We start from the raw sequence: 72089 nt of genomic DNA on the forward strand, positions 1-72089 counted from the left end.
TTCCGTCTGAAAATCAGCTGAAAACGGCAGTAACAAAATCCTATACGGCCGTTAGAAAATCCCATTATAGTCTATGGGATTTTTCAAATAGCCATTTTAACCCGTAATAGTCCGTTATTGATAACGGGTGTTATTTTGTGACGGAAGATAGTAACGGAAGAAATAGTTCATGAACTATTTCTCCCGTTATCTTCCGTCACAAAATAACGTCCATTATCAATAACGGGCTATAACGGGTTAAAACAGCTATTAGAAAAATCCCATAGACTATAATGGGATTTTCTAACGGCTGGATAGGATTTTGTTACTGCCGTTTTCAGCTGGTTTTCAGACAGAACTTCATACGGATGTTTAAAAACAGAGAATTTTGTAGTGTGAAAGGGGCCTTGGGTGCACGTGAAACATTTAGTGCTCCCGGAGTAAGCAAAAATAAGCTCTACATGTAATGATAAATCTCCTGCTGAGACTTATCAGCTACTGCAGCTACCCGATCCCCAATGATCATGTGATCAATAGGACAGATGTTGGTCTTATGACTACCTGGTAATCTGTGTACATAGCAATCATTGGGCTTTGTGCCAGTGATATGGAATCCAGGGACAGAAATAAACCATCTCTGCCTTATTTCTGGAGAGTTTAGCTATGTCTGACAGTCAGATCTCCTCCCCTGCAGCTCAATGATTTTCATGCTGCTTCTGACTTTGCAAAGATGTTTCGGAACACCCATGCATAGTAACTTGTGTACCATCTGCACGTTTTTACTCATTTGGCAGTCTGTGAGTGGTTAATATGGTGTAAACTGAGCTTTATTTAGACAGGGTAGAAGTGTGTATGGATATTTTTATTTATTTATGTTTGTGCCACTGCTATAAAATAAAAAAATCTGATATTGAGTTTGACATACCAAAACCTAACAAGCTCATGTTGCATAATAGATTTCTTAAGGCTCATTCACACTACAAAATATTCGCCTGGAGATATTCAAGACAGTGATATCTGTTTTGGGTGCTGGAAGAACTAGCCGGTTCTAGGACTGCTCTGAAATCCACAATCTCCATAGATTGCAATGCATTTCTGAGCAGATTATGCCAAAAGAATTAACATCTGGTGGAACGTCTGCCGTGGAAACTCCTTAGTGTGAATGGTGCAACAGAGTCCCATTGCCACGCCTTATTTTTTGCAGCAGAACTCCAGAGCAGACAATGTTTACCCAGTGTGCTCATTAAGACGTGTATAGCATGTGCATATGCAGCTCACCTGGGCCATAGATAGTAATCTTTGTTTTGAGGGCATGGGCATCCTACCATACTGTAGTAATGAAAATTAGAACATTAGTGCTTCTCAGATGAAGATCAGATTCTGTATTCAAAATAATTCTAGGAACCAGTTTAGGCCTGCATATAGCCCTTCCTTGTGGGCTCCAGATCATATCCAAAAGAATAAAAATAAATCTTACTGTGTTCTTCCTGGATATTGTATTATGGAGACATTTTCCAAAGTGGCATGAAGCTTACTTAAAGGGGTATTCCAGGCAAAACCTTTTTTTTATATATATCAACTGGCTCCGGAAAGTTAAACAAATTTGTAAATTACTTCTATTAAAAAATCTTAATTCTTCCAATAGTTATTAGCTTCTGAAGTTTTCTGTCTAACTGTTCAATGATGATGTCACGTCCCGGGAGCTGTGCATGATGGGAGAATATCCCCATAGGAACTGCACAGCTCCCGGGACGTGAGTCATCAGAGAGCAGTTAGACAGAAAACAACAGCTCAACTTCAGAAGCTAATAACTATTGGAAGGATTAAGATTTTTTAATAGAAGTAATTTACAAATCTGTTTAACTTTCCGGAGCCAGTTGATATATATAAAAAAGTTTTGGCCTGGAATACCCCTTTAACCTATGCCTAGTGTTTATGTTTTTGTGCTGAGAGTAAAGCATGCCTACAAGACACTTTAATGAGTATTAAAGTACTATGCAATGCAATAATAATAGTATTTTAAATAAGACAATAATAAAAAATAGAGACACCTCTATTAATCACAGATTTTGTTTTAATAGAGTCAACAGATAAAGAAAAATTGTAACTGACCCTAGTACATAAAGATATTTGTCAAAGACCTGAATGCACCTCAATCCAGAGGTAGACAAATAAGCTATGGAGTAAATTCAGGACTGATACTACTTTCCCATCCTGTTACAATCACTTCAGTTGCAAAATTGGCAATTCTGAAAGAGGTGATAAAATCCAAGAGTAACAACAAAAAACTGCAGAAAACAATATAAACTACAAAATGTCTATAGACAGAAGACACAAAATAGAACTTTGTAGCACAAATGCACTGCTCACCAACACCAAAACCTCATCCCAACTGTAAGGCATGGTAGAGATAACAGCATGGTTGGGATGCTTTGCTGCCTCAGGTCCTGGACACCTTGCATTTATTGAGGTAGCAATGAATTCAAAGGTGTATAAAACATATTACAGGAGATTGTAAGAATGATCGCAGGATGGAAACATTTTCGCTGGATGGAAACATTTTGGTTAATGCACATAATTGGTGTTAACAGTAAGCTGTAGAGTAATCAAAACAGAGGAGAATAACATAATATTACAGAAGGATTTAGAGAATCTGGAGGTTTGCGTGGTGCAATGACAAAATAAGTTTTAAGGGGTACTCTGATGGAACAGTTGTTTTTAAATCAACTGGTGCAAGAAAGTTAAACAGATTTGTAAATTACTATTTCTATTTAAAAATCTTAATCCTTCCATTACTTATCAGCTGCTGTATACTACAGAGAAAGTTGTGTAGTTCTTTCCAGTCTGACCACAGTGCTCTATGCTGCCACCTCTGTCTGTATCAGGAGGAGCTCCTTCGCAAATTGACAAATTTAAATGCTTACTCATTTTTCACACAACGTGTGCTCATCTAGTAGTGGGAGTGCTCACAAGCAAATCTTATTTTTTTGTCTTTCTTACCCCCTAAAATGTTTCAGTCACTGGGGATCTCACTTTGACTGAATTTTCAGCTCATAGCCTGTCGCTAGACTCAGTCTGTCTCTATTAACAGATAGGGGGTGGGAAAATGCTTACCACACCCTGTATCTGTCTGCACCTACAGTCAGTGCCTGAGCTCAGCACCTAAACTTCTAGCTACAGGATCTCAGGATCTCTGCAGCTGCAAGTGAGTCAGTTTATGCTACATTATAGTCAAATAGCTTCGTCCATAGTTATTTATATTTATCTCATGTTGTCAGTGTATTTGTTATACAGGGCTTTCACATGCTTAAATGATTTTTTGTGACCCAAACAGAATGCAGTTAGTCACCAGAGGCCTGAGGATGTGCTATTGAGTATGAAACGGACACCGTTGTCTAGGTGCACACTCCTGCCAGTTCCTGCCCTGCATTTGTAGCACTGAGTGTTGTGTTTTGCTTATCCACCCTGTACATTATGGATCCCAATAAATGAAGTTTACAGTGACTGTGGTGAGTACTCCTATCTTTGTTTTCTTCCACATCATTAAATACTGTCTGCTTTCTAAGTGAGGCACACCTCGTATGCCCTTTGCAACCCCCCTACACCCCCCCCCCCCCCCCCGGCCGTCAGTCGAGGATCCTGTCCTGCATTGGCTATACACTGGTTGGCCAAGTGAAGCTGCTTTCGGTGTCGAGTATATATGGTTTTTCTATTTCTGAGAATGCAGTTAGCAGTTTGCTAAACTACATTCTATCCAGAACACTCAGAGACAATTATAGGAAGTAAAAAGCCTGAAAAACTCATACACTGATCAGAAGCAGAGTGGGAAGTGAGGGCAGGACAAACAACAAAGATCAGAGGGATAGGGGCAAATATGAATTGGATTCATCTCTAGGAAAAGCTTAACCAGGTACCTCCTGGTTAAGTTGAGCAGGTAAAAGGAGAGATCGAGTATCACAGTTATAAAATGGACCAGCATGAAGTCAGTGGCGGTGCCTCTGAGAATAGCATAGGGTAGGGAATAAGATGCCTGATTGTGGGGGGGGGACCGCTGGGACCCCCCGCGATCTCCGTGCAGCACCTGCATTCTTTGCAAGGCTGCTTCTCCAGTCTTTGGATAGGGGATAATATGTATTTGGCCGGAATACCCCTTTAAAACTGTTACAAAAATGAAACAGAATACTATTTGGTGGCAAAGAACACAGAATTTATTTTATAAAACTGGAATTTACCTTTATTTATTTTACATTCAGAAAGTCTTCAGACTTAAATTTTTCAAAATCATTAAAGTTTTCCCACAATCTGCATTCAATGTCCCATAATGAGAATGGGAAAACAGAATTTTAGAAATGTTTGCTAAATTTATTAAAGGAAAAACTAACATTTTTCATATCATCCAAGCAAGTAGGGTCAGAGGTTGGGGGAAGCTTTACTATGCACTAATCCCTACCATACACGGTACAATCAAGTTTGAGATGTTTTTACATCCTGATTGGTTTCACCTGTGGTAAATTCAGATAATTGGACAGACACAGCCCTGTCTATATAAAGTCTCACAGCTGACAATGTATATCAGAGCAAAGATCAAACCATGAAGAGAAAAGGGCTGCCCCTGGAGCTCCGAGATAGGATTGCGTGGATGCACAGATCTGGAGAAAAGTACTGAAACAATTCTTCTGCATTAAAAGTTCCCAAAAATCTCAGTGGACTCCAAATTTCTTAGATAGCAAAAGTTGGGGATAGCCAGAGCTGGTCATTCCAACAAACTAAGCAACTGAAAGAGAATGGCCTTGGTAAGAGGTGACAAATTACTCAATTGTTAATCTGGCTAAACCAGAGTTTGCAAAAGCACCTAAAGGACTCTCAGACTGTAAAAAACAAGACTTTTTAGTCTGATGAAACCAAGATTGAACTTTTTGACCCAAATTTATGCATCATGTTTAAAGGAAACCAATGTCCATGACCTCCCTATAAACATCCCTACAGTAAAGCATGGTGGTGGCAGCCAGCAGCTCTGGCTTTTTTCAGTGGCTGGGGCATGGAGAATAGTCAAGTCAGAAAGCTAAAATGAGCAAAGTACAGAGATATTTTTAATGAAGACCTGATCTAGAGTGTATTAATATAGAAAGAAATGAAGACCAGCTGGCACTACGGCAAACAAAGGCTGCAGAATAACCAAGGAGTGACGGAGATAAAACTTCAACTCAAGACAGTTCAGACACAGTTTGTAGCATGGGTGTTGCTCAATGATGAGTGTAGAGGTATCGGACATCAAAGCATGTCGTTTATTTCAGCTTTTTAAAAGTCCATAAGGTGCAACACAGGTAAGATGATTCAGTGCGGGCATTCAGGAGTGACCGGAATTACAGCTGTTTCACGTGAATGCGCTTCATCAGATTCCACCTGTTGATGCGCGTTCACAGAGGGGTTTAAATACAACCCCTCTATGACGTACATCAAGATGTGTTACAACAAATAGTGTTAACATCTACAAGCGCTCTCTGTCCTTCAATACCTGGAGTTATATTAACCCTTTCTAATTCTGCAAATATTTGGATTTCCACCATGGGATTCTTGGATGTGTTGAATGAGACGGGGAGCTCCTATACCTGTGTGAATAGAATGAATATGTTCACGTATTCTAAGGAGAAGGCATTGCATAGTCTTACCAATATAAAAATAGCCGCAAAGGCAAAAAAGAACATAAACTATGTAAGTAGTTCTACAATCTATGAACTGGTTGATTTTATATGTTATTCCATTGATCCAAACTTCATTACATGTGGAACAGTATTGGCACCAATTACATGTCTCACATTTGTAATTGCCTTTGAGGGGCAGCTCGTTTAATTAGTTTCAATGCGACAATGTGCTGGTGAATTTATTTCTCACTAGTTGATCTTTTTGATTTTTACTACGACGAAAGGTGACACATGGTTTTGAGCTTGCTAGAGGGGGGAGATCAGGATCTTTTTTTATGAGATATCAATATTTACAAAATGGTGAATTTTATTAAATCAGCTAAAGGTGAAAATTAGAATTATTTTCTCGTTTTTTTTCTCTTTTCCTATGGAGAAGGAGAGTGCGTTCTTTAGAAAATGCTTTTGACAGAGCCCCATCTAATATTTTTTGGGGGGTAACCACAAGATAATAATCTCAATTTTAATTATTGCGCTTGTTGCAAAAAATGTTTCATCACTACTGTTTATTTTACGTAGTCTTAAAAATTGGCTATATGGGATGACTTTTTTGGTTTGAATAGTGCGATAACTATAGTAGTGAAGAAGCTTGTTTGCAGCAGTTGGTTTTCTAAAACCTCTGGTTGATAAATACCCATTTTTAATGTCCACAATTACAACTAGAAATTCAAGGGATTCAGGATGTGTTTTATATGTGAAAAACATATTCATATCATCAGAATTGAGAAAATCTATGAAAGCCAAAAACTCATCATGGGTCCCTGAACAGATCAGAAAAACTTCATCCACATAACGAAAATAACAATGTAGATATTAAAGAAAAGAATTAGCAGAATTATAAATATAAAGTTTTGCAAAAACGGCCAGGAATAGGTTTGCCAGGCTTCATGCTACGTATGTGCCCATAGCAGTGCCAGAGCACTGCACATACCACTCCTGGTCAACTTGAAAAACTTTATTGGAAAGAATAAACATCAAAGAATCGCAGATGAAGGTAGTCAAGTCGGAACTTTGCCCTGAATCTGTAAATATAGATTTAAAACACTCTACGCCTAACAATTGAGGAATTTTAGTATGTAGACTTTCAACGTTTATTGAAGCCAGAAAAAATTGCTCTGGGCCTCTGGCAAACAGATATCATTAATAGCTGTTAAAAATGTGTTTGTGTCTCTCAATACTGCTGGTATTTTTGCCACAAATGAGCTCAGTAGCCACTCAATGTATTTAGATAGTGATTCCGTTACGGAGCTAAAACAATTGGACGTCCTGCCAGATTATTTTTAGGCAAAAAATAGCAGCAAGGAGTTACAGGATTATCAGGCAAATGTTTTTCCACAGTTTTTTGAGACAATATTTTTTTTTTCCACTTTTTGGTGCAATAGCATTTGCAATTTAGATTTTGTTTTTGGTGGGATTGGCAGATAGTTTTTTTTTATAAACAGTGGTATCATTTAGTTGTCTATATGCTTCTTTAGTATAGTAATCTTTAGGCATAACTATTACCCCTCCCCCTTTGTCTACATTTTTTATTAGAATATATTTCCTGTTTTTAAGAGCAGTTAACCTCCCTGGCAGTATGATTATGTCTGGAAATTTGTACCAAAAGCGGTACAATTTTTGGGATTGAATTTCACATCTCCCCCCGCCCATTTCACATCTCCCACGTCACATTCCCTCTCCCTTGTCACATTCCCCCCCTATCACATTCTCCTCCCCCTTGTCACATTCTCCCCCCTCCTTGTTACATTCTCCCCCCTCCTTGTCACATTCTCCCCCCCCTTGTCACATTCCCCCCCCGCCCCTTGTTACATTCTCCCCCTCCATGTTACATTCCCCTCCCCCTGTCACATCCCCCCTTGTCACATTCTTCCCCCCTTGTCACATCCTCCCTTCATGTTACATTCCCCTCCCCCCCTGTCACATCCCCCCCTCTGTTACATTCCCCCCCTTTGTCACATTCCCCCCTTTGTCACATTCCCCCTGTCCCATTCATCCCCCCTTCTCACCTTGTCCTGCAGCAGCATACACTGGGTTTGCCGGGCAGATTTCAAACCTAGTGTGTTTGCTGCAGAACAAGTCCTTTCCCCTTCAGCCGATCACTGGCTTTACACCACTGCGGCCTGTGATTGGCTGAAAAGGGAAAGGTCCTAGAAGATGAATAGTGAAGAGAGCAGGGACCAGAGCGCACGGAGGGGAACGACATATGCAGGTAAGCAAAAGGTTTTTTATTTTACTACTTTTTCCTTTTACACTTAGCTCAGTGTTTTTCTACTTTGGCTGTTCGGGCATGCTGAGAGTTGTAGTTTTGCAACAGCTGGAGGCCCCCTGGTAGGGAAACACTGACTTTTAGTATTTTTCTTTACCTGCTCTCGCCGGCCCCGCCACAGCACCCGACCCGAGCAGATAATCGCATGTTTTCCCGGGGGCTGTATCGCTATATCGCATTGCTTTTGCAATATATCGTGCAGCCCGGCCGGCAACTCTGCAATTCTACCCCAAGTGTGACTCGGGGTTACCGATCCTGGCAGGGAAAATTAACCCCGAGTCACGCTCGGGATAACCACTCAGGAGGTTAAAGCTAGATTTTCACTATGGGAAAGATTAGGGTTGTCAACAGGATATATTAAGGCTCTCATATCATTCATCACTTTTTGTTGAAATAAATCAAAATTTCCACCTGTTTGTATGGGAGGTGAAAAGTTGGATTTTTATCCTCCACGGAAAGTTGTAGTTTCATTGGGAGTAGTTAAGGGGCGTGTGTTGTCGCCACCCAAAAGCTCCTTTAGCTGATTTAATAAAATCTACCATTTTGTAAATATTGATATCTCATTAATCTCATTATCTACTTAAAAAAGATCCTGATCTCGACCCTCTAGCAAGTTCAAAACCATTTGTCAACTTTCGTCGTAGCAAAAAAATCTAAAAGATCTACTAGTGAGAAATAAATTCACCAGCACATTGCCGCATCAAAACTGGTTAAAGAAACTGTCCCCAAAAGGCAATTACAAATGTGGGACATGCCTGGAAGAAGGGGTAAAAAAAAACACAGGGGGCGCTCCCTTGGAAGTAGCTGCGCTGGACTGTGCCGCGCTTGAGAGGGTGGAGATACTTGAGGTTACTGGCTGCTGCACTCTTACCGGTATCAGACCATCACCAGGGTGGTGTCCGATATAGGGCAGTAGAAATAAAATAAGAATAAAATGGTTCGGCGCTGATCAGTGTTCGGTCGATAAAAAAGGACTCGAGTGGCACAGGAAAATGAATACTTTATTGGTGTAGCAGGGACAACGTGTTTCGGCATCCACTGATGCCTTCTCAAGTCCACTTACAGTTCCCAGTTCTAGTGCTTGCTATGTGCTGGGTTGCTGGAGAGGATTCCTGTTAGGTATCCATGCCGTCTCGGTCCGTCACGGACAGCGCCTCACCAAACCGCTTTTTTCTTATTCAAATGTGGGACATGTTATTGGTGCCAATACTGTTCCACAGGTAATAAAGTTTGGATCAATGGAATAACATATACAATCAACCAGTTTATAAATTGTAGAACTACTTACATAGTTTATGTTCTTTTTTGCCCTTGCGGCTATTTTTATGTTGGTAAGACTATCCAATGCCCTTTCATTAGAATACGTGAACATTTTCGTTCGTTTCGAAATCTGAATGTGTTGAAATTTGCAGTATTAAAAAAGGGTTAAAATAACTCCAGTTATTGAAGGACAGAAAGCGCTGTTGCGCTCCGAGTCCTGCTGGATCTTAAAAACAAATGCACAGGATCGTATCGGACTAAATGAAAGCATAGATTTAAGAATCTTCATTAAAATTTCTTTATGGATCAATAATTATACATCACATTGTTTTTGCATAAATTTGTTTTTAAATTTGTAGATGTTAAAACTATTTGTTGTAACACATGTTGATGTACGTAATAGAGTGGCTGTATTTAAACTCCACTGTGAACGTGCATCAACAGGTATAATCTGATGAAGCGCATTCGCGTGAAACAGCTGTAATTCTGTTCACTCCTGAATGCCCGCACTGAATCGTCTTACCTGTGTTGCAGTTTATGGACTTTTTATAAGTTGAAATAAACGACATGCTTTTATCGACACAGTGGATAAGTGCCATGATCTATATCTACATGCTTTGATGTCTGATCTAGAGTACCCTGGCCCTGAGATTTACTTCTATCAAAACAATGACTCTAAGCACACAGTCAAAACACATGAGTGACTTATGGTGGCTTCTGTGAATGTCCTTGAGTGGCCCAGACTTTAATCAAATTGAAGATCGCTGTAGAGACCTGAAAATGTCTCCATCCAACCTGATAGGGCCTGAGAGCATCTAATAATGACAAGAAATCTCCAAATACAGGTGTGCAAACCCTGTGGCATCATATCCCATTGCTGCCAAAGCTGCTGAAACTAAGCTCTGAGCAATATTTTACTCTTTCCATTTTAATAAATTAGCAAACATTTCTAACATTCTGTTTTCTCTTTGTCATTATAGGATATTGTGGGGAATATTTAAAGACTTGTGTTATTATGGCTCTTTATTTTGTACTTTTTGTTAACTATGCCTCTTTTAGAAGTGTGCTTGGTCTTTAGAAAATTTGGGACAAATAACACATCATTTAATACCAGGTATACTTGATATTAACTACGACACTTTGTGCACCAGAAACTTGTGATAAACCTTTGAAAATGGTGCTAAATAGTGAAAAGGGTGCTAATAACGCAAAAAGCCTAGCCATGCCCCTTTTTAAAGAAACTGGCAAACAGAGTGCTAAATCGGGTGCCAAAGCAAAAAAAGGTGCTAAATTCTTTTAATATCCCCCCCCCCCTACTGAGTGCAGAATGATGGGGGGGGGGGGGGTGTAATTTTTTTCTTCTTAGAGCAAGGTCACAACATAAAGTGTAAAAAAGTGAAAAGGTCTGAAGACTTTTTAAATGCTTTATATTTGTGAATTTACTGTTGACAAGTGGAGTCTCATTTTGCGTACAAAAATTTAGTTCTGTATTACAGGATACCATAGATGTAGTTTGTGACACTGATTATTTGGTTATGCTCTGAGACACATAACATGCTTTTGTGATTACCTCCATTCTTGTATTTTGTGATTATCAAAGTGAATCTATCACTAGGTTTATTCTGCCCTATTGGAGGGCAGAATAAACTACTGTCAGAGACCCTGATTCCAGCATTGTATTGCTTACTTTTCTTGCAGCAGCCCATCCATGGCCGATTCACAGCCTTCTTTGCGAATGATATTGGACTACATTGGTAGGTACAATGGAAGACATGCCACTTCATTGTTATACTGTACATTATTATGACAATAAGCATTCAAATTGGTTTTAAATTCTCACTAACAGAAAAGACCAATATGTCTATGAGATATTCATACCCTAAGAACAATGAAAACTCTCATATATTATAGGGTAATGCTTGGTTTTGCAGGACCTGCTGATTCGGTATAGTTTAAACTTCCTTCAAAAGACAATTACGGTATATACACATTGACCTTTAGGATGACTTTAGGAGTGTTAGGTAACCTTTTCACGCTGAAGACATCTTAACAAGATTCAGAGGAAACCTCTTCTTAAATTGTAAAAGACATTTCTAAGCCTATTTTATTCTAAATGGTGCAAACCATCAAGGAATTTTAAAATATGACCTTTGCTTTGAAGTTGAAATATCAATCATAGAAATTCCATTTCATACCAGTGTATAGTATCCACAAAAGTATCATTTTGGACTGCCTGCTTTTTCTTTTACTATAACATCTTTGTATAATTGGATTCAAACCTTCAGGGAAAAATGTCTGCTTTAAGTTTTTTCTTTTCTTTATAAAATTCATTCTGCAAAATGAATTTTATGACAAAGGAAGGTGGGAGAAAATTGCTATAATCTATTCAGCTTTTCAAGTGAGGTGAAAATGCAAAGGATGTTATGCTATTAATTTTCATTTGAGAAGTGTGTTTATTTTAACATTTTAAATAAAAATATTCCAGGAAAAAAATTGTTCCAAAATGAAAAATCTATAATAGTGACAAATGTTTATAAAGTATAATAAGCATGCAATGAAAATGACATGTATATTTAAAGGTATCTTTCATTACAGCTTATAAAACATGTTTGTTTGTTGTAGACTCATGTTCAGACATCCAAATCTAAATCCCAATCCTTCCTTCAGTGACTGCCAATGTGTACAGTTATGGCCAAAAGTTTTGAGATACATACATTTTGGTTTTCACAAGATAGGCTGCTTCAGTGTTCTTAGATCTTTTAGACAAATGTTTCTATAGTATACAATTATAATCATTCATAAGCTTTTTAACCTTTATTGACAGATACACCAAATTTATGCAAAATACTATTTACAAGTAATATTGCAGGGCTGACTCTTCTTTTTCTTCAAAACCACTGCAGAGCTTGCTCAGGAATAGCAGGAAGCAGGTGACAATACATCTGCATGCACAGTGAGACAAAGGCTTTTGGAGGCTGGCCTGATGTCAAGAAGAGCAGCAAAGCAGCCATTAAGGACAGACTGACATTCGGCAGGAAGTATAGGGATTGATCTGCAGAGGACTGGTGTAATGTTTTTTTCTTTGAAGAAGCCTTCTTCAAACTGTTTGGGACATCTTGAAGAATAACTGTCTGGAGAAGAAAAGGAGAGCACTATTATGAGTCTTGTATAATGCCAACAGTGGAGCATCTTTAGAACATTCATGCGTCGAGTAGCTTTTTCATTGAAGGGAGTGAGCTCACTTACAGATTCACCTAAGGACACTCCAATGAATAAAGAATGGTATGTAAATATCCTCCAAGAGTAAATTTACCCAAAGATCCAGGAGCCATTTGATGATAAGCAATTCTTTTTTTTTTTTTTTTTTTTTTAGTAAAGCACCATGTCACAAGACAAAAGTGATAACCAAGTGGCTCAATGATCAAAATATTAAAACGTTGAGCCCATGGCCAGGAAGCTTGCCTGATCTTAATGTTATTAAGAATATGTGGTCAATTCTAAAAAAGTAGGTAGATCAATAAAAAAAAACACAGATATTATCAGAAACTACAAGCATTAATAAGAGAAAAATGGGCAGCCATCAGTCGGAAATCTTACCCAGAAGCATGCCCGGGTAAATTGCAGAAGGGAAAAAATCAGCTTACTCCCTCTCAGTAGCTATAGCATGCTGGAGCATAGAATCCAAATTGTTCAATCCTTGGGTGCAAGGATCAGGCTGTAGATGGAAAGCAGGTAAAAGGTTGTAAGGATAATCTGTCCATGAATGAAAGGGAACCATTACTTAAAGGAGTACTCCACTGGCCAGTTTTCGGGACTTAATGTTCCGTACGCTGTTTTCACGCTGTGGGGGTCGGCCTCGGTCCTTGTGACATCACAACCACGCCCCTCAATGCAAGTCTATGGGAGGGGGGCATGGCTGCTGTCACACCTCCTCCCATTGACTTGCATTGAGGGGCGTGACCAACCCCCCCAGCCTGAACACATCTTTCGGAACTTTTAGTTCCGAATGCTGACCAGTGGAGAACCCCTTTAAAAAACAATATAATGCAACTTCACATTTATTGACTCCTTTTAAAATAGTCAGGAGACCAACCACACATGATAAAATGGTGCTGCATTGTTACGCCGAGCGCTCCGGGTCCCCGCTCCTCCCCGGAGCGCTCGCTTCACTCTCCCCGCGGCAGCGCTCCGGTCACGTCCTCTGACCCGGGGCGCTGCGATTCCGCTGCCAGCCGGGATGCGATTCGCGATGCGGGTAGCGCCCGCTCGCGATGCGCACCCCGGCTCCCCTACCTGACTCGCTCTCCGTCTGTTCTGTCCCGGCGCGCGCGGCCCCGCTCCCTAGGGCGCGCGCGCGCCGGGTCTCTGCGATTTAAAGGGCCACTGCGCCGCTGATTGGCGCAGTGGTTCCAATTAGTGTCTTCACCTGTGCACTTCCCTATATCACCTCACTTCCCCTGCACTCCCTTGCCGGATCTTGTTGCCTTAGTGCCAGTGAAAGCGTTCCTTGTGTGTTCCTTGCCTGTGTTTCCAGACCTTCTGCCGTTGCCCCTGACTACGATCCTTGCTGCCTGCCCCGACCTTCTGCTACGTCCGACCTTGCTTCTGTCTACTCCCTTGTACCGCGCCTATCTTCAGCAGCCAGAGAGGTGAGCCGTTGCTAGTGGATACGACCTGGTCACTACCGCCGCAGCAAGACCATCCCGCTTTGCGGCGGGCTCTGGTGAAAACCAGTAGTGGCTTAGAACCGGTCCACTAGCACGGTCCACGCCAATCCCTCTCTGGCACAGAGGATCCACTACCTGCCAGCCGGCATCGTGACAGTAGATCCGGCCATGGATCCCGCTGAAGTTCCTCTGCCAGTTGTCGCTGACCTCACCACGGTGGTCGCCCAGCAGTCACAACAGATAGCGCAACAAGGCCAACAGCTGTCTCAACTGACCGTTATGCTACAACAGTTACTACCACAGCTTCAGCAGTCATCTCCTCCGCCAGCTCCTGCACCTCCTCCGCAGCGAGTGGCCGCTCCTGGGATACGCTTATCCTTGCCGGATAAATTTGATGGGGACTCTAAGTTTTGCCGTGGCTTTCTTTCCCAATGTTCCCTGCATCTGGAGATGATGTCGGACCTGTTTCCCACTGAAAGGTCTAAGGTGGCTTTCGTAGTCAGCCTTCTGTCCGGAAAAGCCCTGTCATGGGCCACACCGCTCTGGGACCGCAATGACCCCGTCACTGCCTCTGTACACTCCTTCTTCTCGGAAATCCGAAGTGTCTTTGAGGAACCTGCCCGAGCCTCTTCTGCTGAGACTGCCCTGTTGAACCTGGTCCAGGGTAATTCTTCCGTTGGCGAGTATGCCGTACAATTCCGTACTCTTGCTTCAGAATTGTCCTGGAATAATGAGGCCCTCTGCGCGACCTTCAAAAAAGGCCTATCCAGCAACATTAAAGATGTTCTGGCCGCACGAGAAATTCCTGCTAATCTACATGAACTTATTCACCTAGCCACTCGCATTGACATGCGTTTTTCCGAAAGGCGTCAGGAACTCCGCCAAGATATGGACTCTGTTCGCACGAGGCGTTTCTTCTCCTCGGCTCCTCTCTCCTCTGGTCCCCTGCAATCTGTTCCTGTGCCTCCCGCCGTGGAGGCTATGCAGGTCGACCGGTCTCGCCTGACACCTCAAGAGAGGACACGACGCCGTATGGAGAACCTCTGCCTGTACTGTGCTAGTACCGAACACTTCCTGAGAGATTGTCCTATCCGTCCTCCCCGCCTGGAAAGACGTACGCTGACTCCGCACAAAGGTGAGACAGTCCTTGATGTCTACTCTGCTTCTCCACGTCTTACTGTGCCTGTGCGGATGTCTGCCTCTGCCTTCTCCTTCTCTACAGTGGCCTTCTTGGACTCTGGATCTGCAGGAAATTTTATTTTGGCCTCTCTCGTCAACAAGTTCAACATCCCGGTGACCAGTCTCGCCAGACCCCTCTACATCAATTGTGTAAATAATGAAAGATTGGACTGTACCATACGTTTCCGCACGGAGCCCCTTCTTATGAGCATCGGATCTCATCATGAGAGGATTGAACTTTTGGTCCTCCCCAATTGCACCTCGGAAATTCTCCTTGGACTTCCCTGGCTTCAACTTCATTCCCCTACCCTGGATTGGTCCACTGGGGAGATCAAGTGTTGGGGGTCCTCTTGTTCCAAGAACTGTCTAAAACCGGTTCCCAGTAACCCTTGCCGTAACTCTGTGGTTCCTCCAGTAACCGGTCTCCCTAAGGCCTATATGGACTTCGCGGATGTTTTCTGCAAAAAACAAGCTGAGACTCTACCTCCTCACAGGCCTTATGATTGCCCTATCGACCTCCTCCCGGGCACTACTCCACCCCGGGGCAGAATTTATCCTCTCTCTGCCCCAGAGACTCTTGCCATGTCCGAATACGTCCAGGAGAATCTAAAAAAGGGCTTTATCCGTAAATCCTCCTCTCCTGCCGGAGCCGGATTTTTCTTTGTGTCCAAAAAAGATGGCTCCCTACGTCCGTGCATTGACTACCGCGGTCTTAATAAAATCACGGTTAAGAACCGCTACCCCTTACCCCTCATCTCTGAACTCTTTGATCGCCTCCAAGGTGCCCACATCTTCACTAAATTGGACTTAAGAGGCGCCTATAACCTCATCCGCATCAGAGAGGGGGACGAGTGGAAAACGGCATTTAACACCAGAGATGGACACTTTGAGTATCTGGTCATGCCCTTTGGACTGTGCAACGCCCCTGCCGTCTTCCAAGACTTTGTCAATGAAATTTTTCGTGATCTGTTATACTCCTGTGTTGTTGTATATCTGGACGATATCCTAATTTTTTCTGCCAATCTAGAAGAACACCGCCAGCATGTCCGTATGGTTCTTCAGAGACTTCGTGACAACCAACTCTATGCCAAAATTGAGAAATGTCTGTTTGAATGCCAATCTCTTCCTTTTCTAGGATATTTGGTCTCTGGCCAGGGACTACAGATGGATCCAGACAAACTCTCTGCCGTCTTAGATTGGCCACGCCCCTCCGGACTCCGTGCTATCCAACGCTTTTTGGGGTTCGCCAATTATTACAGGCAATTTATTCCACATTTTTCTACCATTGTGGCTCCTATCGTGGCTTTAACCAAAAAAAATGCTGATCCCAAGTCCTGGCCTCCTCAAGCAGAAGACGCCTTTAAACGACTCAAGTCTGCCTTTTCTTCGGCTCCCGTCCTCTCCAGACCTGACCCTTCCAAACCCTTCCTATTGGAGGTTGATGCCTCCTCAGTGGGAGCTGGAGCTGTTCTTCTACAAAAAAATTCTTCCGGGCATGCTGTCACTTGTGGTTTTTTCTCTAGGACCTTCTCTCCAGCGGAGAGGAACTACTCCATCGGGGATCGAGAGCTTCTAGCCATTAAATTAGCACTTGAGGAATGGAGGCATCTGCTGGAGGGATCAAGTTCTCCTGTTATTATCTACACCGACCACAAGAACCTCTCCTACCTCCAGTCTGCCCAACGGCTGAATCCTCGCCAGGCCCGGTGGTCTCTGTTCTTTGCCCGATTTAATTTTGAGATTCACTTTCGTCCTGCCGATAAGAACATTAGGGCCGATGCTCTCTCTCGTTCCTCGGATGCCTCAGAAGTTGAACTCTCTCCGCAACACATCATTCCACCTGACTGCCTGATCTCCACTTCTCCTGCCTCCATCAGGCAGACTCCTCCAGGAAAGACCTTTGTTTCTCCTCGCCAACGCCTCGGAATCCTCAAATGGGGTCACTCCTCCCATCTCGCAGGTCATTCGGGTATCAAGAAATCTGTGCAACTCATCTCCCGCTTCTATTGGTGGCCGACTCTGGAGACGGATGTTGTGGACTTTGTGCGAGCCTGCACTATCTGTGCCCGGGATAAGACTCCTCGCCAGAAGCCCGCTGGTTTTCTTCATCCTCTGCCTGTCCCCGAACAGCCTTGGTCTCTGATTGGTATGGATTTTATTACTGATTTACCTCCTTCCCGTGGCAACACTGTTATTTGGGTGGTCGTTGATCGATTCTCCAAAATGGCACATTTCATCCCTCTTCCTGGTCTTCCTTCTGCGCCTCAGTTGGCTAAACAATTTTTTGTACACATTTTTCGTCTTCACGGGTTGCCTACGCAGATTGTCTCGGATAGAGGCGTCCAATTCGTGTCTAAATTCTGGAGGGCTCTCTGTAAACAACTCAAGATTAAATTAAATTTTTCTTCTGCATATCATCCCCAGTCCAATGGACAAGTAGAAAGGATTAACCAGATCTTGGGTGATTATTTGCGACATTTTGTTTCCTCCCGCCAGGATGACTGGGCAGATCTCCTCCCATGGGCCGAATTCTCGTATAACTTCAGGGTCTCTGAGTCTTCCTCCAAATCCCCATTTTTCGTGGTGTACGGCCGTCACCCTCTTCCCCCCCTCCCTACTCCCTTGCCCTCTGGTCTGCCCGCTGTGGATGAAATTTCTCGTGACCTTTCCATCATATGGAGAGAGACCCAAAATTCTCTCTTACAGGCTTCATCACGCATGAAGAAGTTCGCGGATAAGAAAAGAAGAGCTCCCCCCGTTTTTTCCCCTGGAGACAAGGTATGGCTCTCCGCTAAATATGTCCGCTTCCGTGTCCCTAGCTACAAGTTGGGACCACGCTATCTTGGTCCTTTCAAAATTTTGTGTCAAATTAATCCTGTCTCTTATAAACTTCTTCTTCCTCCCTCTCTTCGTATCCCTAATGCCTTTCACGTCTCTCTTCTCAAACCACTCATCCTCAACCGTTTTTCTCCCAAATCTGTTCCTCCCACTCCTGTTTCCGGCTCCTCGGACATCTTCTCGGTCAAAGAGATTTTAGCTGCCAAAAAGGTCAGAGGGAAAAATTTTTTTTTAGTGGACTGGGAGGGTTGTGGTCCTGAAGAGAGATCCTGGGAACCTGAGGACAACATCCTAGACAAAAGTCTGCTCCTCAGGTTCTCAGGCTCTAAGAAGAGGGGGAGACCCAAGGGGGGGGGTACTGTTACGCCGAGCGCTCCGGGTCCCCGCTCCTCCCCGGAGCGCTCGCTTCACTCTCCCCGCGGCAGCGCTCCGGTCACGTCCTCTGACCCGGGGCGCTGCGATTCCGCTGCCAGCCGGGATGCGATTCGCGATGCGGGTAGCGCCCGCTCGCGATGCGCACCCCGGCTCCCCTACCTGACTCGCTCTCCGTCTGTTCTGTCCCGGCGCGCGCGGCCCCGCTCCCTAGGGCGCGCGCGCGCCGGGTCTCTGCGATTTAAAGGGCCACTGCGCCGCTGATTGGCGCAGTGGTTCCAATTAGTGTCTTCACCTGTGCACTTCCCTATATCACCTCACTTCCCCTGCACTCCCTTGCCGGATCTTGTTGCCTTAGTGCCAGTGAAAGCGTTCCTTGTGTGTTCCTTGCCTGTGTTTCCAGACCTTCTGCCGTTGCCCCTGACTACGATCCTTGCTGCCTGCCCCGACCTTCTGCTACGTCCGACCTTGCTTCTGTCTACTCCCTTGTACCGCGCCTATCTTCAGCAGCCAGAGAGGTGAGCCGTTGCTAGTGGATACGACCTGGTCACTACCGCCGCAGCAAGACCATCCCGCTTTGCGGCGGGCTCTGGTGAAAACCAGTAGTGGCTTAGAACCGGTCCACTAGCACGGTCCACGCCAATCCCTCTCTGGCACAGAGGATCCACTACCTGCCAGCCGGCATCGTGACATGCATTAACCTCCCTAGCGGTACGATTCCGTCTGGAAATTTGTACCAAAAGCGGTACAATTTTTTGCATTGAAATTCCACATCTCCCCCCATCACATTCCCCCTCCCTTGTCACATTTCCCCCCCATATCACATTCCCCCCCTGTCACATTCCCCCCCCCATATCACATTCCCCCCCTGTCACATTCCCCCCCCTTGTTGCATTCTCCCCCCCTGTCACATTCATCCCCCTGTCACATTCTCCCCCCTTGTTACACTCTCCCCCCCCGTCACATTCATCCCCCCCTGTCACATTCCCCCCTTGTTACATTCTCCCCCCCCTTGTTACCTTCTCCTCCCTCCATGTTACATTCCACTCCCCCCCTGTCACATCCCCCCTTTGTCACATTCCTCCCCCCTGTCACATCCCCCCCTTGTCACATTCTCCCCTCTGTCACATTCCCCCCTATGTCACATACCCCCCTATGTCACATTCCCCCCCCTTGTCACATTCCCCCCCCCCCCCCCTTGTTTCATTCTCCCCTGTGTCACATTCCCCCCTTGTCACCTTGTCACCTTCTTGTCCTGCAGCAAATACACTAGGTTTGCCAGGCAGATTTCAAACCTAGTGTATTTGCTGCAGAACAAGCCCTTTCCCCTTCAGCCAATCACAGGCTTTACACCACTGCGGCCTGTGATTGGCTGAAAAGTGAAAGGTCCTGTAAGATGAATAGAGCAGTGACCAGAGCGCACGGAGGGGAACGACATCTTCAGGGACCGGGACTAGGTGAGCAAAAGGTTTTTTTATTTTCTTCCTTCTTACTTTTACACTTAGTTCAGGGTTTTCTACCAGGGGGCCTCCAGCTGTTGTGAAACTACTGCTCCCAGCATGCCCGGACAGCCTTTGGCTGTCCGGGCATGCTGAGAGTTGTAGTTTTGCAACATCTGGAGGCCCCCTGGTTGAGAAACACTGACTTTTAGTATATGTCTTTACCTGCTCTGGCCGGCCCCCGCAACGGGAGCCGACCCGAGCAGATAATCACATATTTTCCCGGGGGCTGCATCACTACATCGCAAAAAGCAAAAATCGCGATTTGATTGCTTTTGCGATATACTGTGCAGCCCGCACAGCAACTCTGCAATTCTACCCCGAGCGTGACTCGGGGTTACCGCTTCTAGCAGCGAAAATTAACCCCGAGTCACGCTCGGGAATACCGCTAGGCTGGTTAAAGGGGTTATCAAGGAAAAAACTTTTTTTTATATATCAACTGGCTCCAGAAAGTTAAACGGATTTCTAAATTACTTCTATTATAAAATCTTAATCATTTTAGTACTTATGAGCTTCTGAAGTTAAGGTTGTTCTTTTCTGTCTAAGTGCTCTCTGATGACACGTATCTCGGGAAACGCCCAGTTTAGAAGCAAATCCCCATAGCAAACCTCTTCTAAACTGGGTGTTTCCCGAGACACGTATCATCAGAGAGCACTTAGACAGAAAAGAACAACCTTAACTTCAGAAGCTCATAAGTACTGAAAGGATTAAGATATTTTAATAGAAGTAATTTTCAAATCTGTTTAACTTTCTGGAGCCAGTTGATATATAAAAAAAAGTTTTTTCCTGGAATACCCCTTTAACTCTAATGTGTTTCCAACATCCTTTACAAGGAAGTACAATTAACCCTATCATTAAAGACACAATAGCACCAAAAACATCATTAAAGCATTTTTATCACAAAATACATTAATACCCAGGTTTGGGTGGCGGAAGCAGGCACCATTCACCCAACAGAGCAGGTAGATAAGGATGTTTCACCACACATTAGTTACTAGCATCACTTTCACATTTAGAAACATAGAATGTGTTGGCAGATAAGAACCATTTGGCCCATCTAGTCTGCCCAATAATCTGAATCCTATCAATAGTCCCTGGTCCTGTCTTATATGAAGGATAGCCTTATGCTTATCCCATGCATGTTTAAACTCCTTCACTGTATTTGCAGCGACCACTTCTACAGGAAGGCTATTCCATGCATCCGCTACTCTCTCAGTAAAGTAATACTTCCTGATATTACTTTTAAACCTTTGCCCTCTAATTTAAAACTATGTCCTCTTGTGGTAGTTTTTCTTCTTTTAAATATGCTCTCCTCCTTTACCGTGTTGATTCCCTTTATGTATTTAAAAGTCTCTATCATATCCCCTCTGTCTCTTCTTTCTTCCAAGCTATACATGTTAAGGTCCTTTAACCTATCCTGGTAAGTTTTGTCCTGCAATCCATGTACTAGTTTAGTAGCTCTTCTTTGAACTCTCTCTAGAATATCTATATCCTTTTGGAGATATGGCCTCCAGTACTGTGCACAATACTCCAAATGAGGTCTCACCAGTGCTCTGTACAGCGGCATGAGCACTTCTCTTTCTACTGCTTATACCTCTCACTATAGATCTAAGCATTCTGCTAGCATTTCCTGCTGCTCTATTACATTGTCTTCCTACCTTTAAGTCTTCTGAATTAATTACTCCTAAATCCCTTTCCTCAGATACTGAGGTCAGGACTGTGTCAAATATTCTATATTCTGCCTGAGGGTTTTTACGCCCCAGGTGCATTATCTTGCACTTATCCACATTAAATTTCAGTTGCCAGAGTTCTGACCATTCTTCTAGTTTTCCTAAATCCTCTTCCATTTGGCGTATCCCTCCAGGAACATCACCCCTGTTACATATTTTTGTGTCATCAGCAAAAAGACATACCTTACCATCGAGACCTTTTGAGATATCACTAATGAAGATATTAAACAATATTGGTACCAGTACAGATCCCTGAGGTACCCCACTGGTGACAAGACCTTGCTCTGAATATTCTCCATTGACTACAACCCTCTGTTGTCTGTCACTCAGCCACTGCCTAATCCACTCAACAATATGGGAGTCCAAGCTCAATGACTGCAGTTTATTTAGTACTAGTTGAACATATGTTCCTAGATATGTTCCTAGATAGGGACTATCTGCACATGCGTCACTCACACACATATGGTTTTTATTTGAAAAGACATGTAAGAAGCTATGAAGAGGTGAGATAAGCTTTTTGTTTTGTTTTGTTTTGTTGGTGTCATGATCGACTGGGGGGACAGGGAGAGTGAGCCCTAAGCTGTCCCTAGTAACACTCTCCCTGCCTTCTTGCCCATCCACCCTAAACAGTGGATCGACAACTTGGAGCCGGTCCCTACCTGCGCTACAGTGCAGTGGTGTAAGAACAAATAATATACATAGTCGGTCACAAGCCAGAAACAGAAACGGGAAACTACCAGACAACCAGAACACATAAACCAGACAGGATACAAATACTAACAGGGCAGAATATAGTGTATTAGCAAACAGTTTACAAACCGGAATCCAGATAAACGGCAGACATGGATAAACGAACAAGACTAGGCATGGTACGAGTATACAGCAGAAACTAGGAATTGCAGGGGATGAGCAGAAGAACAGAAAGCAAGATGCTAAACTGATCAGGAACATAGGACACTGTTCACAATGGAACACAGAACAAACAAACTGGACACCCCACTCCACAAAAGGAGTAGCCATTATAATAAAGCCAAATAGACTACTTGCCAGTGGGCACACTCCACCATGTGATCGGGATGCTGACCCTGTAGGAAACAGAAATATAATACATGAAACTCTAGACCAGAGCCAGATGAGTATAAATAGACTCCAGGATACCAAATAGGAAATATACAGAGCACAGGTAACAAGTAAGACTAAAACCGGACGAGTCTGAACAGACTCCAAGATACCAAACAGGAATAATTACATCCAGAGCACAGGTAACACTGGACTAACACAGTGTGAACACAGACTAAGCAGACTAACCAGCACCAACACTCTTGTTAAACAACCCCACCCGAGTTCTCATTCATTTAGAGCATTAATGTCACGATTCGGCTTACAGGTAGTGGATCCTCTGTGTCAGCGAGGGATTGGCGAGGACCGTGCTGGTGGACCGGTTCTAAGAGGCTACTGGAGTTCACCAGAGCCCGCCGCAAAGCGGGATGGTCTTGCTGCGGCAGTAGCAACCAGGTCGTATCCACTAGCAACGGCTCAACCTCGCTGACTGCTGAGAAGGCGTGGGACAGAAGGACTAGGCAGAGGCAAGGTCAGACGTAGCAGAAGGTCGGGGCAGGCGGCAAGGTTCGTAGTCAAGATGGATAGCAGGAGTTCAGGTAACACAGGCTTTGGACAACACTAAACGCTTTCACTGGCACAAGGCAACAAGATCCGGCCAGGGAGTGCAGGGGAAGTGATGTGATATAGCCAGGGAGCAGGTGGAAGCCAATTAAGCTAATTGGGCCAGGCACCAATCATTGGTGCACTGGCCCTTTAAGTCTCAGAGAGCTGGCGCGCGCCAGCACATGACAGCAGGGGACCGGGACGGGTAAGTGACTTGGGATGCGATTCGCGAGCGGGCGCGTCCCGCTGTGTGAATCGCATCCCCGACGGCCATATCAGTGCAGCGCTCCCGGTCAGCGGGACCGACCGGGGCGCTGCAGGGAGAGAGACGCCGTGAGCGCTCCGGGGAGGAGCAGGGACCCGGAGCGCTCGGCGTAACAGTACCCCCCCCCTTAGGTCTCCCCCTTTTTTTGTCCGACAACTGCTTTACCTGGGACGAGGACACCGGGAAAGAATGGAGGGTTTCCTCAACGGCAGGCAGTACAGCAGGAGTGGGAATGGGGAGGGAGGGCAGAGGGTGAAGCTTGGCACGGGGCAGGGTGACACCAGGACGGGGGCCATGAGGAGGCACTGAGGCTTGCCTGACGGGACTGGGAGGGGGGGAGAGGCATTTCTTGTGGCAAGCAGAGTCCCAGTTCTTGATCTCCCCGGTGGTCCAGTCAAGGGTGGGAGAATGAAGCTGGAGCCATGGCAGACCGAGGAGGACCTCAGAGGTGCAGTTGGGGAGGACGAAAAATTCAATCCTTTCGTGGTGGGGTCCAATGCACATTAAGAGGGGTTTTGTGCGGTAACGCACGGTGCAATCCAATCTAACTCCGTTGACCGCGGAAATGTAGAGCGGCTTGACGAGACGAGTCACCGGGATGCAGAACTTATTCACCAAAGACTCCAAAATGAAATTCCCAGAGGCACCAGAGTCCAAGCAGGCCACGGCTGAGAGGGAGGAATTGGCTGAAGGAGAAATCCGCACGGGCACCGTGAGACGTGGAGAAGCAGACTTTGAACCAAGAGACGCCACACCGACGTGAGCTGGGTGCGTGCGTGCGTTTCCCAGACGTGGAGGACGAATAGGGCAATCCACCAAGAAATGCTTGGTACTGGCACAGTACAGACAAAGATTTTCTTCCCTACGGCGATTCCTCTCTTCCTGGGTCAGGCGAGACCGATCCACTTGCATGGCCTCCTCGGCGGGAGGCCCAGGCGTAGATTGCAAAGGATGCTGTGGGAGAAGTGCCCAGAGATCTAAGTCTTTTTCCTGGCGGAGCTCCTGATGTCTCTCAGAAAAACGCATGTCAATGCGGGTGGCCAAATGGATAAGTTCTTGCATGTTGGCAGGAATCTCTCGTGCGGCCAGCACATCCTTGATGCTACTGGATAGGCCTTTTTTAAAGGTCGCGCAGAGAGCCTCGTTATTCCATGATAATTCGGAAGCAAGAGTACGAAATTGGATGGCGTACTCGCCCACTGAAGAATTACCCTGGACCAGGTTCAGCAGGGCAGTCTCGGCAGAAGAAGCTCGGGCTGGTTCCTCGAAGACACTACGGACTTCAGCGAAGAAAGACTGGACTGTGGCTGTGGCAGGATCATTGCGGTCCCAGAGCGGTGTGGCCCAAGACAAGGCCTTTCCTGAAAGAAGGCTCACTACGAACGCCACCTTAGACCGTTCAGTTGGAAACAAGTCCGACAACATCTCCATATGCAGGGAACATTGAGACAAAAATCCACGGCAGAGTCTAGAGTCCCCATCAAATTTGTCCGGCAGGGACAAGCGGAGGCTAGGAGCGGCCACTCGCTGCGGAGGAGGTGCAGGAGCTGGCGGAGGAGATGGTTGCTGCTGTAGCAGAGGCAGAAGTTGCTGTAACATGGCGGTCAACTGCGACAGCTGCTGTCCTTGTTGGGCAATTTGCTGCGATTGCTGAGCGACCACCGTGGTAAGGTCAGCGAGACTTGGCAGCGGCACCTCAGCGGGATCCATGGCCAGATCTACTGTCACGATTCGGCTTACAGGTAGTGGATCCTCTGTGTCAGCGAGGGATTGGCATGGACCGTGCTGGTGGACCGGTTCTAAGAGGCTACTGGAGTTCACCAGAGCCCGCCGCAAAGCGGGATGGTCTTGCTGCGGCAGTAGCAACCAGGTCGTATCCACTAGCAACGGCTCAACCTCGCTGACTGCTGAGAAGGCGTGGGACAGAAGGACTAGGCAGAGGCAAGGTCAGACGTAGCAGAAGGTCGGGGCAGGCGGCAAGGTTCGTAGTCAAGATGGATAGCAGGAGTTCAGGTAACACAGGCTTTGGACAACACTAAACGCTTTCACTGGCACAAGGCAACAAGATCCGGCCAGGGAGTGCAGGGGAAGTGATGTGATATAGCCAGGGAGCAGGTGGAAGCCAATTAAGCTAATTGGGCCAGGCACCAATCATTGGTGCACTGGCCCTTTAAGTCTCAGAGAGCTGGCGCGCGCGCCCTAGAGAGCGGAGCCGCGCGCGCCAGCACATGACAGCAGGGGACCGGGACGGGTAAGTGACTTGGGATGCGATTCGCGAGCGGGCGCGTCCCTTTGTGCGAATCGCATCCCCGACGGCCATATCAGTGCAGCGCTCCCGGTCAGCGGGACTGACCGGGGCGCTGCAGGGAGAGAGACGCCGTGAGCGCTCCGGGGAGGAGCAGGGACCCGGAGCGCTCGGCGTAACAATTAACCATTCCCTATCCAGGGAGAATAGCAAACTGCTCTGAAAAAACTAGTGTATGAATACACACCTAAACAGAAAAATACAACAACAAATAAATGGACATTAGTTTTTTTTTTTTTATTCTGCTAAGTAGTTTACTCTAAATATTGCTCAAAATATAGGTCTGTGCCAGAAATGGAATACTGAAGATGAACATGCTAAGTCTACATAATATCATAACATTTATTTATTTATTTTTGTAAGAATGAGCAACATTAAATGGAAGTAATAACTATTAATATATTGCACGTTACACCACTGTATTGTGATTATGTGCATGCTGCTTTAGGCTATAAAAGTGTTAGAGCTTCAAGAGTATATATTTGGATTCAGTAGCCAAAACTTAGCTAAGAGGGTATCACAGTCTAAGATAGATTATTTAGAAAATATAGCCATATATGAAGACAAGCATCTGGTTAATTAGTTTCCTATAACCTTGTATTACTTGGCCTAATATTCTGATGTACAGAATGATGAATTGAGGGACAAAGACTGCACCTCAAAGAAAGCAGAAGATGATACCTGTAACGCCGATGACCCAATAAGTATTGGTGGGGATTTTTCTTTTCAAATTTGTTTTAAAAAATTTTTTTATTAGACATAACATAATTTTCTGATCAGGTTGTGAGCGGATTGTGTAATGCTTATGTGTCTGTGCATTAAAAAGCAAGATCCACCAAAGCCCGAAAGAATAGAGCCTAGACATACTATTTAAATCACCACTGGTCTGCCTATATGAAGGATAGCCTTATACCTATCCCATGCATACTTAAATTCCTTCACTGTATTTGCAGCAACCACTTCTGCAGGAAGGCTATTCCATGCATCCACTACTGCCTCAGTAAAGTTTTACTCTCTGCAAACCATCTTTTATGTAGAGTTACTTTCTAGTCCAAATAGACTTATCATGGGACGAAAAGCCAAACCCTTGCTCCTGACACCATTTACCAAGCCACGTGTATATTTCCCTAATGTGTATCTGCCATAGGCAGAATTAAGAGAATGAAACCGTGGATGCAACCTCCTGTACATTAGTACCAAGTCTGTAACTTCCTTCACATCTGAAACCTCAGTGCAAGCCAGGTCAATTGATCTTGAAGGACAAGAACATCCACTTGCTTTGTTTGCTTACCAATATTAAGAATATGTCTTCTATATCTGAAAGCATTAGCATCAGGAAGACATCTCACAAAACCATTTTCTCCAATTCCATACCTCTTATGATAGAATCACCCAACAACACCTGCTTTCTATCAGAACTTACCTGGTCCTTTCTGTCATTGACTGCAGTCTTGCCTACCTTAGATAGAGGATGATTGTTCCTCAACCTCTGTGCCTGAGCCTACCTCCATGTTGTTCTTAAACTCTGAAAGTGCTGCAAATTAAATATGGGGAACCATAAACTGTGGGATAAATGACAAAGTTGGTATTTAAAGGTTCTTTATTTTATTCAGACAAAGGTGGACATATTCAAAAACTTGTTTAGTTTTACACTAGGTGCAATTTTAGCCATGCCCCCCTTTTTTTCCAAGGCCATACACCTTGGCGCAACAAGTTACAAACAAGCTAAATCCTTTTGAAAATGTGCGCAACAGCACTTTTTCAACAAATCTGGCGCAATTTACAAAGAAAAAGGAAAATTTTGTTTAGAATATACAACCCCCCCCCCAAAGTTTGCACAAGCAAGAAGATTACAAACTTTCTTAACATTTTAGAAGTTAACATGAAAAGAGATTGTAAAAGATGACCCTATATTAAACTTAATAAAAAAATAAATGTAAGATTAAACAATGGAAAGTTTTGTAATTGGCAACCTGCACAAGTCTAACAATTTCAAAAGCAACTTTTGTTTTTCTCAATAAAACTCTGTTTATTCAATTTATCAATCCCAGCAATGTTTTTAACCCCTTCCCGCAAATGGACGTGTATACACGTCCATTTTTTCTGTGACTTAACGCAAATGGACGTGTATACACGTCCAATACATTTTCTATCACCATGTACGTTGGCATGGTGATAGAAACGTCATCTCAGCTGTCCTGGACAGCTGACCGATGACACTATGCAGCAGGGGACCAATCAGACTGGTCCCCTTCTGCAGATCGTTGTCATTAGTCAGTCAGTTAGTCACTGACTAATGACAAAGACTTGCGGGGTCTCTGGTGACCCGATCGCCCGGAAAATAGGGATGATCGGAGCAGTCAGAGACCGCTCCGATCCATCCTGAGTGATAGGAGCGAGATGGCAGCTGCCACCTCGCTCCTAAACCCCTGCCATTGGTCGTTAGGACTAGCGACCAATGGCAGGAGGAGGGCGGGAGGTTAGAGGTGAAATCCCCGCTCTGCCCCACCCCTGGATGTCGGGGCAGAGCGAGGGGAAGATGGCGGATGGTTCCAGGACCAGCGATCATGTCCCGGGACTGGCGATTGTGTCGGGACCGGCGGCGGTATCCAGACCGACAGCGCGGGACCGGCGGAGGTAGCGGCGGACGCAGCAGTGAAGATCAGCGGTAAGTGATCTTCACTGCTGCGTTCCAGGAGTTGCCAAACTACAACTCCCAGCAAGCCCAGACAGCCAAAGGCTTTCTGGCCATGCTGGGAGTTGTAGTTTTGCAACATCTGGAGGCCCGCAGTTTGGAGACCACTGTGCAGTGGTCTCCAGACTGTGCTCTTACAGATGTTGCAAAACTAAAACTCCCAGCATGCCCAGACAGTCCAGGCATGCTGCGAGTTGTAGTTCTGTAACATGTGGCCCTTCAGATGTTGCGTTACTACAACTCCAAGCATGCCTGGACAGTCTGGAAGTTTTGCAACATCTGGAGAGCTACAGCTTGGACACCACTGCACAGTGGTCACCAAACTGTGACCCTCCAGATATTGCAAAACTAACTCCCAACATGTCTTTCGGCGGTCTGGGCATGCAGGGAGTTGTAGTTTTTCAACAGCTGGAGGCACCCTTTTTGGGAAACACTGAGTTAAGTAACAAACTCAGTGTTTTGCAACCAGTGTGCCTCCAGCTGTTGCATAACTACAAACCCCAGCATGCACGGACAGCCAAAGAGCATGCTGGGAGTGTTAGTAGTATGCCTCCAGCTGTTGCATAACTACAAGTCCCAGCATGCCCTCAGTTGTCACTGCATGCTGAGAGTTGTAGTTTTTGCGACAGCTGAAGGCACACTGGTTGTGAAGTTTGTTACCTAACACAGTGTTTCGCAACCAGTGTGCCTCCAGCTATTGCAAACTACAACTCCCAGTATGCACTGATAGACCGTACATGCAGGGAGTTGTAGTTTTGCAACAGCTGGAGACACACTCGTTGCGAAACACTGAGTTAAGTAACAAACTCTGTGTTTTGCAACCAGTGTGCCTCCAGCTGTTGCATAACTTCAAACCCCAGCATGCACGGACAGCCAAAGGGCATGCTGGTTGTGATAGTTTTGCAACAGCTGGAGGTTTGCGCCCCTCCCCCCCATGTGAATGTACAGGGTACATTCACACAGCCGGGGTCTACCACGAGCTTCTTGCTACAAGTTTGAGATGCAGCAAGTTTTCCGCCGCAGCTCAAACTCCCAGCCAGAATCTTGCTGTAGACCCCGGTCGTGTGAATGTACCCTAAAAACACCACACTATACTACATTACACAAAATAAAAAGTAAAACGCTACATACACATACCCCTTCACAGACCCCCCCTCCCCCCCCCCCCCCCAAAATAAAAAATTTCTCATATGCCACTGTTTTCAAAACGGAGCCTCAAGCTGTTGCAAGACAACTCCCGGTATTGCCGGACAGCGATTGACTTTCCAGGCATGCTGGAAGTTTTGCAACAGCTGGAGGCACCCTGTTTGGGAAACACTGCCATAGGGTATTTTTGGTATCGGAGGCAAGTGTCATTCTTGCATCCGGTTCTGTCCTTATGCAAATCCCTTATTTAGTCCTCAAATGCGCATGGCGCTCTCTCACTTCAGAGCCCTGTCGTATTTCAAGGCAACAGTTTAGGGCCACATATGGGGTATTTTCGTACTCAGGAGAAATTGCCTAACAAATTTTGGGGGGCTTTTTCTCCTGTTACCCTTTGTAAAAATGTAAAATTTGGGGGAAAACCAGCATTTTAGTGAAAAAAAAATCATTTACACATCCGACTTTAACGAAAAGTCGTCAAAAACCTGTTGGGTGTTACGGCTCACTGTACCCCTTTTTACCTTCCTTCCATAATAGTATGCCACGTGGATTTTTTTTGCTGTTCTGGCACCATAGGGGCTTCCTAAATGTGACATGCCCCCCAAAAACCATTTCAGAAAAATTCACTCTCCAAAAGCCCATTGTCGCTCCTTCCCTTCTGAGCCCTCTACTGCGTCCGCAGAACACTTGACATACACATATGAGGTATTTCCTTACTCGAGAGAAATTGGGTTACACATTTTTGGGGGGAATTCTCTCCTTTTACCCTTTATAAAAATACAAAAACTGGGTCTACAAGAACATGCGATTTTGAATTTTCTCCTTCACTTTCCTACTATTCCTGTGAAACACCTAAACGGTTAACACACTTACTGAATGTCATTTTGAATACGTTCAGGGGTGCAGTTTTTATAATGGGGTCATTTGTGTGGTATTTCTAATAAGAAGGCCCTTCAAATCCACTTCAAACCTTAATTGGTCCCTGAAAAATTCAGATTTAGAAAATTTTGTGAAAAATTAGAAAATTGCTGCTGAACTTTGAAGCCCTCTGATGTCTTCCAAAAGTAAAAACATGTCAACTTTATGATGCAAATATAAAGTAGACATGTTGTATATGTGAATCAATATATCATTTATTTGGTATGTCTATGTTCCTTACAAGCAGAGAGTTTCAAAGTTCGATAATTGCAAAATTTCCAAATTTTTTATGAAATTTTGGAATTTTTCACCAAGAAATTATGCAAGTATCATCAAAATTTTACTGCTATGTTAAAGTAGAATATGTCACGAAAAAACATTCTCGGAATCAAATTCATAAGTAAAAGCATCCCAGAGTTATTAATGCTTAAATTGACAGTGGTCAGATGTGCAAAAAACGCTCTGGTCCTTAAGGTGAAAATGGGCTTGGTCCTTAAGGGGTTAAGGAAAGTGGAAACTCCAATTTCCTGCATCAAACTCATCCATCTCTTCGAGGACATCGATAAGAAAATCCTGATTTACTTGTTCATAAATAGTTCTGATGTTTTATTCATTTTTGCTTTGGAATAAGCCAGTTTCTAATGATCTAACTCACTTGTTTCACAACAGCCTTAAAGGGGTACTCCGGTGGAAAACATTTTTTTTTAAGGGTACATTCCCACACGGCGTATTTGCTGCGTATTTGCTGCGTATTTGCTTCTGTGTATTTTATTTTCTCTGATGAAGTCAATGGGTAGGAAAATACGCATCACCAAATACGCAGCAAAATACGCCGTGTGGGAACGTACCCTTAATCAACTGGTGCCAGAAAGTTAAACAGACTTGTAAATTACTTTTATTTAAAAAATGTTTACCTTTCCAGTACTTTTTAGCAGCTGTATGCTACAGAGGAAATTATTTTCTTTTTTAATTACTTTTTTGTCCACAGTGCTGTCACGATGCCGGCTGGCAGGTAGTGGATCCTCTGTGCCAGAGAGGGATTGGCGTGGACCGTGCTAGTGGACCGGTTCTAAGCCACTACTGGTTTTCACCAGAGCCCGCCGCAAAGCGGGATGGTCTTGCTGCGGCGGTAGTGACCAGGTCGTATCCACTAGCAACGGCTCACCTCTCTGGCTGCTGAAGATACTGAAGATAGGCGAGGTACAAGGGAGTAGGCAGAAGCAAAGTCGGACGTAGCAGAAGGTCGGGGGCAGGCGGCAAGGATCGTAGTCAGGGGCAACGGCAGGAGGTCAGGAACACGGACTAGGAACAGACAAGGGAACGCTTTCACTAGGCACAAGTGCAACAAGATCCGGCCAGGGAGTGCAAGGGAAGTGAGGTGATATAGGGAAGTGCACAGGTGGGAGCCAATTAAGCTAATTGGGAAGATTGGGCCAGGCACCATCATTGGTGCACTGGCCCTTTAAATCGCAGAGACCCGGCGCGCGCGCGCCCTAGGGAGCGGGGCCGCGCGCGCCGGGACAGGACCGAGGGAGAGCGAGTCAGGTACGGGGGCCGGGGTGCGCATCGCGAGCGGGCGCTATCCGCATCGCGAATCGCATCCCGGCTGAAGGCGGGACCGCAGCGCACCCGGTCAGTGGATCTGACCGGGGCGCTGCAACAACGAAGATGAGGCGAGCGCTCCGGGGAGGAACGGGGACCCGGAGCGCTCGGCGTAACAGTACCCCCCCCCTTGGGTCTCCCCCTCTTCTTGGGGCCAAAGAACCTGAGGAAAAAAAACTCAATTTTTCCGTGATGAGGTCCGATGCAAATTAGGAGGGGTTCTGTGTGGAAACGTACGAGACAGTCCAATCTTTTATTGTAAAAACAATAGATGTAGAGGGGTCTGGCGAGACTGGTCACAGGAACGTAGAACCTGTTGATGAGAGAGGCCAAAAAAAATTTTCCTGCAGATCCGGAATCCAAGAAGAGCATAGTAGAGAAGGAGAAGGTAGAGGCAGATATCCGCACAGGCACAGTAAGGCGTGGAGAAGCAGAGTTGACATCAAGAACTGTGTCACCTTTGTGCGGAGTCAGCGTACGTCTTTCCAGGCGGGGAGGACGGATAGGACAATCCTTCAGGAAGTGTTCGGTACCGGCATAGTACAGGCAAAGATTCTCCATGCGGCGTCGTGTCCTCTCTTGAGGTGTCAAGCGAGACCGGTCAACTTGCATAGCCTCCGCGGCGGGAAGCACAGGAACAGATTGCAGAGGACCAGAGGAGAGAGGAGCCGGGGAGAAAAAACGCTTCGTGCGAACAAAGTCCATATCCAGGCGGAGCTCCAGACGCCATCCGGAAGAACGCATGTCAATGCGAGTGGCAAGGTGAATGAGTTCATGTAGGTCAGCAGGAGTCTCTCGTGCGGCCAGAACATCTTTAATGTTGCTGGATAGGCCTTTTTTAAAGGTCGCGCAGAGAACCTCACTATTCCAGGACAACTCGTAAGCAAGAGCACGGAACTGAATGGCGTACTCGCCAACGGAAGAAACACCCTGGGCCAGGTTCAGCAGGGCAATCTCGGCTGAAGAAGCTCGGGCAGGTTCCTCAAAGACACTTCGAATTTCCGAGAAGAAGGAGTGTACAGAGGCAGTGACGGGGTCATTGCGGTCCCAGAGCGGTGCGGCCCATGACAGGGCTTTTCCAGACAGAAGGCAGACTACGAAAGCCACCTTAGACCTTTCAGTAGGAAACTGGTCCGACATCATCTCCAAGTGCTGGGAACATTGCGAAAGAAAGCCACGGCAATACTTAGAGTCCCCATTAAATTTGTCCGGCAAGGACAGGCAGAGGCTAGGAGTGGCCACTCGCTGCGGAGGAGGTGCAGGAGCTGGCGGAGGAGAAGATTGCTGGAGAAGTTGCGACTGAAGTTGGTGCGAAATGGTGGACATTTCCGACAGCTGACGGGTTAGAAGGGCGATCTGTCGGGCTTGCTGGGCGGCCACCGTGGTGAGGTCAGCGACAACTGACAGAGGAACTTCTGCGGGATCCATGGCCGGATCTACTGTCACGATGCCGGCTGGCAGGTAGTGGATCCTCTGTGCCAGAGAGGGATTGGCGTGGACCGTGCTAGTGGACCGGTTCTAAGCCACTACTGGTTTTCACCAGAGCCCGCCGCAAAGCGGGATGGTCTTGCTGCGGCGGTAGTGACCAGGTCGTATCCACTAGCAACGGCTCACCTCTCTGGCTGCTGAAGATACTGAAGATAGGCGAGGTACAAGGGAGTAGGCAGAAGCAAAGTCGGACGTAGCAGAAGGTCGGGGGCAGGCGGCAAGGATCGTAGTCAGGGGCAACGGCAGGAGGTCAGGAACACGGACTAGGAACAGACAAGGGAACGCTTTCACTAGGCACAAGTGCAACAAGATCCGGCCAGGGAGTGCAAGGGAAGTGAGGTGATATAGGGAAGTGCACAGGTGGGAGCCAATTAAGCTAATTGGGAAGATTGGGCCAGGCACCATCATTGGTGCACTGGCCCTTTAAATCGCAGAGACCCGGCGCGCGCGCGCCCTAGGGAGCGGGGCCGCGCGCGCCGGGACAGGACCGAGGGAGAGCGAGTCAGGTACGGGGGCCGGGGTGCGCATCGCGAGCGGGCGCTATCCGCATCGCGAATCGCATCCCGGCTGAAGGCGGGACCGCAGCGCACCCGGTCAGTGGATCTGACCGGGGCGCTGCAACAACGAAGATGAGGCGAGCGCTCCGGGGAGGAACGGGGACCCGGAGCGCTCGGCGTAACAAGTGCTCCCTGCTGAAACCTCTGTCCGTGACAGGAACTGTCCAGGAACTGTCCAGAGCAGCATAGGTTTTCAAGGTGGATTTTCTCCTGCTCTGTACAGTTCCTGATACGGGCATCAGGTGTCAGCAGAGAGCACTGTGGACAAGACAAAAAAGAAATTCAAAGAGAAAGGAATTTTCTCTGTAGCATACAGCTGCTAAAAAGTACTGGAAGGGTAAAGATTTTGTAATAGAAGTCATTTACAAATCTGTTTAACTTTCTGGCAGTTGATTAAAAAAATAAAAAAATTCCACCAGAGTACCCCTTTAAAGAATCAGAAAAGTGTTATATGTTGTTCATCTTGGCAAAACATTAACCTCTCTAATATACTTAATAAAAAAAAGTTGATCTCCTTTGTATAGAAATCATTGCTTATAAAAAAAAAAATAATACCACTAGGGCTCCCTATACCATCCAGAACATGGTCCTGTCCAACTGCAGCATCATCTTAGTCACAGCTGAAGCACAGGCTGGGACCAAGTCCAGGAGGTGAGGGCAGGACTAGCACTCCTCTGTACTCATTCCTGTCCTATCAGAATCCTGTCTGAAAACAGAGAGAAAGGGGTTACAGAGAAGCCTGCAGTTAATTGATGAAGGGATCCAGCACGGCACAGCAGACTCAGGGAGGAAGGGACTTCATGGTGAGTAAGGGCAGGCTCAGTGCTTGCCTCAGACATGCCCCTTCCTGAGCAGTGGATGTCAGAATGAGTGAGCAGGAGAAGAGAGGGATTTGTGAGCCAAATAGAAAAGTAAGACACATAAAAAAGACATGTAAAGCATCAGCACAACCTAATGAGTAACATATTTAAGCATTATTTTTTCAGTGATATGACAGGTTCACTTTAACCCCTTAAGGACCAGGCCATTTTATACCTTAAGGACCGGAGCGTTTTTTGCAATTCTGACCACTGTCACTTTAAACATTAATAACTCTGGAATGCTTTTAGTTATCATTCTGATTCCGAGATTGTTTTTTGACATATTCTACTTTAACTTAGTGGTAAAATTTTATGGTAACTTGCATCCTTTCTTGGTGAAAAATCCCAAAATTTGATGAAAAAAATGAAAATTTTGCATTTTTCTAACTTTGAAGCTCTCTGCTTGTAAGGAAAATGGATATTCAAAATATATTTTTTTTGGGTTCACATATACAATATGTCTACTTTATGTTTGCATCATAAAATTTATGAGTTTTTACTTTTGGAAGACACCATAGGGCTTCAAAGTTCAGTAGCAATTTTGAAATTTTTCACAAAACTTACTATATTTCAGGGACCAGTTCAGTTTTGAAGTGGATTTGAAGGGTCTTCATATTAGAAATACCCCATAAAAGACCCCATTATAAAAACTACACCCCCTAAAGTATTCAAAAAAACATTCAGTAAGTGTATTAACCCTTTAGGTGTTTCACAGGAATAGCAGCAAAGTGAAGGAGAAAATTCAAAATCTTCATTTTTTACACTCGCATGTTCTTGTAGACCCAATTTTTGAATTTTTGCAAGGGATAAAAAGGAGAAAATTTTTACTTGTATTTGAAACCCAATTTCTCTCGAGTAAGCACATACCTCATATGTCTATGTTAATTGTTCGGCGGGCGCAGTAGAGGGCTCAGAAGGGAAGGAGCGACAAATGGTTTTTGGGGGGCATGCCGCATTTAGGAAGCCCCTATGGTGCCAGGACAGCAAAAAAAACACATGGCATACCATTTTGGAAACTAGACCCCTCAGGGAACGTAACAAGGGGTAAAGTGAACCTTAATACCCTACAGGTGATTCACGACTTTTGCATATGTAAAAAAAATATATATTTTTTTTACCTAAAATGCTTGGTTTCCCAAAAATGTTACATTTTTAAAAAGGGTAATAGCAGAAAATACCCCCCAAAATTTGAAGCCCAATTTCTCCCGATACAGAAAACACCTCGCATGGGGGTGAAAAGTGCTCTGCTGGTGCACTACAGGTCTCAGAAGAGAAGGAGTCACATTTGGCTTTTTGAAAGCAAATTTTGCTCTGGGGGCATGCCGCATTTAGGAAGCCCCTATGGTGCCAGAACAGCAAAAAAAAAAAACATGGCATACCATTTTGGAAACTAGACCCCTCGGGGAACGTAACAAGGGGTAATGTGAACCTTAATACCCTACAGGTGTTTCACGACTTTTGCATATGTAAAAAAATATATATTTTTTTTACCTAAAATGCTTGGTTTCCCAAAATTTTTACAATTTTAAAAAGGGTAATAGCAGAAAATACCCCTAAAAATTTGAAGCCCAATTTCTCCCGATTCAGAAAACACCCCATATGAATGTGAAAAGTGCTCTGCTGGCGCACTACAGGTCTCAGAAGAGAAGGAGTCACATTTGGCTTTTTGAAAGCGAATTTTGCTCTGGGGGCATGCCGCATTTAGGAAGCCCCTATGGTGCCAGGACAGCAAAAAAAAAACACATGGCATACCATTTTGGAAACTAGACCCCTCGGGGAACGTAACAAGGGGTAATTTGAACCTTAATACCCTACAGGTGTTTCACGACTTTTGCATATGTAAAAAAATATATATTTTTTTTACCTAAAATGCTTGTTTTCCCAAAAATTTAACATTTTTTAAAAGGGTAATAGCAGAAAATACCCCCCAAAATTTGAAGCCCAATTTCTCCCGAGTACGGCGATACCCCATATGTGGCCCTAAACTGTTGCCTTGAAATACGACAGGGCTCCAAAGTGAGAGCGCCATGCGCATTTGAGGCCTAAATTAGGGACTTGCATAGGGGTGGACATAGGGGTATTCTACGCCAGTGATTCCCAAACAGGGTGCCTCCAGCTGTTGTAAAACTCCCAGCATGCCTGGACAGTCAACGGCTATCTGGCAATACTGGGAGTAGTTGTTTTGCAACAGCTGGAGGCTCCGTTTTGGAAACAGTGGCGTACCAGACGTTTTTCATTTTTATTGGGGAGGGGGGTTGTATAGGGGTATGTGTATATGTAGTGTTTTTTACTTTTTATTTTATTTTGTGTTAGTGTAGTGTAGTGTTTTTAGGGTACAGTCGCACGGGCGGGGGTTCACAGTTGTTTCTCGCTGGCAGTCTGAGCTACGGCAGAAAATTTGACGCAGCTCAAACTTGCAGCCGGATACTTACTGTAATCCTCCGCCTATGTGAGTGTACCCGGTACGTTCACATTGGGGGGGGGGGGGAATCCAGCTATTGCAAAACTACAACTCCCAGCATGTACGGTCTATCAGTGCATGCTGGGAGTTGTAGTTTTGCAACCGCTGGAGGCTCCGTTTTGGAAACAGTGGCGTACCAGACGTTTTTCATTTTTATTGGGGAGGGGAGGGGGTCTGTGTAGGGGTATGTGTATATGTAGTGTTTTTAACTTTTAATTTTATTGTGTGTTAGTGTAGTGTAGTGTTTTTAGGGTACAGTCGCACGGGCGGGGGTTCACAGTAGTTTCTCGCTGGCAGTTTGAGCTGCGGCAGAAATTTTGCCGCACCTCAAACTTGCAGCCGGATACTTACTGTAATCCTCCGCCCATGTGAGTGTACCCTGTACATTCACATTGGGGGGGGGGGAACATCCAGCTGTTGCAAAACTACAACTCCCAGCATGTACGGTCTATCAGTGCATGCTGGGAGTTGTAGTTTTGCAACAGCTGGAGGCACACTGGTTGTGAAACACCGAGTTTGGTAACAAACTCAGTGTTTTGCAACCAGTGTGCCTTCAGCTGTTGCAAAAGCTACAACCCCCAGCATGTACGGACAGCGGAAGGGCATGCTGGGTGTTGTAGTTATGCAACAGCTGGAGACACACTGGTTTGCTACTTAACTCAGTGTGCCTTCAGCTGTTGCAAAACTACAACTCTCAGCAGTCACAGACAGCCAACGGGCATGCTGGGAGTTGTAGTTATGCAACCACCAGATGCACCACTACAACTCCCAGCATGCACTTTAGCTGATTGTGCAAGCTGGGAGTTGTAGTTACACAACAGCTGAAGGTACACTTTTCCATAGAAAGAATGTGCCTCCAGCTGTTGCAAAACTACAAGTCCCAGCATGCCCATAAGGGCATGCTGGGAGTTGTGGTGGTCTGCCTCCTGCTGTTGCATAACTACAGCTCCCAGCATGCCCTTTTTGCATGCTGGGATCTGTTGCTAAGCAACAGCAGGAGGCTGTCACTCACCTCCAACGATCCTCGCCGCACAGGTCAGTCCCTCGTCGTCTCCGCCGCCGCCGCTGCTCCTGGGGCACCGATCCCAACAGGGGCGCCGGGGATCGGGGTCCCCAGCACCCGGGGTGCACGTCCCGCACCCGCTCATGTCCTCCGGAAGAGGGGCGGAGCGGGTTGCGAGAGTGACACCCGCAGCAGGCGCCCTGATTGGTCGGCCGGTAATCCGGCCGACGAATCAGGGCGATCGTGAGGTGGCACCAGTGCCACCTCACCCCTGCTGGCTCTGGCTGTTCGGGGCCGTCTCTGACGGCCCCGATCAGCCAATAATTCCGGGTCACCGGGTCACTGGAGACCCGATTGACCCGGAATCCGCCGCAGATCGCTGGACTGAATTGTCCAGCGATCTGCGGCCATCGCCGACATGGGGGTCATAATGACCCCCATGGGCGATATGCCCCGATGCCTGCTGAACGATTTCAGCAGGCATCGGGGACCGGCTCCGCTCCAGATGGTTGCGGGGGGCCGGTAAAACACATGACGTTCTCATACGTCATGTGTCCTTAAGGACTCGGAAATGGAGACGTATGAGATCGTCATGTGTCCTTAAGGGGTTAATTCTGTTGAAATTGTAATAGTGTAATAGTAATTAAGGGCTGACAGCTGCGTACCAGCATGCATACTGTCCAAACTGTTATGATGTCTTGCTGCAGTTGTTCAGTAAGGAGCTGTAATGCACCTTTGTGTCTCCTCAGCGATGAAAATTACAAATTTTGTTTTCAATCTTTTTGCATTCTTGTATCAAAATAATTTTTTTTCAAAGCTTGAAAGCTGGCATTGTGTGTGTAAAGCCATTTTAATTTAGTTTAAATGTTATCTGGTAGGTTATAATGAAGACAAGCAACATAATCACTGCGGCTGCCTTATCACTGATGGACGTTCTATGCATAAAACATCAATGATTTCCATTTATAAAGCCACTTTAACCCCTTATCCCCTTAAGGACCGGGGGTTTTTCCATTTTTGCATTTTCGTTTTTTGCTCCTTGCCTTTAAAAAATCATAACTCTTTCAATTTTGCACCTAAAAATCCATATGATGGCTTATTTTTTGCACCACCAATTCTACTTTGTAATGACATCAGTCATTTTGCCCAAAAATCTAAGGTGAAACGGAAAAAAAAATCATTGTGCGACAAAATTGAAAAAAAAAACGCCGTTTTGTAACTTTTGGGGGCTTCCGTTTCCAGTAGCACATTTTTCGGTAAAAATGACACCTTATCTTTATTCTGTAGGTCCATACGATTAAAATGATACCCTACTTATATACGTTTGATTTTGTCGGACTTCTGGAAAAAATCATAACTACATGCAGGAAAATTAATACGTTTAAAATTGTCATCTTCTGACCCCTATAACTTTTTTATTTTTCCGTGTATGGGGCGGTATGAGGGCTCATTTTTTGCGCCGTGATCTAAAGTTTTTAACGGTACCATTTTTGCATTGATAGGACTTATTGATCGCTTTTTATTCATTTTTAAATGATATAAAAAGTGACCAAAAATGCACTATTTTGGATTTTGGAATTTTTTTGCGCGCACGCCATTGACCGAGCGGTTTAATTAATGATATATTTTTATAATTCGGACATTTCTGCACGTGGTGATACCATATATGTTTATTTTTATTTACACTGTGTTTTTTTTTTATTGAAAAAGGGGGGTGATTCAAACTTTTAATAGGGGAGGAGTTAAATGATCTTTATTCACTTTTTTTTTTTCACTTTTTTTTTTGCAGTGTTATAGCTCCCATAGGGACCTATAACACTGCACACACTGATCTTCATCATTGATCACTGGTTTCTCATAAGAAACCAGTGATCAACGATTCTGCCGCATGACTGCTCATGCCTGGATCTCAGGCACTGAGCAGTCATTCGGCGATCGGGCAGCGAGGAGGCAGGTAGGGGCCCTCCCGCTGTCCTGTCAGCTGTTCGGGATGCCGCGATTAGCCGCGGCTATCCCGAACAGCCCGACTGAGCTAGCCGTCAACTTTCACTTTTAGCCGCGCGGCTCAGCTCTGAGCGCGCGGCTAAAGGGTTAATAGCGTGCAGCGCCGCGATCGGTGCGCAGCGCTATTAGAGGCGGGTCCCGGCTTCACTATGACGCCGGGCTCGCCATGATATGACGTGGGGTTACTGTGTAACCCCGCGTTATATCGGGAGAGCAGGACCAAGGACGTACCGGTACATCCTTGGTCCTTAAGGGGTTAAGGACACTGCCCATTTTGACCCTAAGGACCAGGCCAAATATATTTTTGCTCTTTTTTTTCCTCCTCGCGTTCTAAAAATCAAAACTCATATTTTCATCCACAGACCCATATTAGGGCTTGTTTTTTTGCGTGACCAATTGTACTTTGTAATAACATTATTCATTTTACTATAAAATGTATGTCGCAACCAAAAAAAATATTATTTATGTGGGGAAATTGAACACTTTAAGGTAAAAATGTTTCTTTATTCTGTGGGTCAATACGATTAAAATGATACCCATGTTATATGCTTTTCTATAATTGTACTGCTTTAAAAAAAATCTCAAACTATTTTAGCAAAATTTGTATGTTTAAAATTAGTATGATTTGGAATAAAATATGACAAAAAAAGCAGCAATTTTGGACTTTTTTTTTGTTTTTACGTTTACATCGTTCACCATACGGTGAACATTATATTTTATATTTTGATAGTTGGGACATTTATGCACGTGGAAATACCAAATATGTTTATTAATTTTTTTCACGCTTTTTGGCGGTATTATGGAAAAAAGGGACAACTTTTTTTTTTTACACTTTTTTATGTCCCAATCAACTATTAATAGCAATTAGTTGATTGCTAATACTGTTCAGTGCTATGTATAGGCATAGCACTGATCAGTGTTATCGACGATCTTCGTCTCTGGTCTCCCCGATCTCAGACCAGAGTAGGAGACCCCTGGAGACAGACGGAGGTAGGCGATCCGATCATCCATATTAGTGACCGCACTGCCGCAGATGTCGTGATCTGTATTGATCACAGCATCTGAGGGGTTAATGGCGGACATCAGCACGATCGCTGATGTCCACCATTACTGGCGGGTCCCTGGCTGCTGATAGCAGTCAGGACCTGCTGTGCATGATGCGAGCACTGGTCCGGTGCTCGCGGACATGTTCATGACGTAAATGTATGTCATAGTGCGGAATGTACCACCGCATCATGACGTACATTTACGTCAGATGTTGTTAAGGGGTTAAAGCATTACTGTCATTTCAATAAACTTTTGAACTTTTCACACAGACATGTCAAAAGTTTTGATCAGAGGTCTCCAGTCAGGACAAGCGTACAGTAGTTCTCTTCACTCCCTGGCTCAGCGCTCAGTCCGTCTTATTGCTAGATTCATAGATTAACAATAAAGCCTGAGCACTAAACTAGGGAGTGAAACGTGGCTAGATTTAGAAACCTTTGGCTTTCATTGAGGCCCTGCCTGTGTAACATGTCAAAGTTTTTTGAAATGATAGTAATGCTTTACAGAATTTTTGGTGGCATCAACTCAGTTAGGTTATCGTTTTTATATTTGCAGTTGGCAGTAATAGACTTTACAATAAGTCAGACATGGAAATTATGGATTTTTGTGGCATGGGTTATTTTCTTTTTAATTTTTTAACATTAATACAGAATAATTTAACATTTTTGCATGAAGATTTTTCATTCCAATGAGGAAATGCCATCCTAATTTTTCTGAATTCCATATAGAGAAGACTAGAGATATGGTATTTGGCATTGTGTATGGGTAAATCGCACTAACCATCTACCACAAAGGGAATTGTTCAGCTTTGAAGGTTCTCCAAGTTTGTAACGTAAATTTTTTTGTAAACATTTTCAAGAGTTGGAGGAGACCCTTATTCCTGATCTTTAAATGGGGACTCCGCCCCTTGACATCTTATCACCTATCCAAAGGATAGGAGATAAGATGTCTGATCGTGGGGGTCTCGCCGCTGGGAACCCCGCGATCTCTCCTGCAGCACCTGTCATCTGCTGCACGGAGTGAACTGACAGGCGATACAGGGGCCGGGGTATCGTTATGTCACTGCCCTGCCCCCTCATGACGTCACAGCCCCCCCCCCCCTCAATGCAAGTCTATGGGAGGGGGCTGGGCGGCACGTATATATTAAGGATTCTTTGACAATAGGGTTTGTTCTGCAAGACTATCACATAGTAAATGTGGTGCCGATATTAAAAAAGGGATCAAAAAGTATCCTGAAGACTATAGGCCTGTAAGTTTATCTGCTTAGAAAAATGATTGGAGGAGTATGTCATAAATCTGATGGTAGAGACAACAAAAGAGGAATAAGTATAGCAATGCTACCCCGCAGAGGAGCAGAAAAGGGAATTAATTCCTAGTGATAAAATATAACATATAAACAATCTGAGCAATGATGGCTATGTAACAATGCACATACAGGCGAAGGAGCGGGGAGCTTGTAAAACACCCTGTGGAGAGGATGTGTGACAGGAAAGGGAGATGCACAGGCTTAATATGGTAGAAAGAAAAAGTTTTACTTGACAATAGAGAGTGGATAACAAATTACAAAAAAACAGTCCACTAGTTGCCAACATGTTCTTAATAATTATATTGGCTGTGATAGAAGCAGATATTTTCATAAAAACCTTCACGTCTGCACACATTTATGAAATACACTAAAATAGCTAGTTTTTCTAAGGGAAAATTTACACAATTCGGAAATTTTGAGCTAGATCGACAGCACTGTTACCGCTGAGTATAAATGCAGGCTTTAAATGATTACACAATGTATGAGCAAAATGTTGTAAATAGAAAAAAACAGGTCGGATGTGTTAAGGCAAAACAGGATTACTTTCCAAGGTTTACTAAGTGCATTTTCTCCAAATAATATTGATTAACACAGACTCTATGCCAAGCATAAGCTCATTTCCTTACTAAAATGAGCCTATTTATTATTTAGTTTTATAAAAGCGTGTGTCAGATAATGCAAGCAGATAAGAAGCTTAAATATTTAATTACATTCTTTAAAGATGCTACAGTAATTATCACAATTAATTCCTTTTTGCCTGTAACAGCTGAAAATTATATGCAGGATGGTAATTACATTTATATCCAATGACTCATCAGGTGAACAGCCAGGATTTACCTTTGAACTATTCCAACAAATAAAAGTTATTACCGTGTTTGTACATCAAATATCCCATTTGCAGTATGTTAATCAATATCTGTGTGTTCCTACCAATATGTACTATGTTTCTTAAACAATAGCATATCTTCCCTTAGCGACTTCATCTCATAAATCAAGTATTTTATGAGAATATAGTAAATACTGAATTATAATCCCATTATATCCAATATGTATATAACATTATTCTGCTACAATCAGTAGACAAAGAATAAGGGTATGGGCACCATTTGGATAAAATTGAGCATTTATTAACAAGCATCTACTGGGAAACATTTATTTTTATTTTTATTGATTCATAAAATAATCATACTTACCTACCCAGTACCCTGTTGCTGACATTTTCTAGTGACAATCACTGACTTGAACAGGTTACTGCTGCAGCCTGGGATTGCCGGGTAGGTATTTCCTTCACGTAGGAACCATCAGATAATTTGGAATGGGAGTGTCCATTATTTTATATTTTAAAGGCGTCTTGACTCTTTCGAAAAATTTCTCTTCCTGGCGATTGACTTCATGTTTAAACATCAGACCAAAAAAATAAAAAAAATCCAATTTAAGTACATGCTGGGCTCATGGGGGTTAAAGTGAATGGAACTGGGAAGCATTGTGGTTGAGATGGGGGTATTTGAGGCTAGAACTCGGGATATCATAGAGGCTGAAATACAGTAAGTGGCAGTCTTTGACTGTCATGGAGGGCATTTCAGAGGCAATTTGATCACAATGTACAAATATATGAATAGACAGTACAGAGATCTTTCTAGTGATCTTTTTATATCTAGGTTGGCAACCATGACAAGGGGGCATCCTCTATGTCTAGAGGACCTAAGGTTTCACCTTCATCACAAATGAAGATTCTTTACTGTAAGAGCAGTGAGACTATGGAACTCTCTGTCACATGATGTTGTAATGTCTAAATCAATAAACAAGTTACTGGATACTAGATTTATGTGGCTAAAACGTTGATACAGGGATTTATTCTGATCGCCATATTGGGCTCAGTAAGGAATTTTTTCTCTATAATGGGGCAGGTGGCATCAGCCTCATGAGAGTTTTTCGCCTTCCTCTGGATCAACACAGTAGGGTTTTAGGTGGAACTCAATGGCCTCTTGACTTTTTTTAACCTTACAAACTATGTTGCTATGTGCTATGGCATGTGATGCATAAGCAGGGGGTCAAAATGTTCTGCGCATATTTAATGTGCAGGATTTGAAGCTGCAGATTTCAATGTTAAATAATTGACAAAATAGAGCTTCAAATCTGTAATTTCAAATCCTGAGCATCAAATATGTGCAGGATACTGTATGCGTGAATAGACTCTAAAAAGCCGAATTCCAGCTGAAATAATTCTTTATGCTGTGAGGGCCCTATGGAGAAGACAGGAGAAACGATGGCTATGGCTACAATAAGAGAAGACATCAACTGTAAGTCATTTACTGTATTTACTGTTAACAATTGGTCACAGTTTATAATCATACCATACTGGTATTCACCAGAGCCCGCCGCAAAGCGGGATGGTCTTGCAGCGGCGGTAGCAACCAGGTCGTATCCACCGGCAACGGCTCAACCTCTCTGACTGCTGAGATAAGCGCGGTACAAGGGAGTAGACAAGAGCAAGGTCGGACGTAGCAGAAGGTCAGGGCAGGCAGCAAGGATCGTAGTCAGGGGCAACGGCAGGAGGCCTGGAACACAGGCTAGGAACACACAAGGAAACGCTTTCACTGGCACAATGGCAACAAGATCCGGCGAGGAAGTGCAGGGGAAATGAGGTATAAGTAGGGAAGTGCACAGGTGAAGGTACTGATTAAAACCTCATGCGCCAATCAGTGGCGCACCGGCCCTTTAAATCACAAAGACCCGGCGCGCGCGTGCCCTAAGGAGTGGGGCCGCGCGCGCCGGGACAGCACAGACGGGGAACGGATCTGGTAAGGGAATCGGGATGCGCATTGCGAGCGGGCACGTCCCGCATCGCGAATCGCATCCCGGCTGGGAACATTATCGCAGCGCACCCGGTCGGCAGGTCTGACCGGGGTGCTGTGAATAAGAGAACGCTGTGAGCGCTTCGGGGAGGAGCGGGGACCCGGAGCGCTCGGCGTAACAGTACCCCCCCCTTGGGTCTCCCCCTCTTTTTGGAACCTGAGAACCTGAGGATAAGACTCTTGTCCAGGATGTTGTCCTCAGGTTCCCAAGATCTCTCCTCTGGGCCGCAATTCTCCCAGTCAACCAAAAAGAATTTTTTACCTCTGACCGTCTTGGATGCCAGAATTTCCTTCACCGAAAAAACGTCAGAGGACCCGGAAACTGGAGTGGGAGAAACAACTTTGGGAGAGAAGCGGTTAAGGATGAGTGGTTTAAGGAGAGAGACATGGAAAGCATTGGGAATACGGAGAGAAGGAGGAAGAAGGAGTTTGTAAGAGACAGGGTTGATCTGGCACTTGATTTTGAAAGGACCAAGATAACGTGGTCCCAGTTTATAACTGGGGACACGAAAGCGGACATACTTGGCGGAGAGCCATACTTTGTCTCCGGGGGAAAAAATGGGGGGAATTCTTCTTTTCTTATCGGCATGTTTTTTCATCCGGGATGAAGCCTGTAAAAGAGAATTTTGAGTCTATTTCCATATGGTGGAGAGGTCCCGAGTCACTTCATCAACAGCGGGCAAACCAGAGGGCATGGGAGTGGGGAGGGGGGGAAGAGGGTGACGGCCGTACACCACGAAAAATGGGGATTTAGCGGAGGATTCGGAGACTCTGAAATTGTACGAGAATTCGGCCCATGGTAGGAGATCTGCCCAGTCATCCTGGCGGGAGGAAACAAAATGTCGCAAATAGTCACCCAGAACCTGATTAATTCTTTCTACTTTCCCATTGGATTGGGGATGATAAGAAGATGAGAAGTTCAATTTGATTTTGAGCTGATTACAGAGGGCCCTCCAGAATTTAGACACAAATTGAACGCCTCTATCCGAGACGATATGCGTGGGCAACCCGTGAAGGCGAAAAATGTGTATAAAGAATTGCTTCGCCAACTGAGGCGCCGAAGGAAGACCTGGAAGAGGGATAAAATGTGCCATCTTGGAGAATCGATCAACGACCACCCAAACAACTGTGTTGCCATGGGATAAAGGTAAGTCAGTAATAAAGTCCCTACCAATCTGAGACCATGGTTGTTCAGGAACAGGCAGAGGATGGAGGAGACCAGCAGGCTTCTGGCGAGGGGTCTTGTCCCGGGTACAGACTGTACAAGTCCGCACGAAATCAACAACATCAGCTTCCAGGGTAGGCCACCAATAAAATCGAGAGATGAGTTGGATGGATTTTTTGATACCAGCATGGCCTGCGAGGTGAGAGGAGTGTCCCCACTTGAGAATCCTGAGGCGCTGGCGTGGAGAGACGAAGGTCTTCCCTGGAGGAGTTTGTCTGATGGAAGCTGGAGAAGTGGAGATCAGACAGTCCGGAGGAATAATGTGTTGCGGGGAAGCTTCCACTTCAGAGGCATCTGATGAACGAGAGAGGGCATCAGCCCTAATGTTCTTGTCAGCAGGGTGAAAATGAATTTCAAAGTTAAAACGGGCAAAGAACAACGACCACCTAGCCTGGCGAGGGTTCAGCCGTTGGGCAGACTGAAGATAAGAAAGATTCTTGTGGTCAGTGTATATAATAACTGGATATTTGGATCCCTCCAGCAGGTGCCTCCATTCGTCAAGCGGCAATTTTATGGCCAGTAGTTCTCGATCACCAATGGAGTAGTTTTTCTCCGCCAGACAGAAGGTCCTAGAAAAAAAAACACAAGTAACAGCATGCCCGGAAGAATTTTTTTGTAGGAGAACTGCTCCAGCTCCCACCGAGGAGGCGTCTACCTCCAATGAGAAGGGTTTAGAAGGGTCAGGTCTGGAGAGTACGGGAGCAGAAGAAAAGGCAGTCTTGAGATGTTTGAATGCGTCTTCCGCTTGAGGAGGCCAGGACTTAGGGTTGGCGTTTTTCTTGGTTAGAGCCACGATAGGAGCCACAATAGTGGAAAAGTGTGGGATAAATTGTCTGTAATAATTGGCAAACCCCAAAAAACGTTGGATAGCACGGAGTCCGGAGGGGCGTGGCCAATCTAATACGGCAGATAGTTTATCTGGGTCCATTTGTAGTCCCTGGCCAGAGACTAAGTATCCTAGGAAGGGAAGAGACTGACATTCAAAGAGACATTTTTCCATTTTGGCATATAATTGATTGTCCCGAAGTCTCTGAAGAACCATGCGGACATGCTGGCGGTGTTCTTCTAGGTTAGCAGAAAAAATCAGAATATCGTCTAGGTAAACCACAACACAGGTATATAGAAGATCACGAAAAATTAAATTTACAAAGTCTTGGAAGACGGCAGGGGCGTTGCAAAGGCCAAAGGGCATAACCAGATATTCAAAGTGTCCATCTCTGGTGTTAAATGCAGTCTTCCACTCGTCCCCCTCCCTGATGCGGATGAGATTATATGCACCTCTTAAGTCCAGCTTGGTAAAGATGTGGGCGCCTCATAGACGGTCAAAGAGTTCCGAGATAAGAGGTAGGGGATAGTGTTTTTTTACAGTGATTTTATTAAGTCCGCGGTAATCAATGCAAGGGCGTAGGGAGCCGTCTTTTTTGGAAACGAAAAAAAATCCAGCTCCGGCAGGGGAGGAGGACTTGCGGATAAACCCCTTTTTTAAATTCTCTTGTATGTACTCCGACATGGCTTGAGTTTCCGGAGCAGACAGAGGATAGATTCTGCCCCGGGGTGGAGTAGTACCAGGGAGGAGGTCAATAGGACAGTCATAAGGCCTGTGAGGAGGCAAAGTCTCTGCTTTTTTTTGCAAAAAACATCAGCATAATCCAGATAGGCCTTGGGGAGACCAGATAACGGGGGAACCACAGGGTCTTGACTGACAGTACAGGGAGCAGGCTTAAGACAGTCCTTCTGGCAAGAATTACCCCAGTTCTTGATTTCCCCGGTGGTCCAATCAAGGGTTGGGGAGGGGCGTTGAAGCCACGGTAATCCAAGAAGAATTTCTGAAGTGCAGTTAGAGAGGACCAGAAATTCAATTTTTTCGTGATGGGGTCCGATGCACATTAAGAGGGGTTCCGTGCGGTACCGCACAGTACAGTCCAATCTTTCATTATTAACAGAGTCGATGTAGAGGGGTCTGGCGACACTGGTCACCGGGATGTTGAACCTGTTGATGAAAGAGGCCAAAATAAAATTTCCTGCAGATCCGGAATCCAAGAAGGCCATAGCTGAGAAGGAGAAGGTAGAAGAAGAAATCCACACAGGCACAGTAAGACGTGGAGAAGCAGAGTTCACATCAAATTTATCCGGCAAAGATAATCGGAGGCTGGATGCGGCCACTCGCTGTGGAGGAGGTGCAGGAGCTGGCGGAGGAGATGATTGTTGAAGCTGTGGTAGTAGCTGCTGTAGCATCACAGTCAGTTGAGACAGCTGGTGGCCTTGTTGCGCTATCTGTTGCGACTGCTGGGCGACCACCGTGGTGAGGTCGGCGAGAACTGGCAGCGGGATCTCAGCGGGATCCATGGCCGGATCTACTGTCACGATTCGGCTGGCTGGAGGTGGATCCTCTGTGTCAGAGAGGGATTGGCGTGGACCGTGTCGGTGGACCGGTTCTAAGTTGCTACTGGTATTCACCAGAGCCCGCCGCAAAGCGGTATGGTCTTGCAGCGGCGGTAGCAACCAGGTCGTATCCACCGGCAACTGCTCAACCTCTCTGACTGCTGAGATAAGCGCGGTACAAGGGAGTAGACAAGAGCAAGGTTGGACGTAGCAGAAGGTCAGGGCAGGCAGCAAGGATCGTAGTCAGGGGCAACGGCAGGAGGTCTGGAACACAGGCTAGGAACACACAAGGAAACGCTTTCACTGGCACAATGGCAACAAGATTCGGCGAGGGAGTGCAGGGGAAGTGAGGTATAAGTAGGGAAGTGCACAGGTGAAGGTACTGATTAAAACCTCATGCGCCAATCAGTGGCGCACCGGTCCTTTAAATGGCAAAGACCCGGTGCGCGCGCGCCCTAAGGAGCGGGTAACATTTGCATTTTGTTATATAGATTACAATACAGTCCATGGACTGATCCATCCTGATCTGTTCTGTTAATATAAAAACTTGGGTGGGTGCAGCATTATTTGTTTACATTAAGAGGTGAAATTTGGTCACAGTATTTTTTGATTACAATGGCACTAAATCCTGTGAAGAATTGTAATGTAACCAAAAATATTACCCTGTCACATTTGTTACAGGGTAATATAACTAAAATATTACCCTGTAACATGTGTGATGTTATGTGTCTATATTGGAATGATATGGCAAATGTAAGAACCCAAAGGGTTAATCTGGTGTTCTGTTATTCTAGTAACTGTGGAAACACCCTGTTCTCTGGGTGGTTAGCTGACCTCGTTGGATTTTCACCTGCTTAGATCCCTATTTAAACCCAAAGTATTCATCCAGGCCTTGCCTGCAAATGGAATATTTGACCCATTGGCTCCGCTCTCTGACTCCTCTCTTGTTTCTGCGATTTGCCATTTCTGTAATCTCTTGGTACTGACTCGTCTTATGGACTGTGACTTATTGTGTATGTTTGTTAGTTATTATATCTGTTAGTTTGTGTGATTCCATACAGTGTCCCAACCTCTGTCTGTATTGTAAGTTTATTTTGTTGATGTTTTACTCCCTGCACTTATTCAGGCAGGGACTGTCACCGTGGTTGTGGACCCATCGCCTAGGGCGGGTACGCAACTAAGCAGGGAAAGTCGGAGCGGGTGAGTTCAGGGCTTCAGTCTTCCCTGCCCATGACATTTTCTCAGGCCCACATACATGCATTTGCCTTGCTCCTGCTATGGAAGCTATGTCTGCTTTGGTAGAGCAAATACAGGGTTTGACTCAGCTAATTCCGGATTTAGCTGAAAGACAGTATGAGTCTTCTCTGTCTCAGTCAGCATCAGTTCAGACCTTGACTGAGAGACTGCAATATCAGGAGCAGTTAATCCAGAGTTTGCTAGCAAGAATCCAGGAATTGGAGTCTGCCTGTACCTAGGTGTCAAATGGTTCTGGTCCCATTGAGTCGCAAGTTTGTGTCCCAGATAATTTTTTGGGTAACCAAAATATTTTCAGATCTTCTGTGAAAGTTGTAAGTTATACTTTTGCCTGAGACCTTACTCTTCTGGCACTGAGACCCAGAGAGTAGGAATTATTATGTCTCTTCTGCAAGGGGGTGGCCAGGAATGGGTATTTTCCTTTCATTGACCTAAAAAATTCACTATTTGCGGAATTGGGGCTCTTATACACAGAACCAGACCATGCTAAATATGCTGAATCTCAGCTGCGTACATTAAAGCAGGCTCGCAGACCCGTTGAGGAGTATTGTGCAGACTTCAGAAAGTGGTGTGTGGCTTCTAGGTGGAACACCCCAGCTTTGGTTTTTCAGTTTAGACTGGGATTATCCGAAACTTTAACCCTTTAAGGACCCAGCCAATTTTCACTGTTGGACCCGGCCATTTTTTGCACATCTGACCACAGTCACTTTAAGCATTAGTAACTCTGGGATGCTTTTACCTTTCATTCTGATGCAGAGATAGTTTTTTCATGACATATTCTACTTTAACATAGTGGTAAAATTTTGTGGTAACTTGCATCCTTTCTTGGTGAAAAATCCCAAAATTTGATGAAAAATTTGAACATTTTGAATTTTTCTAACTTTGAAGCTCTCTGCTTGTAAGGAAAATGGATATTCCAAATAAAAAAAATTTTTGATTCACATATACAATATGTCTACTTTATGTTTGCATCATAAAATTAATGTGTTTTTACTTTTGGAAAACACCAGAGGGCTTCAAAGTTCAGCAGCAATTTTCCAATTTTTCACAAAATTTTCAAACTCACTATTTTTCAGGGACCAGTTCAGGTTTGAAGTGGATTTGAAGGGTCTTCATATTAGAAATACCCCATAAATGACCCTGTTATAAAAACTGCACCCCCTAAAATATTCATAATGACATTCAGTCACCATTTTAACCCTTTAGGTATTTCACAGGAATAGCAGCAAAGTGAAGAAGAAAATTCACAATCTTCATTTTTTACACTCGCATGTTCTTGTAGACCCAATTTTTGAATTTTTACAAGGGGTAAAAGGAGAAAATTTATACTTATGTTTGTAGCCCAATTTCTCTTGAGTAAGCACATACATCATATGTCTATGTAAATTGTTCAGCGGGCGCAGTAGAGGGCTCAAAAGCGAAGGAGCGACAAGGGGATTTTGGAGAGTACGTTTTTCTGAAATGGTTTTTGGGGAGCATGTTGCATTTAGGAAGCCCCTATGGTGCCAGAACAGCAAAAAAAATACATACCATACCATTTTGGAAACTAGACCCCTTGAGGAACGTAACCAGGAATTAAGTGAGCCTTAATACCCCACAGGTGTTTCACGACTTTTGCATATGTAAAAAAATTTTTTTTTTCACTAAAATGTGTGTTTCCCCCCAAGTTTCACATTTTTGAAAGGGTTAAGAGCAGAAAATACCCCAAAAATTTGTAACCCCGTCTCTTCTGAGTATGGAGGTACCCCATAAGTTGACCTGAAGTGCACTACGGGCGAACTACAATGCTCAGAAGAGAAGGAGTCATATTTGGCTTTTTGAGAGCAAATTTTGCTCGGGGGGCATGTCGCATTTAGGAAGCCCCTATGGTGCCAGAACAGCAAAAAAAAAAAACACATGGCATACCATTTTGGAAACTAGACCCCTTGAGGAACGTAACAAGGAATAAAGTGAGCCATAATACCCCACAGGGCTTTCACGACTTTTGCATATGTAAAAAAAAAAATTTTTCACTAAAATGTGTGCTTCCCTTCAAATTTCACATTTTTGCAAGGTTTAATAGCAGAAAAGACCCCCCAAAATTTGTAACGCCATCTCTTCTGAGTATGGAAATACCCCATGTGTGGACGTCAGGTGCTCTGCTGGCGCACTGCAATGCTCAGAAGAGAAGGAGCACAATTGAGCTTTTGGGAAAAAAATTGCTTGGAATGGAAGTCAGAGGCCATGTGCGTTTACAAAGCCCCCCGTGGTGCCAGAACAGTGGACCCCCCACATGTGACCCTATTTTGGAAACTACACCCCTCACAGAATTTAATAAGGGGTGCAGTGAGTATTTACACCCCACTGGCGTTTGACAGATCTTTGGAACAATGGGCTGTGCAAATGAAAAATTAAATTTTTCATTTTCACGGACCACTGTTCCAAAAATCTGTCAGACACCTGTAAATGCTCACTGTACCCCTTATTACATTACTTGAGGGGTGTAGTTTCCAAAATGGGATCACATGTGGGTATTCATTTTTTTGCGTTTATGTCAGAACCGCTGTAAAATCAGCCACCCCTGTGCAAATCACCAATTTAGGCCTCAAATGTACATAGTGCGCTCTCACTCCTGAGCCTTGTTGTGCACCCGCAGAGCATTTTACGCCTAGATATGGGGTATTTCTGTACAAATTTTGGGGGTCTTTTTTTCCTTTTAACGCTTGTGAAAATAAAAAGTATAGGGCAAAAATTTTTTTTTTTACACTAACAAGCTGGTGTAGCCCCAACTTTTCCTTTTCATAAGGGGTAAAAGGAGAAAAAGCCCCCCAAAACTTGTAGTGCAATTTCTCCCGAGTACGGGGATACCCCATATGTGGCCCTAAACTGTTTCCTTGAAATACAACAGGGCTCCAAAGTGAGAGAGCTCCATGCGCATTTGAGGACTAAATTAGGGATCGCATAGGGTGGACATAGGGGTATTCTACACCAGTGATTCCCAAACAGGGTGCCTCCAGCTGTTGCTAAATTCCCAGCATGCCTGGACAGTCAGTGGCTGTCCAGAAATGCTGAGAGTTGTTGTTTTGCAACAGCAGGAGGCTCCGTTTTGGAAACACTGCCATACAATACGGTTTTAATTTTTATTGGGGGGGGGGGGGCAGTGTAAGGGGTGGATATGTAGTGTTTTACTCTTTATTATGTGTTAGTGTAGTGTTTTTAGGGTACATTCGCACTGGCGTGTTACGGTGAGTCTCCCGCTAGGAGTTTGCGCTGCGGCGAAAAATTTACCGCAGCCCAAACTTGAAGCAGGAAACTTACTGTAAACCTACCCGTGTGAATGTACCCTGTACGTTCACATGGGGGGGCAAACCTCCAGCTGTTTCAAAACTACAACTCCCAGCATGTACTGACAGACCGTGCATGCTGGGAGTTGTAGTTTTGCAACAGCTGGAAGCACACTGGTTGGAAAACCTTCAGTTAGGTTCTGTTACCTAACTCAGTATTTTCCAACCAGTCTGCCTCCAGCTGTTGCAAAACTACAACTCCCAGCATGTACTGATCGCCGAAGGGCATGCTGGGAGATGTAGTTACGCAATAGCTGGAGGTACGCAACTACAACTCCCAGCATGCCGAGACAGCTGATTTCTGTTTGGACATGCTGGGATTTGCAGTTTTGCAACAGCTGGAGGCAGACTGGTTGGAAAATACTGAGTTAGGTAACAGAACCTAATTGAAGGTTTTCCAACCAGTGTGCCTCCAGCTGTTGCAAAACTACAACTCCCAGCATGCATGGTCTGTCAGTACATGCTGGGAGTTGTAGTTTTGAAACACCTGGAGGTTCAACAGTTTTATAGAACACTGCAAAGTGATCTCCAAACTGTGGTCCTCCAGCTGTTGCAAAACTACAATTCCCAGCATTCCCTGACAGCAAACAGTTGTTTGGGCATGCTAGGAGTTGTAGTTTTGCAAGATCTGGAGGGCTACAGTTTAGGGACCACTATATAGTGGTCTCAAACTGTAGCCCTCCAGCTGTTGCAAAACTACATATTCCAGCATGCCCAAACAGCTGTCTGGGCATGCTGGGAGTTGTAGTTTTGCAACATCTGGAGGGCTACAGTTAGAGACCACTGTATAATTTCAAACTGCACCCTGCAGAGGTTGCTAGGCAACTCACCGGCTTCCGTCGGATCCAGCCGCACGTCATCGCCGCCCGCCAATCTCCATCGCCCGCAGCCTCCGTCGCCCGCCCGGATCGGTAAGTGGATCTTCGACGCCGGTCCCCGTCATTTCCCTGTCCTGCCCCGCCTATTGTGGGAGGGCAGGGCGGGGAAAACGAAAGTTAACCCCCCCGCCCCCGATCTGCTATTGGTGGTTGTGTCTAGACCACCAATAGCAGGGATAGGAGGGGTGGCACCCGTGCCACCTCACTCCTATCGCTTCAGGGGGATCCTGGGTGTCTTAGACACCCGCGATCCCCCTTACATTCTGGGTCACCGGGTCACTATAGACCCGTAATGACCCGGAATCGTGCAAATCGCAAGTGTGAATTCACTTGCGATTTGCCGCGATCGCCGACATGGAGGGGTCTGATGACCCCCCTGGGCATTTGCACGGGATGCCTGCTGAATGATTTCAGCAGGCATCCTGGTCCGATCTCCGCCCGGCGCACGGCGGGGACCGGAACTGCCCATGACGTAACTGTACGTCATGGGTCCTTAAGACCCAGGGTGTCGGGACGTAACGTTACGTCATGGGCCCTGAACGGGTTAAAAGACATGCTGGTGACATATCCCTCTCCTGACACCCTTGACCAAGCCATGATGTTAGCTGTCCGTATAGATAGACGTCTACATGAGTGCAAATGGGAGTGTTCATCTTCCTCTAATCCTCCTCTTTTGCTTGATTCTTTTCCTGACTGTAATAACCAACTTGTGCCTGAGGGGAAACCCCTTCAGATAGGGTCTATTCGTACCCCGGAGGAGCGCAGAAGATTTTGTCAACTAAACGGCCTGTGTATTTACTGTAGGGAGAATACACACTTCATCGCCTCCTGTGTCAAGCATCCAAGCCCAAGTGGTAATCGTGGAGGCCACTTGGATGCACAGGTATGTCATGCCTCTCAGAGAGCTACGCCTGGCAAAGTTCTTCTGGGGTGCATTGTTCCATCTAGTATAAAACCTGAAGATGGGCAATAAGATTGTGGAGAGCACTCATGCGGACTTGCGGTCAGAGGGAAATAGTAACATTCTGGAAGATGACTGTGAGGACACCAATGAGTGATATGATTTGGAGGATGAGGATACAGATGAGGACATTGATGGTCCATCTGTATCCAAGTCAAGACCTTTGTACTCTCAGGTGGTTAAGGGTCCAGTGGCCCCTTTTAAAATGGGGAGGGGGTACTGTAAGAATCCAAAGGGTTCATCTGCACTGAGGTCTTTTGTTATTCTAGTTACTGTGGAAATGCCCTGTACTCTGGAAGCGATGTACAGATGTGGAGACTGGGTTGCCTGGCAGGGCTAGCCAGATGTGGAAATCCGACTTGGTGGTTAGGTTGGTGCATGCCCGAGGTAGACACAGATGCGATGTGAAGTTTTAAGGCTTTATTTCAGGTGCAGAACGACGCATTTCGAGGGGACACCCCTCTTCGTCAGGTTTGTTATGAACCTGACGAAGATGGGTGCCCCCTCGAAACACTTCGTTCTGCACCTGAATTAAAACCTTAAAACTTCACATCATATCTGTGTCTACCTCGGGCGTGCGCCAACCTAACACCAAGTCGGATTTCCACTGGACATCTGGCTAGCCCTGCCAGGCAACCCAGACTCCAAATCTGTGCATCGCTTCCAGACCGCTTGCCAAGCGGGACCGACGGCCGGCTGCCTCCCGACATATACATTCAAAGCGCGCATCAGTGTTGTGCCTGCTCGCACAACAGAAAAAGGTGAGAATCCTTTGATTTTTCCTAAAAAATACCTATTCTCGACATACTACACCATCGGAACACCCTACTTAAACCCTCAGTATTCATCCAGGCCTCGCCTGTGAAAGAGCTCAAACTCCTAGCTAGCATTTGTTTTGTATCTTTAATTTCTGTCATGTTTGATCCATTGGCTCTGCTTTCTGACTCCACTCCTGTTTCTGTGATTTAGCATTTCTGTAATCTCTTGGTACTGACTCGGCTTGTGGACTGTGACTTATTGTGTATGTTTCTGTTAGTGTGTGTGATTGTTACGATGCCGGCTGGCAGGTAGTGGATCCTCTGTGCCAGAGAGGGATTGGCGTGGACCGTGCTAGTGGATCGGTTCTAAGTCACTACTGGTTTTCACCAGAGCCCGCCGCAAAGCGGGATGGTCTTGCTGCGGCGGTAGTGACCAGGTCGTATCCACTAGCAACGGCTCAACCTCTCTGGCTGCTGAAGATAGGCGCGGTACAAGGGAGTAGACAGAAGCAAGGTCGGACGTAGCAGAAGGTCGGGGCAGGCAGCAAGGATCGTAGTCAGGGGCAACGGCAGGAGGTCTAGAACACAGGCTAGGAACACACAAGGAAACGCTTTCACTGGCACGATGGCAACAAGATCCGGCAAGGAAGTGCAGGGGAAGTGAGGTGATATAGGGAAGTGCACAGGTGATCAGACTAATTGGAACCACTGCGCCAATCAGCGGCGCAGTGGCCCTTTAAATCGCAAAGACCCGGCGCGCGCGCGCCCTAGGGAGCGGGGCCGCGCGCGCCGGGACAGGACCGACGGAGAGCGAGTCAGGTACGGGAGCCGGGGTGCGCATCGCGAGCGGGCGCTACCCGCATCGCGAATCGCATCCCGGCTGGAGGCGGTATCGCAGCGCCCCGGGTCAGTGGACCTGACCGGAGCGCTGCAGTGAGGAGAGTGTAGCGAGCGCTCCGGGGAGGAGCGGGGACCCGGAGCGCTCGGCGTAACAGTACCCCCCCCCTTGGGTCTCCCCCTCTTCTTAGAGCCTGAGAACCTGAGGAGCAGACTTTTGTCTAGGATATTGTCCTCAGGTTCCCAGGATCTCTCTTCTGGACCACAACCCTCCCAATCCACTAAAAAAAAGGTTTTCCCTCTGACCTTTTTGGATGCCAGAATCTCTTTGACGGAGAAGATGTCCGAGGAGCCGGAAACAGGAGTGGGAGGAACAGATTTGGGAGAGAAACGGTTGATGATAAGTGGTTTAAGAAGAGAAACGTGAAAGGCATTAGGAATACGAAGAGAAGGAGGAAGAAGAAGTTTGTAAGAGACAGGATTAATCTGGCACAAAATTTTGAAAGGACCAAGATAGCGTGGTCCCAACTTGTAGCTAGGGACACGGAAGCGGACATATTTAGCGGAGAGCCATACCTTGTCTCCAGGGGAAAAAATGGGAGGAGCTCTTCTTTTCTTATCCGCGAACTTCTTCATGCGTGATGAAGCCTGTAAGAGAGAATTTTGAGTCTCTCTCCATATGATGGAAAGGTCACGAGAAATTTCATCCACAGCGGGCAGACCAGAGGGCAAGGGGGTAGGGAGGGGGGGAAGAGGGTGACGGCCGTACACCACGAAAAATGGGGATTTGGAGGAGGATTCAGAGACTCTGAAGTTATACGAGAATTCGGCCCATGGTAGAAGATCTGCCCAGTCATCCTGGCGGGAGGAAACAAAATGTCGTAAATAATCACCCAAGACCTGGTTAATTCTTTCTACTTGTCCATTGGATTGAGGATGATATGCAGAAGAAAAATTTAATTTAATCTTGAGTTGTTTACAGAGAGCCCTCCAGAATTTAGACACGAATTGGACGCCTCTATCCGAGACGATCTGCGTAGGCAACCCGTGAAGACGAAAAATGTGTACAAAAAATTGTTTAGCCAACTGAGGCGCTGAAGGAAGACCAGGAAGAGGAATGAAATGTGCCATTTTGGAGAATCGATCAACGACCACCCAAATAACAGTGTTGCCACGGGAAGGGGGTAAGTCAGTAATAAAATCCATACCAATCAGAGACCAAGGCTGTTCGGGGACAGGCAGAGGATAAAGAAAACCAGCGGGCTTCTGGCGAGGAGTCTTATCCCTGGCACAGATAGTGCAGGCTCGTACAAAGTCCACAACATCCGTCTCCAGAGTCGGCCACCAATAGAAGCGAGAGATGAGTTGCACAGATTTCTTGATGCCCGCATGACCTGCGAGATGGGAGGAGTGACCCCATTTGAGGATTCCGAGGCGTTGGCGTGGAGAAACAAAGGTCTTTCCTGGAGGAGTTTGCCTGATGGAGGCTGGAGAAGTGGAAATCAGGCAGTCAGGAGGAATGATGTGTTGCGGAGAGAGTTCAACTTCAGAAGCATCCGAGGAACGAGAGAGAGCATCGGCCCTAATGTTCTTATCGGCAGGCCGAAAGTGAATTTCAAAATTAAATCGGGCAAAGAACAGAGACCACCTGGCCTGGCGAGGATTCAGCCGTTGGGCAGACTGGAGGTAGGAGAGGTTCTTATGATCGGTGTAAATAATAACTGGAAATCTTGATCCCTCCAGCAGATGCCTCCATTCCTCAAGTGCTAATTTAATGGCTAGAAGCTCTCGATCCCCGATGGAGTAGTTCCTCTCCGCCGGAGAGAAGGTCCTAGAAAAAAAACCACAAGTAACAGCATGCCCGGAAGAATTTTTTTGTAGAAGGACAGCTCCAGCTCCCACTGAGGAGGCATCAACCTCCAATAGGAAGGGTTTAGATGGGTCAGGTCTGGAGAGCACGGGAGCCGAAGAAAAGGCAGACTTGAGCCGTTTAAAGGCGTCTTCCGCTTGAGGAGGCCAAGACTTGGGATCGGCATTTTTTTTGGTTAAAGCCACGATAGGGGCCACAACGGTAGAAAAATGTGGAATAAATTGCCTGTAATAATTGGCGAACCCCAAAAAACGTTGGATAGCACGGAGTCCGGAGGGGCGTGGCCAATCTAAGACGGCAGAGAGTTTGTCTGGATCCATTTGTAGTCCCTGGCCAGAGACCAAGTATCCTAGGAAAGGAAGAGATTGGCATTCAAACAGACATTTCTCTATTTTGGCATAGAGTTGATTGTCACGAAGTCTCTGAAGAACCATACGGACATGCTGGCGGTGTTCTTCTAGATTGGCAGAAAAAATCAGGATATCGTCCAGATATACAACAACACAGGAGTATAAGAGATCACGAAAAATTTCATTAACAAAGTCTTGGAAGACGGCAGGGGCGTTGCACAGGCCAAAGGGCATGACCAGATACTCAAAGTGTCCATCTCTGGTGTTAAATGCCGTTTTCCATTCATCCCCCTCTCTGATGCGGATGAGATTATAAGCACCTCTTAAGTCCAGTTTGGTAAAGATGTGGGCACCTTGGAGGCGATCAAAGAATTCAGAGATGAGGGGTAGGGGGTAGCGGTTCTTAACCGTGATTTTATTAAGACCGCGGTAGTCAATGCAAGGACGTAGGGAGCCATCTTTTTTGGACACAAAGAAAAATCCGGCTCCGGCAGGAGAGGAGGATTTACGGATAAAGCCCTTTTTTAAATTTTCCTGGACGTATTCAGACATGGCAAGAGTCTCTGGGGCGGACAGAGGATAAATTCTGCCCCGGGGTGGAGTAGTGCCCGGGAGAAGGTCGATAGGACAATCATAAGGCCTGTGAGGAGGTAGAGTCTCAGCTTGTTTTTTGCAAAAAACATCCGCAAAGTCCATATAGGCCTTAGGGAGACCGGTTACAGGAGGAACCACAGAGTCACGGCAAGGGTTACTGGGAACCGGTTTTAGGCAGTCCTTGGAACAAGAGGGCCCCCAACTCTTGATCTCCCCAGTGGACCAATCCAGGGTTGGGGAATGAAGTTGAAGCCAGGGAAGTCCAAGGAGAATTTCAGAAGTGCAATTGGGGAGGACCAAAAGTTCAATCCTCTCGTGATGAGATCCGATGCACATTAGAAGGGGCTCCGTGCGGAAACGTATGGTACAGTCCAATCTTTCATTGTTTACACAATTGATGTAGAGGGGTCTGGCGAGACTGGTCACCGGGATGTTGAACCTGTTGACGAGGGAGGCCAAAATAAAATTTCCTGCAGATCCGGAGTCCAAGAAGGCCATAGTAGAGAAGGAGAAGGCAGAGGCAGATATCCGCACAGGCACAGTAAGACGTGGAGAAGCAGAGTAGACATCAAGGACTGTCTCACCTTTGTGCGGAGTCAGCGTACGTCTTTCCAGGCGGGGAGGACGGATAGGACAATCCTTCAGGAAGTGTTCGGTACTAGCACAGTACAGGCAGAGATTCTCCATGCGGCGTCGTGTCCTCTCTTGAGGTGTCAGGCGAGACCGGTCGACCTGCATAGCCTCCACGGCGGGAGGCACAGGAACAGATTGCAGGGGACCAGAGGAGAGAGGAGCCGGGGAGAAGAAACGCCTCGTGCGAACAGAGTCCATATCCTGGCGGAGCTCCTGACGCCTTTCGGAAAAACGCATGTCAATGCGAGTGGCTAGGTGAATGAGTTCATGTAGATTAGCAGGGATTTCTCGTGCGGCCAGAACATCTTTAATGTTGCTGGATAGGCCTTTTTTAAAGGTCGCGCAGAGGGCCTCATGATTCCAGGATAATTCTGAAGCAAGAGTACGGAATTGTACGGCATACTCGCCAACGGAAGAATTACCCTGGACCAGGTTCAACAGGGCAGTCTCAGCAGAAGAGGCTCGGGCAGGTTCCTCAAAGACACTTCGGATTTCCGAGAAGAAGGAGTGTACAGAGGCAGTGACGGGGTCATTGCGGTCCCAGAGCGGTGTGGCCCAAGACAGGGCTTTTCCAGACAGAAGGCTGACTACGAAAGCCACCTTAGACCTTTCAGTGGGAAACTGGTCCGACATCATCTCCAAGTGCAGGGAACATTGGGAAAGAAAGCCACGGCAAAACTTAGAGTCCCCATCAAATTTATCCGGCAAGGATAGGCGTAGACCAGAAGCGGCCACTCGCTGCGGAGGAGGTGCAGGAGCTGGCGGAGGAGATGATTGCTGAAGCTGTGGTAGTAACTGCTGTAGCATAACGGTCAGTTGAGACAGCTGTTGGCCTTGTTGCGCTATCTGTTGTGACTGCTGGGCGACCACCGTGGTGAGGTCAGCGACAACTGGCAGAGGAACTTCAGCGGGATCCATGGCCGGATCTACTGTCACGATGCCGGCTGGCAGGTAGTGGATCCTCTGTGCCAGAGAGGGATTGGCGTGGACCGTGCTAGTGGATCGGTTCTAAGTCACTACTGGTTTTCACCAGAGCCCGCCGCAAAGCGGGATGGTCTTGCTGCGGCGGTAGTGACCAGGTCGTATCCACTAGCAACGGCTCAACCTCTCTGGCTGCTGAAGATAGGCGCGGTACAAGGGAGTAGACAGAAGCAAGGTCGGACGTAGCAGAAGGTCGGGGCAGGCAGCAAGGATCGTAGTCAGGGGCAACGGCAGGAGGTCTGGAACACAGGCTAGGAACACACAAGGAAACGCTTTCACTGGCACGATGGCAACAAGATCCGGCAAGGAAGTGCAGGGGAAGTGAGGTGATATAGGGAAGTGCACAGGTGATCAGACTAATTGGAACCACTGCGCCAATCAGCGGCGCAGTGGCCCTTTAAATCGCAAAGACCCGGCGCGCGCGCGCCCTAGGGAGCGGGGCCGCGCGCGCCGGGACAGGACCGACGGAGAGCGAGTCTGGTACGGGAGCCGGGGTGCGCATCGCGAGCGGGCGCTACCCGCATCGCGAATCGCATCCCGGCTGGAGGCGGTATCGCAGCGCCCCGGGTCAGTGGACCTGACCGGAGCGCTGCAGTGAGGAGAGTGTAGCGAGCGCTCCGGGGAGGAGCGGGGACCCGGAGCGCTCGGCGTAACAGTGATTCTGTTAGTGTGTGTGATTCCTGTTAGTGTGTGTGATTCCTGTTAGTGTGTGGGATTCCATACAGTGTCCCGACCTCCATCTGTATTGTAAGTTTATTTTGTTGACATTTTACTCCCTGCACTTAAGGCAGGGACTGTCACATAGGATGTGGACCTGACATCGAGAGCGGGTACGCAAGTAGACAAGGCAAGTGGGAGCAGGTGAGTTTAGGGCTTCACTCTTTCCTGCCCATACATGACAGCAAAGAGGAGAATTAGTAGTAGTAGTAGACATATCAAGTATAATTGCACTGAATGTGAATTAGGTTTTGCATTCTGAGCCTTCACACTTATTATGGATGGTTTCACCTTGAGGCGGCACATTTTGGCAGCATCTGAGAATTATCATTATAAACCAATTTCTACTGCTAAAGATAATGAGCTATCTTGTACTCTAGTCACATATTTTGGCAACTGTCCTCAACAATAAACAGCAACAATAACAACACTGATAACGAGTAATAAAAAGAAATGAGTTCTTATTAACAGGCCTTTCCAGATTTTATTACAGACCTTTACAGATTATTTTTTGTTATTGTACTTTTGTTAAATTACTGATTATTATAAAATAGAAAAAGTAGCTCTAATGATTTAGATTTACCTTTATACATAATGACAATATTGACTAATATTTCCAAAACACAATTATGAACTTTATCTATAAACTTTCAAATTCTTTTAATTTATGGACACTTTGCTTTTGTTATTTTTATTTGTTTCTTAAAAACATAATTAGGCAACTTGCACATTGATCCCATCTTTGTCAACTGTCTACTATCTGTCTGCATTTTCCTTCCTTCTCCCAATTAAAAAAATGGCAAGAAGGAGGGCAAATAGGTCATGAACGGCAGTTCACATTGGCTGTATTGTATTAGACTGAACATAGGAAGAAAAGCACACACAGGGCAGCCTGACAGTGGGAGGAATAACAGGTTGTGTGTGAGTATAAATAGATAGGAAAGCACACACAGCAAACTATACAGGGGGAAATCATGCACTCCTCAACATCAGTATCTGTCAAAAAGTACCAAAGAAACTAATTTCAATCCTTTGCATAAAAATCATATACATATTTGGTATCACTAACACTGTACAACCAGATATTTAAAAGTTATATTATTATTTATCGAACTTAATCTCCCTGGCGGTATGATTATGTCTGGTACACTTTTCTGCATTGAAATTTCATATCTCCCCCCGCCCATTTCAAATCTCCCCCCTGTCACATTCCCCCTCCCTTGTCACATTTCCCCCCCTTATCACAATCTCCTCCCCTTTGTCACATCCCTCCCCCCTTGTCACATTCCCCTCTGTCACATTCATCCCCCCTTGTCACCTTTTCTTGTCCGGCAGCAACACACACTAGGTTTGCCAGGCAGATTTCAAACCTAGTGTATTTGCTGCAGAACATATCTCTTCCCCTTCAGCCAATCACTGGCTTGACAAGTGACACCACTGCGGCTGGTGATTGGCTGAAAATGGAAAGGTCCTACAAGGTGAATAATGAAGAGAGCAGGGACCGGACTGCATGGAGGGGAACGGCATCTGCAGGGACCGGGACTAGGTGAGCAGAAGGTTTTTTATTTTCCTCCCGGTGGCCTTTTACACTTAGCTCAGTGTTTTTCTACCAGGGTGCCTCCAGCTGTTGTGAAACTACTACTCCAAGCATGCCCGGACAGCCTTTGGCTGTTCGGGCATGCTGAGAGTTGTAATCTTGCAACAGCTGGAGGCTCCCTGGTAGGGAAACACTGACTTTTAGTATTTTGTCTTTACCTGCTCTGGCCGGCCCCCGCCACGGGAGCCGACCCGAGCAGATAATCGCATGTTTTCCCGGGGGCTGTATCGCTATATCGCAGAAAGCAAAAATCGCGATTCCATTGCTTTTGCGAAATATCATGCAGCCCGGACGGCAACTCTGCAATTCTACCCCGAGCGTAACTTGGGGTTACCGCTCCTGGCAGGGAAAATTAACCCGAGTCACGTTCGGGATAACCTCTAAGAAGGTTAACAAGTGTTTTTAAAAAAAAAGAAATGAAAAAAATCCAAAAATAATTTATTAATTTACCTAAAAAATAAATAAATAAAATCAAAGCAATAAAAAACGTGTGTATTGTCTTAATCATTAAGGGGATAGATAACACACAAAAATGTGTATGTAATAATGATAACAACACAAATCCATACATCCACCACATAGTTTATTTCTATTAAATTATAAAATCATAATTAATTTTTTTAATTTAAAAGTTGTTTTCTCTATTGTAACATATTAAAATTCTGTTTTTAAGAAATCATTTACTCGTTGTAATTATTTGACAATTTCGAAGATACGCAGTCTTAAAAGCCACAGTTGGAAACAGATTATATTAGAGCAGTATCTCTTTTCCTGCTAAATGCATAAATTTTAGCTTCACTTGTAGTGCTCTGAATGTTATTTTTCAGAGCTCAAGGAATCATTAAGTCCTCGGGTTAATATATTATAACAAGTACATGATACTGGCAAAGGGTGAAGTTAGGCTGCTCATCTTACTACTATACAGAAAACACCAACATAAACTATAAATTGGTCTAGAGAACGCTGTGTCCATCCAGTATCTGATATGGAAGCGTCACTGAAACAAACCAACTTCCTAGAACTGGGCAATGTGGAAGAACTTAAAATTCTCTGCAGGCTTGTCATTAAAATCAGTTCCACAATTCTGTTATTAATATGATGCAGGAATTAGTCATGACACATTTACTACTCTCTAGTGTTTATACAGTAGGTGGAGGTTTACTTTAAACCCTTAAGGACCAAGGACGTTCTGGAACGTCCCTGCACCCTGGGCTTTAAGGACCAAGGACGTTCCAGAACGTCCTGGTGTTTCTCCGGTCTCTGCCTCGCATCGGGCAGAGATCGGAACGGCATGTCTGCTGTAATCGTTCAGCAGGCATGCCGTGCAAATGCCTAGGGGGGTCCTGGGACCACCGCATGTCGGCGGCGATCTTCGGCGATTCGGGTCATTCGGGTCACTTATGACCCGGTAATAAATGGTGATCGGTGGTGTACAATTCACCGCTAATCACCTGCCGTTGCAACGCTGCTATTGGCCGGCGATCGTCCAGCCAATAGCAGTGCGGCAGAGGAGGGTTAACGGTCCCTTTCCGCTGCTGCACCCACTCTCTGTGTTCAGTCAGCGGGTGCAGCAGTGAGGGGAAGACCGTGGATCCCCTCTCAGAGCTCCGGAGCCCCCTCAGGAGCCTTAGAATAGGGACAGCGGATTGCAGGGACAAGTAGGATTTAATGAAGTAAAAAAAAGTTGTTTAAAAAAATAAAAAAGTCCCCCCGACCTCCTAATAGGTCCTCAAGGGTCCTATTAGGGTCTAATCCCTGACCCCGGGTCCTATTAGGGGTTCAGGGAGCTGCGTGCGCCATCCATTTTTTGGGGGGCCGCAGCATTTTTTTTTCTTTTAATAACCCCCCCCCCCGACCCCCTAATAGGTCCCCCAGGGTCCTATTAGGGTCTGATTCCTTACCCCGGGTCCTATTAGAGGTTCAGGGAGCTGCGTTTGCCACCCCTTTTTTGTGGGGTCGCAGTTTTTTTTCTCCTATTACTGTTATTACACTTTTTACACCAAGCACCACACACTACATACTTGCCCGCCCCCCCCCCCCCCGCACACACCCCCTCCCCCCCACCACTGCCCCCCCCAACCACTGTAGAAAAAAGGCGATGGCCCGCCAGGCATTTTCGGCAGAGGAGGCTTACGCTTTTTTAGCCTCCGACTCTGAATCTGCCAGTGAGGAAGAGGAAGATCCTACATTTTTGTGTTCTTCCTCGCCCTCCTCATCATCTAGTAGTGATGATGAGTCCCCTGTACGGCGGCGGAGACGCCGCCAGGTGAGGCCACGCACCCCCCATGAGAGTGACCCAGTGGCCGACACTAGTACGAGTGGCAATGCCGATCGTAATAGGAGTCCGGTCCCCCAGACAAGTGCACCGGAGCCCCCTTCCGGTGACCCTGTCTGGAGCCCCCCAGAGGGTTACCAGCCATGGATTCCTGAGTTTGTTGGCGACTCAGGAATCCGGATTGACCATGCTGGCTTCACTGATCTGGACTTTTAAAAGTTTTTTTTCAGTGACAGCCTAATCAATCACATGGTGGATCAAACGAACTTGTATGCCCAGCAGTTCATTGCCCACCACCCCGATTCCCTTTTGGCCAGGCCCAATGAATGGCGCGCCATTGATGCAGTGGAAATTAGGACATTTTGGGGCCTCACGCTGCATATGGGTCTGGACAAAAAAACAAGTGCTCGTCATTACTGGAGCGGGGACGTCCTCTATCAGACCCCGCTTTACAGTATGGCGATGACACGGAGGCGGTTTGAGGCCATTCGGAAATGCCTGCATTATGCAGATAATGCGGCATGTCCGCCCCGAGGTGAGCCCATGACTGGCTTTACAAAGTGAGGCCGGTCATCGATCACTTTGGGGCCAAATTTTTGGAGGTCTACGTACCGCTCAGGGACCTCTCGGTAGATGAGTCTCTCATCAGTTTTAAGGGGAGACTCATCTTCCGCCACTATATTCCCTCCAAGCGGGCAAGGTATGGCGTGAAACTCTACAAACTTTGCGAGAGTACCTCCGGGTACACTTGCAAGTTTAGAGTATATGAGCGACGAGATTCCCGTATTGAACCCCCAGAATGTCCCCCCACTCTGGGTGATAGCTGGAAACTCGTTTGGGACCTTGTGCACCCATTGCTGGATAAGGGTTTCCACATGTACGTGGATAACTTTTATACCAGCATTCCTCTGTTCAAATCCCTTTCCGCCAGATCCACGTCCGCTTGTGGGACCGCGCGGAAGAACCAGAGAGGCCTCCCTCTAAATTTTGCTAAGACGCCTATCCCGAAGGGTGAGTCCCGTGCCCTCACCCATGATAACCTGTTGTTGGTGAAGTATAAGGATAAGAGGGATGTCCTTATGCTCACCACTATTCATGGGAACGGCAGCACCCCTGTCCCTGTGCGAGGTACCGTGGGACTGGTCCTCAAGCCCGATTGTATTCTGGACTACAATCGGTATATGGGGGGAGTTGATCTCTCAGATCAAGTCCTCAAGCCATACAACGCCATGCGGAAAACACGGACATGGTACAAAAAAGTTGCGGTCTACTTGGTACAGGTTGCCATGTACAACACTTTTGTACTATCCCAGTACGCTGGCAACACAGGGACATTCCTCCAGTACCAAGAAGAAGTCCTAAGGTTCCTGATCTTTGCTGACCGGGAAAGATCAGGCCGGACTTCCCAAGGGTCTGGAGTTATAGGCGCCAGGAACGTCCCAGGCCAACACTTTCCAGGTGAGGTCCCCCCTCCCCCAGTGGAAAGAAGGGACGATCCCAGAAAAAATGCAGAGTGTGTTACAGGAAGGGGAGACGGAGGGACACCACCATTCAGTGTGACACTTGCCCAGATAATCCGAGCCTCTGCATAGGCTTCTTCAGGGAGTATCACACTTCCATGGAGCCCTAAATTTTCCCTTTTTATTTGAATTTTCCATAATTTGACCAATGTACCAAGTCCAGAGTACATTCCAAAATATAACCCCCATAAATCACTAAATTGCCCAAAAAAAAACTTAAAAAGAAAAAAAACCTGATAAGACCTCTGGGGGTGTTTTTTCTAAAATGGGTCATAGGTCACTGAGTCACTATCATTGGGGACTTTTTTATGTTGCCTCAAATGTGCAGCGCTCTCTCTCCACCTGAGCGGGTGCACATTTGAGGCAACAGGTTAGGGACGGCCACACACACCACATTCCTAAAATGATGATTCAGAGCATAGGGTTTGGGGTGGGCATATTTTTTTCGTTTTGGCTATGCTCTGGGTCATCATTCTGGGAACATATCCTGTTTTATTATGTTTTATAATTTTCTGGCCCACTGTACCCCATATTACGGGCCTCTGTACCCCACCAGTCTACCCCAGTTACGGCCCGTTGTCCCCCATAGTGTTCCCCTATTTTAGGGTTCAGTGCTCCCCCCATTAACGCTCCTTGAGGGGGGGTCCCATATCCTGGCTCCATATCAAGCTCAAGGTCCCTGACTGCGCTCCCGCTCAAGCAAGACCAGCTGTGCACCCGCCAAGCCTAAATAATCAAAAAATAAGGTATGTCCTTACTCCAAAGAAATGTATTTACAAATTGTGGGGTGTCTTTTCTGCTATTAACTCTTGTAAAAATGTAAAATTTGGGGGGAAACACACATTTTAGTGAAAAATTTTATTTTTTTTCTTTACATATGCAAAAGTTGTGAAACCCCTGTGGGGTATTAAGACTTACTTTATCCCTTGTTACATTCCTCAAGGGGTCTAGTTTCCAAAATGGTATTCCATGTGGGGGGTATTTTGCTGTCCTGGCACCATAGGGGCTTCCTAAATGCGACATGTCCCCCCCATTTCAGCAAAGTTTGCAAATGTGACTCCTTCTCTTCTGAGCATTGTAGTTTGCCCGTAGTGCATTTGACATCCACTTATGGGGTACTGCCATACTCAGAAGAGATGGGGTTACAAATTTTGGGGGTCTTTTCTACTATTAACCCTTGCAAAAATGTGAAATTTGTGGGGAAACCCACATTTTAGTGAAAAAAAAATATATTTTTTTACATATGCAAAAGTCGTGAAATCCCTGTGTGGTATTAAGGTTCACTTTACCCCTTGTTACGTTCCCCAAGGGGTCTAGTTTCCAAACTATAATGCCATGTGGGAGTTTTTTGCTGTCCTGGCACCATAGGGGCTTCCTAAATGTGGCATGTCCCCAGAGCAAAATTTTCTTCCAAAAAGCCAAATGTGACTACTCCTCTTCTGAGACCTGTAGTGCGCCAGCAGAGCACTTTTTACCCCCCAATGGGGTGTTTTCTGAATCGGGAGAAATTAGGCTTCAAATTTTGGGGGGTATTTTCTGCTTTAACCCTTTGTAAAAATGAAAAAATTTGGGGAAACCAAGCATTTCCGTTAAAATTTTTATTATTTTTTTACATATGCAAAAGTCGTGATACCCCTGTGGGGTATCAAGGTTCACTTTACTCCTTGTTACGTTCCCCAAGGGGTCTAGTTTCCAAAATATAATGCCATGGGGTTTTTTTTTTTTGCTGTCCTGGCACCATAGGGTCTTCCTAAATGCGGCATGCCCCCAGAGCAAAATTTGCTTCCAAAAAGCCAAATGTGACTACTCCTCTTCTGAGACCTGTAGTGCGCCAGCAGAGCACTTTTCAACCCCACATGGGGTGTTTTCTGAATCGGGAGACATTGGGCTTCAAATTTTGGGGGGTATTTTCTGCTTTAACCCTTTGAAAAAATGTAACATTTTTGGGAAACCAAGCATTTTAGTTAATTTTTTTTTTAACATATGCAAAACTCGTGAAACCCCTGTGGGGTACTAAGGTTCACTTTACCCCTTGTTACATTCCCCAAGGGGTCTAGTTTCCAAAATATAATGCCGTGTGGGTTTTTTTCTGCTGTCCAGGTACCATAGGGGCTTCCCAAATGTTGCATGCCCCCAGAGCAAAATTTGCTTCCAAAAAGTCAAATGTGACTACTCCTCTTCTGAGACCTGTAGTGCGCAAGTAGAGCAATGTTCACCATCATATTGGGTGTTTTCTGAATCGGGAGAAATTGAGCTTAAAATTTGGGGGGGGGGGTATTTTCTGCTATTACCCTTTTTAAAAATGTAACATTTTGGGGAAAACAAGCATTTTATGTAAAAAAAAAAATTCTTTTTTTACATTTGCAAAAGTCATGAAATCCTTTTTACGTTCCCCGAGGGGGTCTAGTTTCCAAAATGGTATGCCATGTGTTTTTTTTGCTGTTTTGGCACCCTAGGGGCTTCCTAAAGGTGACATGCCCCCCAAAAACCATTTCAAAAATGTTCTCTCCAAAATCCCCTTGTCGCTCCTTCCCTTCTGAGCCCTCTACTGCGCCCGCCGAACACTTTACATAGACATATGAGGTATGTGCTTACTCGAGAGAAATTGGGCTACAAATACCAGTAAAAATTTTCTCATTTTACCCCTTGCAAAAATTAAAAAATTGGGTCTACAAGAACATGCGAGTGTAAAAAATGAAGATTTTGAATTTTCTCCTTCACTTTGCTGCTATTCCTGTGACACACCTAAAGGGTTAAAACATTTACTGAATGTCATTTTGAATACTTTCAGGGGTGTAGTTTTTATAATGGGGTCATTTATGGGATATTTCTAATATGAAGACCCTTCAAATCCACTTCAAACTGAACTGGTCCCTGAAAGATAGTCAGTTTGAAAATTTTGTGAAAAATTTGAAAATTGCTGCTGAATTTTGAAGCTCTCTGGTGTCTTCCAAAAGTAAAAACTCATCAATTTTATGATGCAAACATAAAGTAGACATATTGTATATGTGATCCCAAATTTTTTTTATTTTAAATATCCATTTTCCTTACAAGCAGAGAGCTTCAAAGTTAGAAAAATGCAACATTTTCATTTTTTTCATAACATTTTGGGATTTTTCACCATGAAAGGATGCAAGTTGCCACAAAATTTTACCACTACGTTAAAGTAGAATATGTCACGAAAAAACATTCTCGGAATTAGAATGATAACTAAAAGCAATCCAGAGTTATTAATGTTTAAAGTGACAGTGGTCAGATGTTCAAAAAACGCTCTGGTCCTAAGGTGTAAAATGGCCTGGTCCTTGAGGGGTTAAAATACTGATGGTATCTTAACAACAACATAGATTTAGGATCTTCAACTGTTTTGTTTTGTTGTATTTTTTTTTTCCTCTTTAGGAACGGGCACATTTTTTTTTTTACAATTCTCATTCTAAAAGCTATAACTCTTTTTTCACCTACAGAGCCATATTAGGGCTTGTTTTAGGCAGGAAAACTTGTACTCCAGTAAAACCTGCGCTATTAATATTTTTTTTAAGGAGGGGGGGTTAACTGGCATGTTCTCTGTATTCTTTAGGTCAGTACCTTTACAACTATATCCAATTTGTATAGCTTTTGTTATGTTTTACTTCTTTAAAAAAAAATTGTAAACATATTCTGAGAGCGTTCTGAGAATATTCTAAACATTCTGAGAATATTCTCCTGAAAGAGCGTTCTTAATCGAACAATTTTTCGTGAATAGATAATCTTTTGTCTACTATCACATGAAAATTTACAACACAACTGACTTCTTTTTATACTATAAAAGTCTGCCATAAGTAGGCAAGAATGATTATTTGTTGTTAAATTTACCCTGACAATTATTTTGATTGAAATCATCAACTTTAATCAAAGGTTTATGGGTTTCTTTACAGAGTGACATTCATGGGGGTGGTGGGCATATAGTGCATATGGAGAGGGGTTGTCTTCAAGAGGCAACACTTCTAGCTAAATGTACACTATTCTCAAATGCATATTATTTATTTTTTCTTAGAACAGCTAAATCAATGTATACCATGGAAAACTTGTAAACTTTTTTTTATTAACCCCTTAATGACTCAGCCCATTTGGACCTTAACCCCTTAAGGACCCAGCCATTTTACACCTTAGGACCCGGACATTTTTTGCACATCTGACCACTGTCATTTTAAACATTAATAACTCTGGAATGCTTTTAGTTATTATTCTGATTCCGAGAATGTTTTTTTGTGATATATTCTACTTTAACATAGTGGTAA

General features: G+C 45.4%; 1 long non-coding RNA gene across 1 annotated transcript; it reads left to right on the forward strand.

The window, feature by feature from the left end:
* Nucleotides 1–2882: 2882 nt before the first annotated feature.
* Nucleotides 2883–12471, forward strand: LOC130273649 (uncharacterized). The gene is made up of 3 exons (XR_008844073.1): nt 2883–3488; nt 10903–10958; nt 12108–12471. It is a non-coding gene; the product is annotated as an uncharacterized LOC130273649 (long non-coding RNA).
* The last annotated feature ends 59618 nt before the right edge of the window (nt 12472–72089 follow it).

The sequence above is a fragment of the Hyla sarda genome, chromosome 5 (assembly GCF_029499605.1).
Source record: "Hyla sarda isolate aHylSar1 chromosome 5, aHylSar1.hap1, whole genome shotgun sequence".
In the NCBI taxonomy this organism is placed as follows: domain Eukaryota; kingdom Metazoa; phylum Chordata; class Amphibia; order Anura; family Hylidae; genus Hyla; species Hyla sarda.